This window comes from Ambystoma mexicanum, chromosome 3p (genome assembly GCF_040938575.1).
Source record: "Ambystoma mexicanum isolate Mex_15411 chromosome 3p, UKY_AmexF1_1, whole genome shotgun sequence".
Taxonomy (NCBI): Eukaryota; Metazoa; Chordata; class Amphibia; order Caudata; family Ambystomatidae; genus Ambystoma; species Ambystoma mexicanum.
In genome coordinates, this window is record NC_090925.1 from 44,354,211 (window position 1) to 44,425,800 (window position 71,590).

Here is a 71,590-nt window from a genome sequence, read left to right on the forward strand (position 1 = left end):
GTGGGGGTGGTGGGAGTCATGAGTGGGGGCCTGGTGGAGGCTGCCCCTGCACTGCTGGGGGGTGGGGGTGGTGGAAAAAATGAGTGGGGGCCTGGTGGGGGCTGCCCATGGTGGCACGGGGGTGGGGGTGGTGGGAGACATGAGTGGGGGCCTGGTGGAGGCTGCCCCTGCACTGCTGGTGGGTGGGGGTGGTGGGAGACATGAGTGGGGGCCTGGTGGAGGCTGCCCCTGCACTGCTGGGGGGTGGGGGTGGTGGGAGACATGAGTGGGGGCCTGGTGGGGGCTGCCCATGGTGGCAGGGGGTCGGGGTGGTGGGAGACATGAGTGGGGGCCTGGTGGAGGCTGCCCCTGCACTGCCCGGGAGGGTGGGGTGGTGGGAGACATGAGTGGGGGCCTGGTGGGGGCTGCCCATGGTAGCAGGGGGGTGGGGGTGGTGGGAGACATGAGTGGGGGCCTGGTGGAGGCTGCCCCTGCACTGCTGGGGGGTGGGGGTGGTGGGAGACATGAGTGGGGGCCTGGTTGGGGCTGCCCATGGTGGCACGCGGGTGGGGGTGGTGGGAGACATGAGTGGGGGCCTGGTGGAGGGTGACCCTGGATGCTGGGGGGTGGGGGTGGTTGTTCGACATGAGTGGGGGCCTGGTGGAGGCTGCCCCTGCACTGCTGGGGGGTGGGGGTGGTGGGATACATGAGTGGGGGCCTGGTGGAGGCTGCCCCTGCACTGCTGGGGGGTGGGGGTGGTGGGAGACATGAGTGGGGGCCTGGTGGGGGTTGCCCATGGTGGCAGGGGGTGGGGGTGGTGGGAGACATGAGTGGGGGCCTGGTGGAGGGTGACCCTGGATGCTGGGGGGTGGGGGTGGTGGGAGACATGAGTGGGGGCCTGGTGGAGGGTGACCCTGGATGCTGGGGGGTGGGGGTGCAGGGAGACATGAGTGGGGGCCTGGTGGAGGCTGCCCCTGGATGCTGGGGGGTGGGGGTGCAGGGGGACATGAGTGGGGGCCTGGTGGAGGGTGGCCATGGTGGCAGGGGGGTGGGGGGGGGTGGGAGACATGAGTGGGCGCCTGGTGGAGGGTGACCCTGGATGCTGGGGGGTGGGGGTGCAGGGAGACAATGGTGGGGGCCTGGTGGAGGCTGCCCCTGGATGCTGGGGGGTGGGGGTGCAGGGGGACATGAGTGGGGGCCTGGTGGAGGGTGGCCATGGTGGCAGGGGGGTGGGGGTGGTGGGAGACATGAGTGGGGGCCTGGTGGAGGCTGCCCCTGCACTGCTGGGGGGTGGGGGTGGTGGGAGACATGAGTGGGGGCCTGGTGGAGGGTGACCCTGATGCTGGGGGGGTGGGGGTGCAGGGGGACATGAGTGGGGGCCTGGTGGAGGGTGACCCTGGATGCTGGGGGGTGGGGGTGCAGGGGGACATGAGTGGGGGCCTGGTGGAGGGTGACCCTGGATGCTGGGGGGTGGGGGTGGTGGGAGACATGAGTGGGGGCCTGGTGGAGGCTGCCCCTGCACTGCTGGGGGTGGGGGTGGTGGGAGACATGAGTGGGGGCCTGGTGGAGGCTGCCCCTGCACTCCTGGGGGGTGGGGGTGGTGGGAGACATGAGTGGGGGCCTGGTGGAGGGTGAACCTGGATGCTGGGGGGTGGGGGTGGTGGGAGACATGAGTGGGGGCCTGGTGGAGGCTGCCCCTGCACTGCTGGGGGGTGGGGTTGGTGGGAGACAGGAGTGGGGGCCTGGTGGAGGGTGACCCTGGATGCTGGGGGTTGGGGGTGCAGTGGGACATGAGTGGGGGCCTGGTGGAGGGTGACCCTGGATGCTGGGGGGTGGGGGTGCAGGGGGACATGAGTGGGGGCCTGGTGGAGGCTGCCCCTGCACTGCTGGGGGGTGGGGGTGGTGGGAGACATGAGTGGGGGCCTGGTGGAAGCTTCCCCTGCACCGCTGGGGGGTGGGGGTGGTGGGAGACATGAGTGGGGGCCTGGTGGAGGGTGACCCTGCACTGCTGGGGGGTGGGGGTGGTGGGAGACATGAGTGGGGGCCTGGTGGAGGGTGACCCTGGATGCTGGGGGGTGGGGGTGCAGGGGGACATGAGTGGGGGCCTGGTGGAGGGTGACCCTGCACTGTTGGGGGGTGGGGGTGGTGGGAGTCATGAGTGGGGGCCTGGTGGAGGCTGCCCCTGCACTGCTGGGGGGTGGGGGTGGTGGGGGACATGAGTGGGGGCCTGGTGGAGGGTGACCCTGCACTGCTGGGGGGTGGGGGTGGTGGGAGTCATGAGTGGGGGCCTGGTGGAGGCTGCCCCTGCACTGCTGGGGGGTGGGGGTGGTGGGGGACATGAGTGGGGGCCTGGTGGAGGGTGACCCTGCACTGCTGGGGGGTGGGGGTGGTGGGAGTCATGAGTGGGGGCCTGGTGGAGGCTGCCCCTGCACTGCTGGGGGGTGGGGGTGGTGGGAGACATGAGTGGGGGCCTGGTGGAGGCTGCCCCTGCACTGCTGGTGGGTTGGGGTGGTGGGAGACATGAGTGGGGGCCTGGTGGAGGCTTCCCCTGCACTGCTGGTGGGTTGGGGTGGTGGGAGACATGAGTGGGGGCCTGGTGGAGGCTGCCCCTGCACTGCTGGGGGGTGGGGGTGGTGGGAGACATGAGTGGGGGCCTGGTGGGGGCTGCCCATGGTGGCAGGGGGTCGGGGGTGGTGGGAGACATGAGTGGGGGCCTGGTGGAGGCTGCCCCTGCACTGCCCGGGAGGGTGGGGGTGGTGGGAGACATGAGTGGGGGCCTGGTGGGGGCTGCACATGGTGGCAGGGGGGTGGGGGTGGTGGGAGACATGAGTGGGGGCCTGGTGGAGGCTGCCCCTGCACTGCTGGGGGGTGGGGGTGGTGGGAGACATGAGTGGGGGCCTGGTTGGGGCTGCCCATGGTGGCAGGGGGGTGGGGGTGGTGGGAGACATGAGTGGGGGCCTGGTGGAGGGTGACCCTGGATGCTGGGGGGTGGGGGTGGTTGTTCGACATGAGTGGGGGCCTGGTGGAGGCTGCCCCTGCACTGCTGGGGGGTGGGGGTGGTGGGAGACATGAGTGGGGGCCTGGTGGAGGCTGCCCCTGCACTGCTGGGGGGTGGGGGTGGTGGGAGACATGAGTGGGGGCCTGGTGGGGGTTGCCCATGGTGGCAGGGGGTGGGGGTGGTGGGAGACATGAGTGGGGGCCTGGTGGAGGGTGACCCTGGATGCTGGGGGGTGGGGGTGGTGGGAGACATGAGTGGGGGCCTGGTGGAGGGTGCCCCTGCACTGCTGGGGGATGGGGGTGGTGGGAGACATGAGTGGGGGCCTGGTGGAGGCTGCCCCTGCACTCCTGGGGGGTGGGGTGGTGGGAGACATGAGTGGGGGCCTGGTGGGGGCTGCCCATGGTGGCGTGGGGGTGGGGGTGGTGGGAGACATGAGTGGGGGCCTGGTGGAGGGTGAACCTGGATGCTGGGGGGTGGGGGTGGTGGGAGACATGAGTGGGGGCCTGGTGGAGGCTGCCCCTGCACTGCTGGGGGTGGGGGTGGTGGGAGACATGAGTGGGGGCCTGGTGGAGGCTGCCCCTGCACTCCTGGGGGGTGGGGGTGGTGGGAGACATGAGTGGGGGCCTGGTGGAGGGTGACCCTGGATGCTGGGGGGTGGGGGTGCAGGGGGACATGAGTGGGGGACTGGTGGAGGGTGACCCTGCACTGCTGGGGGGTGGGGGTGGTGGGAGACATGAGTGGGGGCCTGGTGGAGGGTGACCCTGGATGCTGGGGGGTGGGGGTGCAGGGGGACATGAGTGGGTGCCTGGTGGAGGGTGACCCTGCACTGCTGGGGGGTGGGGGTGGTGGGAGTCATGAGTGGGGGCCTGGTGGAGGCTGCCCCTGCACTGCTGGGGGGTGGGGGTGGTGGAAAAAATGAGTGGGGGCCTGGTGGGGGCTGCCCATGGTGGCACGGGGGTGGGGGTGGTGGGAGACATGAGTGGGGGCCTGGTGGAGGCTGCCCCTGCACTGCTGGTGGGTGGGGGTGGTGGGAGACATGAGTGGGGGCCTGGTGGAGGCTGCCCCTGCACTGCTGGGGGGTGGGGGTGGTGGGAGACATGAGTGGGGGCCTGGTGGGGGCTGCCCATGGTGGCAGGGGGTCGGGGTGGTGGGAGACATGAGTGGGGGCCTGGTGGAGGCTGCCCCTGCACTGCCCGGGAGGGTGGGGTGGTGGGAGACATGAGTGGGGGCCTGGTGGGGGCTGCCCATGGTGGCAGGGGGGTGGGGGTGGTGGGAGACATGAGTGGGGGCCTGGTGGAGGCTGCCCCTGCACTGCTGGGGGGTGGGGGTGGTGGGAGACATGAGTGGGGGCCTGGTTGGGGCTGCCCATGGTGGCACGGGGGTGGGGGTGGTGGGAGACATGAGTGGGGGCCTGGTGGAGGGTGACCCTGGATGCTGGGGGGTGGGGGTGGTTGTTCGACATGAGTGGGGGCCTGGTGGAGGCTGCCCCTGCACTGCTGGGGGGTGGGGGTGGTGGGATACATGAGTGGGGGCCTGGTGGAGGCTGCCCCTGCACTGCTGGGGGGTGGGGGTGGTGGGAGACATGAGTGGGGGCCTGGTGGGGGTTGCCCATGGTGGCAGGGGGTGGGGGTGGTGGGAGACATGAGTGGGGGCCTGGTGGAGGGTGACCCTGGATGCTGGGGGGTGGGGGTGGTGGGAGACATGAGTGGGGGCCTGGTGGAGGGTGACCCTGGATGCTGGGGGGTGGGGGTGCAGGGAGACATGAGTGGGGGCCTGGTGGAGGCTGCCCCTGGATGCTGGGGGGTGGGGGTGCAGGGGGACATGAGTGGGGGCCTGGTGGAGGGTGGCCATGGTGGCAGGGGGGTGGGGGGGGTGGGAGACATGAGTGGGCGCCTGGTGGAGGGTGACCCTGGATGCTGGGGGGTGGGGGTGCAGGGAGACAATGGTGGGGGCCTGGTGGAGGCTGCCCCTGGATGCTGGGGGGTGGGGGTGCAGGGGGACATGAGTGGGGGCCTGGTGGAGGGTGGCCATGGTGGCAGGGGGGTGGGGGTGGTGGGAGACATGAGTGGGGGCCTGGTGGAGGCTGCCCCTGCACTGCTGGGGGGTGGGGGTGGTGGGAGACATGAGTGGGGGCCTGGTGGAGGGTGACCCTGATGCTGGGGGGGTGGGGGTGCAGGGGGACATGAGTGGGGGCCTGGTGGAGGGTGACCCTGGATGCTGGGGGGTGGGGGTGCAGGGGGACATGAGTGGGGGCCTGGTGGAGGGTGACCCTGGATGCTGGGGGGTGGGGGTGGTGGGAGACATGAGTGGGGGCCTGGTGGAGGCTGCCCCTGCACTGCTGGGGGTGGGGGTGGTGGGAGACATGAGTGGGGGCCTGGTGGAGGCTGCCCCTGCACTCCTGGGGGGTGGGGGTGGTGGGAGACATGAGTGGGGGCCTGGTGGAGGGTGAACCTGGATGCTGGGGGGTGGGGGTGGTGGGAGACATGAGTGGGGGCCTGGTGGAGGCTGCCCCTGCACTGCTGGGGGTGGGGGTGGTGGGAGACATGAGTGGGGGACTGGTGGAGGCTGCCCCTGCACTCCTGGGGGGTGGGGGTGGTGGGAGACATGAGTGGGGGCCTGGTGGAGGGTGACCCTGGATGCTGGGGGGTGGGGGTGCAGGGGGACATGAGTGGGGGACTGGTGGAGGGTGACCCTGCACTGCTGGGGGGTGGGGGTGGTGGGAGACATGAGTGGGGGCCTGGTGGAGGGTGACCCTGGATGCTGGGGGGTGGGGGTGCAGGGGGACATGAGTGGGTGCCTGGTGGAGGGTGACCCTGCACTGCTGGGGGGTGGGGGTGGTGGGAGTCATGAGTGGGGGCCTGGTGGAGGCTGCCCCTGCACTGCTGGGGGGTGGGGGTGGTGGAAAAAATGAGTGGGGGCCTGGTGGGGGCTGCCCATGGTGGCACGGGGGTGGGGGTGGTGGGAGACATGAGTGGGGGGCCTGGTGGAGGCTGCCCCTGCACTGCTGGTGGGTGGGGGTGGTGGGAGACATGAGTGGGGGCCTGGTGGAGGCTGCCCCTGCACTGCTGGGGGTGGGGGTGGTGGGAGACATGAGTGGGGGCCTGGTGGGGGTTGCCCATGGTGGCAGGGGGTGGGGGTGGTGGGAGACATGAGTGGGGGCCTGGTGGAGGGTGACCCTGGATGCTGGGGGGTGGGGGTGGTGGGAGACATGAGTGGGGGCCTGGTGGAGGGTGACCCTGGATGCTGGGGGGTGGGGGTGCAGGGAGACATGAGTGGGGGCCTGGTGGAGGCTGCCCCTGGATGCTGGGGGGTGGGGGTGCAGGGGGACATGAGTGGGGGCCTGGTGGAGGGTGGCCATGGTGGCAGGGGGGTGGGGGGGTGGGAGACATGAGTGGGCGCCTGGTGGAGGGTGACCCTGGATGCTGGGGGGTGGGGGTGCAGGGAGACAATGGTGGGGGCCTGGTGGAGGCTGCCCCTGGATGCAGGGGGGTGGGGGTGCAGGGGGACATGAGTGGGGGCCTGGTGGAGGGTGGCCATGGTGGCAGGGGGGTGGGGGTGGTGGGAGACATGAGTGGGGGCCTGGTGGAGGCTGCCCCTGCACTGCTGGGGGGTGGGGGTGGTGGGAGACATGAGTGGGGGCCTGGTGGAGGGTGACCCTGATGCTGGGGGGGTGGGGGTGCAGGGGGACATGAGTGGGGGCCTGGTGGAGGGTGACCCTGGATGCTGGGGGGTGGGGGTGCAGGGGGACATGAGTGGGGGCCTGGTGGAGGGTGACTCTGGATGCTGGGGGGTGGGGGTGCAGGGGGACATGAGTGGGGGCCTGGTGGAGGGTGGCCATGGTGGCAGGGGGGTGGGGGAGTGGGAGACATGAGTGCGGGCCTGGTGGAGGGTGACCCTGGGTGCTGCGGGGTGGGGGTGCAGGGAGACATGAGTGGGGGCCTGGTGGAGGCTGCCCCTGGATGCTGGGGGGTGGGGGTGCAGGGGGACATGAGTGGGGGCCTGGTGGAGGGTGGCCATGGTGGCAGGGGGGTGGGGGTGGTGGGAGACATGAGTGGGGTCCTGGTGGAGGCTGCCCCTGCACTGCTGGGGGGTGGGGGTGGTGGGAGACATGAGTGGGGGCCTGGTGGAGGCTGCCCCTGCACTGCTGGGGGGTGGGGGTGGTGGGAGACATGAGTGGGGGCCTGGTGGGGGCTGCCCATGGTGGCAGGGGGGTGGGGGTGGTGGGAGACATGAGTGGGGGCCTGGTGGAGGCTGCCCCTGCACTGCTGGGGGGTGGGGGTGGTGGGAGACATGAGTGGGGTCCTGGTGGGGGCTGCCCATGGTGGCAGGGGGTTGGGGTGGTGGGAGACATGAGTGGGGGCCTGGTGGAGGCTGCCCCTGCACTGCTGGGGGGTGGGGGTGGTGGGAGACATGAGTGGGGGCCTGGTGGGGGCTGCCCATGGTGGCAGGGGGGTGGGTGTGGTGGGAGACATGAGTGGGGGCCTGGTGGAGGGTGACCCTGGATGCTGGGGGATGGGGGTGGTGGGAGACGTGAGTGGGGGCCTGGTGGAGGCTGCACCTGCACTGCTGGGGGGTGGGGGTGGTGGGAGACATGAGTGGGGGCCTGGTGGAGGCTGCCCCTGCACTGCTGGTGGGTGGGGGTGGTGGGAGACATGAGTGGGGGCCTGGTGGAGGCTGCCCCTGCACTGCTGGGGGGTGGGGGTGGTGGGAGACATGAGTGGGGGCCTGGTGGGGGCTGCCCATGGTGGCAGGGGGGTGGGGGTGGTGGGAGACATGAGTGGGGGCCTGGTGGAGGCTGTCCCTGCACTGCCCGGGAGGGTGGGGGTGGTGGGAGACATGAGTGGGGGCCTGGTGGGGGCTGCCCATGGTGGCAGGGGGGTGGGGGTGGTGGGAGACATGAGTGGGGGCCTGGTGGAGGGTGACCCTGGATGCTGGGGGGTGGGGGTGCAGGGAGACAATGGTGGGGGCCTGGTGGAGGCTGCCCCTGGATGCTGGGGGGTGGGGGTGCAGGGGGGCATGAGTGGGGGCCTGGTGGAGGGTGGCCATGGTGGCAGGGGGGTGGGGGTGGTGGGAGACATGAGTGGGGGCCTGGTGGAGGCTGCCCCTGCACTGCTGGGGGGTGGGGGTGGTGGGAGACATGAGTGGGGGCCTGGTGGAGGGTGACCCTGGATGCTGGGGGGTGGGAGTGCAGGGGGACATGAGTGGGGGCCTGGTGGAGGGTGACCCTGGATGCTGGGGGGTGGGGGTGCAGGGGGACATGAATGGGGGCCTGGTGGAGGGTGGCCATGGTGGCAGGGGGGTGGGGGGGGTGGGAGACATGAGTGGGGGCCTGGTGGAGGGTGACCCTGGGTGCTGCGGGGTGGGGGTGCAGGGAGACATGAGTGGGGGCCTGGTGGAGGCTGCCCCTGGATGCTGGGGGGTGGGGGTGCAGGGGGACATGAGTGGGGGCCTGGTGGAGGGTGGCCATGGTGGCAGGGGGGTGGGGGTGGTGGGAGACATGAGTGGGGGCCTGGTGGAGGCTGCCCCTGCACCGCTGGGGGGTGGGGGTGGTGGGAGACATGAGTGGGGGCCTGGTGGAGGCTGCCTCTGCACTGCTGGGGGGTGGGGGTGGTGGGAGACATGAGTGGGGGCCTGGTGGGGGCTGCCCATGGTGGCAGAGGGGTGGGGGTGGTGGGAGACATGAGTGGGGGCCTGGTGGAGGCTGCCCCTGCACTGCTGGGGGGTGGGGGTGGTGGGAGACATGAGTGGGGGCCTGGTGGAGGGTGACCCTGGATGCTGGGGGGGTGGGAGTGCAGGGGGACATGAGTGGGGGCCTGGTGGAGGGTGACCCTGGATGCTGGGGGGTGGGGGTGCAGGGGGACATGAGGGGGGCCTGGTGGAGAGTGACCCTTGATGCTGGGGGGTGGGGGTGCAGGGGGACATGAGTGGGGGCCTGGTGGAGGGTGGCCATGGTGGCAGGGGGGTGGGGGGTATGGGAGACATGAGTGGGGGCCTGGTGGAGGGTGACCCTGGGTGCTGCGGGGTACGGGTGCAGGGAGACATGAGTGGGTGCCTGGTGGAGGCTGCCCCTGGATGCTGGGGGGTGGGGGTGCAGGGGGACATGAGTGGGGGCCTGGTGGAGGGTGGCCATGGTGGCAGGGGGGTGGGGGTGGTGGGAGACATGAGTGGGGGCCTGGTGGAGGCTGCCCCTGCACCGCTGGGGGGTGGGGGTGGTGGGAGACATGAGTGGGGGCCTGGTGGAGGCTGCCCCTGCACTTCTGGGGGGTGGGGGTGGTGGGAGACATGAGTGGGGGCCTGGTGGGGGCTGCCCATTCTGGCTGGGGGGTGGGGGTGGTGGGAGACATGAGTGGGGGCCTGGTGGAGGCTGCCCCTGCACTGCTGGGTGGTGGGGGTGGTGGGAGACATGAGTGGGGTCCTGGTGGGGGCTGCCCATGGTGGCAGGGGGTTGGGGGTGGTGGGAGACATGAGTGGGGGCCTGGTGGAGGCTGCCCCTGCACTGCTGGGGGGTGGGGTGGTGGGAGACATGAGTGGGGGCCTGGTGGGGGCTGCCCATGGTGGCAGGGGGGTGGGGGTGGTGGGAGACATGAGTGGGGGCCTGTTGGAGGGTGACCCTGGATGCTGGGGGGTGGGGGTGGTGGGAGACGTGAGTGGGGGCCTGGTGGAGGCTGCCCCTGCACTGCTGGGGGGTGGGGGTGGTGGGAGACATGAGTGGGGGCCTGGTGGAGGCTGCCCCAGCACTGCTGGTGGGTGGGGGTGGTCGGAGACATGAGTGGGGGCCTGGTGGAGGCTGCCCCTGCACTGCTGGGGGGTGGGGGTGGTGGGAGACATGAGTGGGGGCCTGGTGGGGGCTGCCCATGGTGGCAGGGGGGTGGGGGTGGTGGGAGACATGAGTGGGGGCCTGGTGGAGGCTGCCCATGCACTGCCCGGGAGGGTGGGGTGGTGGGAGACATGAGTGGGGGCCTGGTGGGGGCTGCCCATGGTGGCAGGGGGGTGGGGGTGGTGGGAGACATGAGTGGGGGCCTGGTGGAGGCTGCCCCTGCACTGCTGGGGGGTGGGGGTGGTGGGAGACATGAGTGGGGGCCTGGTGGGGGCTGCCCATGGTGGCAGGGGGGTGGGGGTGGTGGGAGACATGAGTGGGGGCCTGGTGGAGGGTGACCCTGGATGCTGGGTGGTGGGGGTGGTCGGAGACATGAGTGGGGGCCTGGTGGAGGCTGCCCCTGCACTGCTGGGGGGTGGGGGTGGTGGGAGACATGAGTGGGGGCCTGGTGGAGGGTGACTATGGGTGCTGCGGGGTGGGGGTGCAGGGAGACATGAGTGGGGGCCTGGTGGAGGCTGCCCCTGGATGCTGGGGGGTGGGGGTGCAGGGGGACATGAGTGGGGGCCTGGTGGAGGGTGGCCATGGTGGCAGGGGGGTGGGGGGGTGGGAGACATGAGTGGGGGCCTGGTGGAGGGTGACCCTGGGTGCTGCGGGGTGGGGGTGCAGGGAGACATGAGTGGGGGCCTGGTGGAGGCTGCCCCTGGATGCTGGGGGGTGGGGGTGCAGGGGGACATGAGTGGGGGCCTGGTGGAGGGTGGCCATGGTGGCAGGGGGGTGGGGGTGGTGGGAGACATGAGTGGGGGCCTGGTGGAGGCTGCCCCTGCACCGCTGGGGGGTGGGGGTGGTGGGAGACATGAGTGGGGGCCTGGTGGAGGCTGCCCCTGCACTGCTGGGGGGTGGGGGTGGTGGGAGACATGAGTGGGGGCCTGGTGGGGGCTGCCCATTGTGGCTGGGGGGTGGGGGTGGTGGGAGACATGAGTGGGGGCCTGGTGGAGGCTGCCCCTGCACTGCTGGGGGGTGGGGGTGGTGGGAGACATGAGTGGGGTCCTGGTGGCGGCTGCCCATGGTGGCAGGGGGTTGGGGGTGGTGGGAGACATGAGTGGGGGCCTGGTGGAGGCTGCCCCTGCACTGCTGGGGGGTGGGGGTGGTGGGAGACATGAGTGGGGGCCTGGTGGGGGCTGCCCATGGTGGCAGGGGGGTGGGGGTGGTGGGAGACATGAGTGGGGGCCTGGTGGAGGGTGACCCTGGATGCTGGGGGGTGGGGGTGGTGGGAGACGTGAGTGGAGGCCTGGTGGAGGCTGCCCCTGCACTGCTGGGGGGTGGGGGTGGTGGGAGACATGAGTGGGGGCCTGGTGGAGGCTGCCCCTGCACTGCTGGTGGGTGGGGGTGGTCGGAGACATGAGTGGGGGCCTGGTGGAGGCTGCCCCTGCACTGCTGGGGGGTGGGGGTGGTGGGAGACATGAGTGGGGGCCTGGTGGGGGCTGCCCATGGTGGCAGGGGGGTGGGGGTGGTGGGAGACATGAGTGGGGGCCTGGTGGAGGCTGCCCATGCACTGCCCGGGAGGGTGGGGGTGGTGGGAGACATGAGTGGGGGCCTGGTGGGGGCTGCCCATGGTGGCAGGGGGGTGGGGGTGGTGGGAGACATGAGTGGGGGCCTGGTGGAGGCTGCCCCTGCACTGCTGGGGGGTGGGGGTGGTGGGAGACATGAGTGGGGGCCTGGTGGGGGCTGCCCATGGTGGCAGGGGGGTGGGGGTGGTGGGAGACATGAGTGGGGGCCTGGTGGAGGGTGACCCTGGATGCTGGGTGGTGGGGGTGGTCGGAGACATGAGTGGGGGCCTGGTGGAGGCTGCCCCTGCACTGCTGGGGGGTGGGGGTGGTGGGAGACATGAGTGGGGGCCTGGTGGAGGCTGCCCCTGCACTGCTGGGGGGTGGGGGTGGTGGGAGACATGAGTGGGGGCCTGGTGGGGGCTGCCCATGGTGGCAGGGGGTGGGGGTGGTGGGAGACATGAGTGGGGGTCTGGTGGAGGGTCACCCTGCATGCTGGGGGGTGCGGGTGTTGGGAGACATGAGCGGGGGCCTGGTGGAGGGTGACCCTGGATGCTGGTGGGTGGGGGTGCATGGAGACATGAGTGGGGGCCTGGTGGAGGCTGCCTCTGGATGCTGGGGGGTGGGGGTGCAGGGGGACATCAGTGGGGGCCTGGTGGAGGGTGGCCATGTTGGCAGGAGGGTGGGGGATTTTTCGACATGAGTGGGGGCCTGGTGGAGGGTGACCCTGGATGCTGGGGGGTGGGGGTGCAGGGAGACATGAGTGGGGGCCTGGTGGAGGCTGCCCCTGGATGCTGGGGGGTGGGGGTGCAGGGGGACATGAGTGGGGGCCTGGTGGAGGGTGGCCATGGTGGCAGGGGGGTGGGGGTGGTGGGAGACATGAGTAGGGGCCTGGTGGAGGCTGCCCCAGCACTGCTGGAGGGTGGGGGTGGTGGGAGACATGAGTGGGGGCCTGGTGGACGGTGACCCTGGATGCTGGGGTTGTGGGGGTGCAGGGGGACATGAGTGGGGGCCTGGTGGAGGGTGACCCTGGATGCTGTGGGGTGGGGGTGCAGGGGGACATGAGTGGGGGCCTGGTGGAGGGTGACCCTGGATGCTGGGGGTTGGGGTGCAGGGGGACATGAGTGGGGGCCTGGTGGAGGGTGGCCATGGTGGCAGGGGGGTGGGGGGGTGGGAGACATGAGTGGGGGCCTGGTGGAGGGTGACCCTGGATGCTGCGTGGTGGGGGTGCAGAGAGACATGAGTGGGGGCCTGGTGGAGGCTGCCCCTGGATGCTGGGGGGTGGAGGTGCAGGGGGACATGAGTGGGGGCCTGGTGGAGGGTGGCCATGGTGGCAGGGGGGTGGGGGTGGTGGGAGACATGAGTGGGGGCCTGGTGGAGGCTGCCGCTGCACTGCTGGGGGGTGGGAGTGGTGGGAGACATGAGTGGGGGCCTGGTGGAGGCTGCCCCTGCCCTGCTGGGGGGTGGGGGTGGTGGGAGACATGAGTGGGGGCCTGGTGGGGGCTGCCCATGGTGGCAGGGGGGTGGGGGTGGTGGGAGACATGAGTGGGGGCCTGGTGGAGGCTGCCCCTGCACTGCTGGGGGGTGGGGGTGGTGGGAGACATGAGTGGGGTCCTGGTGGGGGCTGCCCATGGTGGCAGGGGGGTGGGGGTGGTGGGAGACATGAGTGGTGGCCTGGTGGAGGCTGCCCCTGCACTGCTGGGGGGTGGGGGTGGTGGGAGACATGGGTGGGGGCCTGGTGGGGGCTGCCCATGGTGGCAGGGGGGTGGGGGTGGTGGGAGACATGAGTGGGGGCCTGGTGGAGGGTGACCCTGGATGCTGGGGGGTGGGGGTGGTGGGAGACATGAGTGGTGGCCTGGTGGAGGCTGCCCCTGCACTGCTTGGGGGTGGGGGTGGTGGGAGACATGAGTGGGGGCCTGGTGGAGGCTGCCCCTGCACTGCTGGGGGGTGGGGGTGGTGGGAGACATGAGTGGGGGCCTGGTGGAGGGTGGCCATGGTGGCAGGGGGGTGGGGGGGTGGGAGACATGAGTGGGGGCCTGGTGGAGGGTGACCCTGGATGCTGCGGGGTGCGGGTGCAGGGGGACATGAGTGGGGGCCTGGTGGAGGGTGGCCATGGTGGCAGGGGGGTGGGGTGGTGGGAGACATGAGTGGGGGCCTGGTGGAGGCTGCCCCTAGATGCTGGGGGGTGGGGGTGCAGGGGGACATGAGTGGGGGCCTGGTGGAGGGTGGCCATGGTGGCAGGGGGGTGGGGGTGGTGGGAGACATGAGTGGGGGCCTGGTGGAGGGTGACCCTGGATGCTGCGGGGTGGGGGTGCAGGGGGACATGAGTGGGGGCCTGGTGGAGGGTGACCCTGGATGCTGGGGGGTGGGGGTGCAGGGGGACATGAGTGGGGGCCTGGTGGAGGGTGGCCATGGTGGCAGGGGGGTGGGGGTGGTGGGAGACATGAGTGGGGGCCTGGTGGAGGCTGCCCCTGGATGCTGGGGGGTGGGGGTGCAGGGGGACATGAGTGGGGGCCTGGTGGAGGGTGGCCATGGTGGCAGGGGGGTGGGGGTGGTGGGAGACATGAGTGGGGGCCTGGTGGAGGCTGCCCCTGCACCGCTGGGGGGTGGGGGTGGTGGGAGACATGAGTGGGGGCCTGGTGGAGGCTGCCCCTGCACTGCTGGGGGGTGGGGGTGGTGGGAGACATGAGTGGGGGCCTGGTGGGGGCTGCCCATTGTGGCTGGGGGTGGGGGTGGTGGGAGACATGAGTGGGGGCCTGGTGGAGGCTGCCCCTGCACTGATGGGGGGTGGGGGTTGTGGGAGACATGAGTGGGGTCCTGGTGGGGGCTGCCCATGGTGGCAGGGGGTTGGGGGTGGTGGGAGACATGAGTGGGGGCCTGGTGGAGGCTGCCCCTGCACTGCTGGGGGGTGGGGGTGGTGGGAGACATGAGTGGGGGCCTGGTGGGGACTGCCCATGGTGGCAGGGGGGTGGGGGTGGTGGGAGACATGAGTGGGGGCCTGGTGGAGGGTGACCCTGGATGCTGGGGGGTGGGGGTGGTGGGAGACGTGAGTGGGGGCCTGGTGGAGGCTGCCCCTGCACTGCTGGGGGGTGGGGGTGGTGGGAGACATGAGTGGGGGCCTGGTGGAGGCTGCCCCTGCACTGCTGGTGGGTGGGGGTGGTCGGAGACATGAGTGGGGGCCTGGTGGAGGCTGCCCCTGCACTGCTGGGGGGTGGGGGTGGTGGGAGACATGAGTGGGGGCCTGGTGGGGGCTGCCCATGGTGGCAGGGGGGTGGGGGTGGTGGGAGACATGAGTGGGGGCCTGGTGGAGGCTGCCCATGCACTGCCCGGGAGGGTGGGGGTGGTGGGAGACATGAGTGGGGGCCTGGTGGGGGCTGCCCATGGTGGCAGGGGGGTGGGGGTGGTGGGAGACATGAGTGGGGGCCTGGTGGAGGCTGCCCCTGCACTGCTGGGGGGTGGGGGTGGTGGGAGACATGAGTGGGGGCCTGGTGGGGGCTGCCCATGGTGGCAGGGGGGTGGGGGTGGTGGGAGACATGAGTGGGGGCCTGGTGGAGGGTGACCCTGGATGCTGGGTGGTGGGGGTGGTCGGAGACATGAGTGGAGGCCTGGTGGAGGCTGCCCCTGCACTGCTGGGGGGTGGGGGTGGTGGGAGACATGAGTGGGGGCCTGGTGGAGGCTGCCCCTGCACTGCTGGGGGGTGGGGGTGGTGGGAGACATGAGTGGGGGCCTGGTGGGGGCTGCCCATGGTGGCAGGGGGTGGGGGTGGTGGGAGACATGAGTGGGGGTCTGGTGGAGGGTCACCCGGGATGCTGGGGGGTGCGGGTGGTGGGAGACATGAGCGGGGGCCTGGTGGAGGGTGACCCTGGATGCTGGGGGGTGGGGGTGCATGGAGACATGAGTGGGGGCCTGGTGGAGGCTGCCTCTGGATGCTGGGGGGTGGGGGTGCAGGGGGACATCAGTGGGGGCCTGGTGGAGGGTGGCCATGTTGGCAGGCGGGTGGGGGATTTTTCGACATGAGTGGGGGCCTGGTGGAGGGTGACCCTGGATGCTGGGGGGTGGGGGTGCAGGGAGACATGAGTGGGGGCCTGGTGGAGGCTGCCCCTGGATGCTGGGGGGTGGGGGTGCAGGGGGACATGAGTGGGGGCCTGGGGGAGGGTGGCCATGGTGGCAGGGGGGTGGGGGTGGTGGGAGACATGAGTAGGGGCCTGGTGGAGGCTGCCCCAGCACTGCTGGAGGGTGGGGGTGGTGGGAGACATGAGTGGGGGCCTGGTGGAGGGTGACCCTGGATGCTGGGGTTGTGGGGGTGCAGGGGGACATGAGTGGGGGCCTGGTGGAGGGTGACCCTGGATGCTGTGGGGTGGGGGTGCAGGGGGACATGAGTGGGGGCCTGGTGGAGGGTGACCCTGGATGCTGGGGGTTGGGGTGCAGGGGGACATGAGTGGGGGCCTGGTGGAGGGTGGCCATGGTGGCAGGGGGGTGGGGGGGTGGGAGACATGAGTGGGGGCCTGGTGGAGGGTGACCCTGGATGATGCGTGGTGGGGGTGCAGAGAGACATGAGTGGGGGCCTGGTGGAGGCTGCCCCTGGATGCTGGGGGGTGGGGGTGCAGGGGGACATGAGTGGGGGCCTGGTGGAGGGTGGCCATGGTGGCAGGGGGGTGGGGGTGGTGGGAGACATGAGTGGGGGCCTGGTGGAGGCTGCCGCTGCACTGCTGGGGGGTGGGGGTGGTGGGAGACATGAGTGGGGGCCTGGTGGAGGCTGCCCCTGCACTGCTGGGGGGTGGGGGTGGTGGGAGACATGAGTGGGGGCCTGGTGGGGGCTGCCCATGGTGGCAGGGGGGTGGAGGTGGTGGGAGACATGAGTGGGGGCCTGGTGGAGGCTGCCCCTGCACTGCTGGGGGGTGGGGGTGGTGGGAGACATGAGTGGGGTCCTGGTGGGGGCTGCCCATGGTGGCAGGGGGGTGGGGGTGGTGGGAGACATGAGTGGTGGCCTGGTGGAGGCTGCCCCTGCACTGCTGGGGGGTGGGGGTGGTGGGAGACATGGGTGGGGGCCTGGTGGGGGCTGCCCATGGTGGCAGGGGGGTGGGGGTGGTGGGAGACATGAGTGGGGGCCTGGTGGAGGGTGACCCTGGATGCTGGGGGGTGGGGGTGGTGGGAGACATGAGTGGGGGCCTGGTGGAGGCTGCCCCTGCACTGCTTGGGGGTGGGGGTGGTGGGAGACATGAGTGGGGGCCTGGTGGAGGCTGCCCCTGCACTGCTGGGGGGTGGGGGTGGTGGGAGACATGAGTGGGGGCCTGGTGGAGGGTGGCCATGGTGGCAGGGGGGTGGGGGGGTGGGAGACATGAGTGGGGGCCTGGTGGAGGGTGACCCTGGATGCTGCGGGGTGGGGGTGCAGAGAGACATGAGTGGGGGCCTGGTGGAGGCTGCCCCTGGATGCTGGGGGGTGGGGGTGCAGGGGGACATGAGTGGGGCCTGGTGGAGGGTGGCCATGGTGGCAGGGGGGTGGGGGTGGTGGGAGACTTGAGTGGGGGCCTGGTGGAGGCTGCCCCTGGATGCTGGGGGGTGGGGGTGCAGGGGGACATGAGTGGGGGCCTGGTGGAGGGTGGCCATGGTGGCAGGGGGGTGGGGGTGGTGGGAGACATGAGTGGGGGCCTGGTGGAGGGTGACCCTGGATGCTGCGGGGTGGGGGTGCAGGGGGACATGAGTGGGGGCCTGGTGGAGGGTGACCCTTGATGCTGGGGGGTGGGGGTGCAGGGGGACATGAGTGGGGGCCTGGTGGAGGGTGGCCATGGTGGCAGTGGGGTGGGGGGGCGGTGGGAGACATGAGTGGGGGCCTGGTGGAGGGTGACCCTGGATGCTGCGGGGTGGGGGTGCAGAGAGACATGAGTGGGGGCCTGGTGGAGGCTGCCCCTGGATGCTGGGGGGTGGGGGTGCAGGGGGACATGAGTGGGGGCCTGGTGGAGGGTGGCCATGGTGGCAGGGGGGTGGGGGTGGTGGGAGACATGAGTGGGGGCCTGGTGGAGGCTGCCGCTGCACTGCTGGGGGGTGGGGGTGGTGGAGACATGAGTGGGGGCCTGGTGGAGGCTGCCCCTGCACTGCTGGGGGGTGGGGGTGGTGGGAGACATGAGTGGGGGCCTGGTGGGGCTGCCCATGGTGGCAGGGGGGTGGGGGGGGTGGTGGGAGACATGAGTGGGGGCCTGGTGGAGGCTGCCCCTGCACTGCTGAGGGGTGGGGGTGGTGGGAGACATGAGTGGAGTCCTGGTGGGGGCTGCCCATGGTGGCAGGGGGTGGGGGTGGTGGGAGACATGAGTGGTAGCCTGGTGGAGGCTGCCCCTGCACTGCTGGGGGGTGGGGGTGGTGGGAGACATGAGTGGGGGCCTGGTGGGGGCTGCCCATGGTGGCAGGGGGTGGGGGTGGTGGGAGACATGAGTGGGGGCCTGGTGGAGGGTGACCCTGGATGCTGGGGGGTGGGGGTGGTGGGAGACATGAGTGGGGGCCTGGTGGAGGCTGCCCCTGCACTGCTGGGGGGTGGGGGTGGTGGGAGACATGAGTGGGGGCCTGGTGGAGGCTGCCCCTGCACTGCTGGGGGGTGGGGGTGGTGGGAGACATGAGTGGGGGCCTGGTGGGGGCTGCCCATTGTGGCAGGGGGGTGGGGGTGGTGGGAGACATGAGTGGGGGCCTGGTGGAGGGTGACCCTGGATGCTGGGGGTGGGGGTGGTGGGAGGACATGAGTGGGGGCCTGGTGGAGGCTGCCCCTGCACTGCTGGGGGGGTGGGGGTGTTGGGAGACATGAGTGGGGGCCTGGTGGAGGCTGCCCCTGCACTGCTGGGGGGTGGGGGTGGTGGGAGACATGAGTGGGGGCCTGGTGGGGGCTGCCCATGTTGGCAGGGGGGTGGGGGGGGTGGGAGACATGAGTGGGGGCCTGGTGGAGGGTGACCCTGGATGCTGGGGGGTGGGGGTGCAGGGGGACATGAGTGGGGGCCTGGTGGAGGGTGACCCTGGGATGCTGGGGGGTGGGGGTGCAGGGGGACATGAGTGGGGGCCTGGTGGAGGGTGGCCATGGTGGCAGGGGTGGGGGGTCGGAGACATGAGTGGGGGCCTGGTGGAGGGTGATCCTGGATGCTGGGGGGTGGGGGTGCAGGGAGACATGAGTGGGGGCCTGGTGGAGGGTGACCCTGGATCCTGGGGGGTGGGGGTGCAGGGGGACATGAGTGGGGGTCTGGTGGAGGGTGACCCTGGATGCTGGGGGGTGGGGTTGGTGGGAGACATGAGTGGGGGCCTGGTGGAGGGTGACCCTGGATGCTGGGGGTTGGGGGTGCAGGGAGACATGAGTGGGGGCCTGGTGGAGGGTGACCCTGGATGCTGGGGTGTGGTGGTGCAGGGGGACATGAGTGGGGGCCTGGTGGAGGCTGCCCCTGCACTGCTGGGGGGTGGGGGTGGTGGGAGACATGAGTGGGGGCCTGGTGGAGGCTGCCCCTGCACCGCTGGGGGGTGGGGGTGGTGGGAGACATGAGTGGGGGCCTGGTGGAGGGTGACCCTGGTTGCTAGGGGTGGGGGCAGGGGGACATGAGTGGGGGCCTGGTGGAGGGTGACCCTGCACTGCTGGGGGGTGGGAGTGTTGGAGTCATGAGTGGGGGCCTGGTGGAGGCTGCCCCTGCACTGCTGGGGGGTGGGGGTGGTGGGAGACATGAGTGGGGGCCTGGTGCGGGCTGCCCATGGTGGCACGGGGTGGGAGACATGAGTGGGGGCCTGGTGGAGGCTGCCCCTGCACTGCTGGTGGGTGGGGGTGGTGGGAGACATGAGTGGGGGCCTGGTGGAGGCTGCCCCTGCACTGCTGGGGTGGGGGTGGTGGGAGACATGAGTGGGGGCCTGGTGGGGGCTGCCCATGGTGGCAGGGGGGTGGGGGTGGTGGGAGACATGAGTTGGGGCCTGGTGGAGGCTGCCCCTACACTGCTGGGGGGTGGGGGTGGTGGGAGACATGAGTGGGGGCCTGGTGGAGGGTGACCCTGGATGCTGGGGGGTGGGGGGTGCAGGGAGACATGAGTGGGGGCCTGGTGGAGGGTGACCCTGGATCCTGGGGGGTGGGGGTGCAGGGGGACATGAGTGGGGGTCTGGTGGAGGGTGACCCTGGATGCTGGGGGGTGGGGTTGGTGGGAGACATGAGTGGGGGCCTGGTGGAGGGTGACCCTGGATGCTGGGGGTTGGGGGTGCAGGGAGACATGAGTGGGGGCCTGGTGGAGGGTGACCCCTGGATGCTGGGGTGTGGTGGTGCAGGGGGACATGAGTGGGGGCCTGGTGGAGGCTGCCCCTGCACTGCTGGGGGGTGGGGGTGGTGGGAGACATGAGTGGGGGCCTGGTGGAGGCTGCCCCTGCACCGCTGGGGTTGGGGGTGGTGGGAGACATGAGTGGGGGCCTGGTGGAGGGTGACCCTGGATGCTGGGGGTGGGGGTGCAGGGGGACATGAGTGGGGGCCTGGTGGAGGGTGACCCTGCACTGCTGGGGGGTGGGGGTGGTGGTAGACATGAGTGGGGGCCTGGTGGAGGGTGACCCTGGATGCTGGGGGGTGGGGGTGCAGGGGGACATGAGTGGGGGCCTGGTGGAGGGGTGACCCTGCACTGCTGGGGGGTGGGGGTGTTGGGAGTCATGAGTGGGGGCCTGGTGGAGGCTGCCCCTGCACTGCTGGGGGGTGGGGGTGGTGGGAGACATGAGTGGGGGCCTGGTGCGGGCTGCCCATGGTGGCACGGGGGTGGGGGTGGTGGGAGACATGAGTGGGGGCCTGGTGGAGGCTGCCCCCTGCACTGCTGGTGGGTGGGGGTGGTGGGAGACATGAGTGGGGGCCTGGTGGAGGCTGCCCCTGCACTGCTGGGGGGTGGGGGTGGTGGGAGACATGAGTGGGGGCCTGGTGGGGGCTGCCCATGGTGGCAGGGGGGTGGGGGTGGTGGGAGACATGAGTGGGGGCCTGGTGGAGGCTGCCCCTGCACTGCTGGGGGGTGGGGGTGGTGGGAGACATGAGTGGGGGCCTGGTGGAGGCTGCCCCTGCACTGCTGGGGGGTGGGGGTGGTGGGAGACATGAGTGGGGGCCTGGTGGGGGCTGCCCATGGTGGCAGGGGGTGGGGGTGGTGTTAGACATGAGTGGGGGCCTGGTGGAGGGTGACCCTGGATGCTGGGGGTGGGGGTGGTGGGAGACATGAGTGGGGGCCTGGTGGAGGGTGACCCTGGATGCTGGGGGGTGGGGGTGCAGGGAGACATGAGTGGGGGCCTGGTGGAGGCTGCCCCTGAATGCTGGGGGGTGGGGGTGCAGGGGGACATGAGTGGGGGCCTGGTGGAGGGTGGCCATGGTGGCAGGGGGGTGGTGGGGTGGGAGACATGAGTGGGGCCTGGTGGAGGCTGCCCCTGGATGCTGGGGGGTGGGGGTGCAGGGGGACATGAGTGGGGGCCTGGTGGAGGGTGTCCATGGTGGCAGGGGGGTGGGGGTAGTGGGAGACATGAGTGGGGGCCTGGTGGAGGCTGCCCCTGCACTGCTGGGGGGTGGGGGTGGTGGGAGACATGAGTGGGGGCCTGGTGGAGGGTGACCCTGGATGCTGGGGGGTGGGGGTGCAGGGGGACATGATTGGGGGCATGGTGGAGGGTGACCCTGGATGCTGGGGGGTGGGGGTGCAGGGGGATATGAGTGGGGGCCTGGTGGAGGGTGACCCTGGATGCTGGGGGGTGGGGGTGCAGGGGGACATGAGTGGGGGCCTGGTGGAGTGTGGCCATGGTGGCAGGGGGGTGGGGGGGTGGGAGACATGAGTGGGGGCCTGATGGAGGGTGACCCTGGATGCTGGGGGTGGGGGTGCAGGGAGACATGAGTGGGGGCCTGGTGGAGGCTGCCCCTGGATGCTGGGGGGTGGGGGTGCAGGGGGACATGAGTGGGGGCCTGGTGGAGGGTGGCCATGGTGGCAGGGGGGTGGGGTGGTGGGAGACATGAGTGGGGGCCTGGTGGAGGCTGCCCCTGCACTGCTGGGGGGGGAGACATGAGTGGGGGCCTGGTGGAGGGTGACCCTGGATGCTGGGGGGTGGGGGTGCAGGGGGACATGAGTGGGGGCCTGGTGGAGGGTGACCCTGGATGCTGGGGGGTGGGGGTGCAGGGGGACATGAGTGGGGGCCTGGTGGAGGGTGGCCATGGTGGCAGGGGGGTGGGGGTGGTGGGAGACATGAGTGGGGGGCCTGGTGGAGGCTGCCCCTGCACTGCTGGGGGGTGGGGGTGGTGGGAGACATGAGTGGGGGCCTGGTGGGGGCTGCCCATGGTGGCAGGGGGGTGGGGGTGGTGGGAGACATTGGTGGGGGCCTGGTGGAAGGTGACCCTGGATGCTGGGGGGTGGGGGTGGTGGGAGACATGAGTGGGGGCCTGGTGGAGAGTGACCCTGGATGCTGGGGGGTGGGGGTGCAGGGAGACATGAGTGGGGGCCTGGTGGAGGCTGCCCCTGGATGCTGGGGGGTGGGGGTGCAGGGGGACATGAGTGGGGGCCTGGTGGAGGGTGGCCATGGTGGCAGGGGGGTGGGGGGGTGGGAGACATGAGTGGGGGCCTGGTGGAGGGTGACCCTGGATGCTGGGGGGTGGGGGTGCAGGGAGACAGACATGAGTGGGGGCCTGGTGGAGGCTGCCCCTGGATGCTGGGGGGTGGGGGTGCAGGGGGACATGAGTGGGGGCCTGGTGGAGGGTGGCCATGGTGGCAGGGGGTGGGGGTGGTGGGAGACATGAGTGGGGGCCTGGTGGAGGCTGCACTTGCACTGCTGGGGGGTGGGGGTGGTGGGAGACATGAGTGGGGGCCTGGTGGAGGGTGACCCTGGATGCTTGGGGGTGGGGGTGCAGGGGGACATGAGTGGGGGCCTGGTGGAGGGTGACCCTGGATGCTGGGGGGTGGGGGTGCAGGGGGACATGAGTGGGGGCCTGGTGGAGGGTGACCCTGGATGCTGGGGGGTGGGGGTGCAGGGGACATGAGTGGGGGCCTGGTGGAGGGTGGCCATGGTGGCAGGGGGGTGGGGGGGGTGGGAGACATGAGTGGGGGCCTGGTGGAGGGTGACCCTGGATGCTGGGGGGTGGGGGTGCAGGGAGACATGAGTGGGGGCCTGGTGGAGGCTGCCCCTGGATGCTGGGGGGAGGGGGTGCAGGGGGACATGAGTGGGGGCCTGGTGGAGGGTGGCCATGGTGGCAGGGGGGTGGAGGTGGTGGGAGACATGAGTGGGGGCCTGGTGGAGGCTGCCCCTGCACTGCTGGGGGTGGGGGTGGTGGGAGACATGAGTGGGGGCCTGGTGGAGGGTGACCCTGGATGCTGGGGGGTGGGGGTGCAGGGGGACATGAGTGGGGGCCTGGTGGAGGGGGACCCGGGATGCTGGGGGGTGGGGGTGCAGGGGGACATGAGTGGGGACCTGGTGGAGGGTGGCCATGGTGGCAGGGGGGTGGGGGTGGTGGGAGACATGAGTGGGGGCCTGGTGGAGGCTGCCCCTGCACTTCTGGGGGGTGGGGGTGGTGGGAGACATGAGTGGGGGCCTGGTGGAGGCTGCCCCTGCACTGCTGGGGGGTGGGGGTGGTGGGAGACATGAGTCGGGGCCTGATGGAGGCTGCCCCTGGATGCTGGGGGGTGGGGGTGCAGGGGGACATGAGTGGGGGCCTGGTGGAGGGTGACCCTGGATGCTGGGGGGTGGGGGTGCAGGGGGACATGAGTGGGCGCCTGGTGGAGGGTGACCCTGGATGCTGGGGGGTGGGGGTGCAGGGGGACATGAGTGGGGGCCTGGTGGAGGGTGACCCTGGATGCTGGGGGGTGGGGGTGCAGGGGGACATGAGTGGGGGCCTGGTGGAGGGTGGCCATGGTGGCAGGGGGGTGGGGGTGGTGGGAGACATGAGTGGGGGCCTGGTGGGGGCTGCCCATGGTGGCAGGGGGGTGGGGGTGGTGGGAGACATGAGTGGGGGCCTGGTGGAGGCTGCCCCTGCACTGCTGGGGGGTGGGGGTGGTGGGAGACATGAGTGGGGGCCTGGTGGAGGCTGCCCCTGGATGCTGGGGGGTGGGGGTGCAGGGGGACATGAGTGGGGGCCTGGTGGGGGCTGCCCATGGTGGCAGGGGGTGGGGGTGGTGGGAGACATGAGTGGGGGCCTGGTGGAGGCTGCCCTGCACTGCTGGGGGGTGGGGGTGGTGGGAGACATAAGTGGGGGCCTGGTGGAGGCTGCCCCTGGATGCTGGGGGGTGGGGGTGCAGGGGGACATGAGTGGGGGCCTGGTGGAGGGTGACCCTGGATGCTGGGGGGTGGGGGTGCAGGGGGACATGAGTGGGGGCCTGGTGGAGGGTGACCCTGGATGCTGGGGGGTGGGGGTGCAGGGGGACATGAGTGGGGGCCTGGTGGAGGCTGCCCCTGGATGCTGGGGGGTGGGGGTGCAGGGGGACATGAGTGGGGGCCTGGTGGAGGGTGGCCATGGTGGCAGGGGGGTGGGGGTGGTGGGAGACATGAGTGGGGGCCTGGTGGAGGCTGCCGCTGCACTGCTGGGGGGTGGGGGTGGTGGGAGACATGAGTGGGGGCCTGGTGGGGGCTGCCCATGGTGGCAGCGGGGTGGGGGTGGTGGGAGACATGAGTGGGGGCCTGGTAGAGGCTGCCCCTGCACTGCTGGGGGGTGGGGGTGGTGGGAGACATGAGTGGGGTCCTGGTGGGGGCTGCCCATGGTGGCAGGGGGGTGGGGGTGGTGGGAGACATGAGTGGTGGCCTGGTGGAGGCTGCCCCTGCACTGCTGGGGGGTCGGGGTGGTGGGAGACATGAGTGGGGGCCTGGTGGGGGCTGCCCATGGTGGCAGGGGGGTGGGGGTGGTGGGAGACATGAGTGGGGGCCTGGTGGAGGGTGACCCTGGATGCTGGGGGGTGGGGGTGGTGGGAGACATGAGTGGGGGCCTGGTGGAGGCTGCCCCTGCACTGCTGGGGGGTGGGGGTGGTGGGAGACATGAGTGGGGGCCTGGTGGAGGCTGCCCCTGCACTGCTGGGGGGTGGGGGTGGTGGGAGACATGAGTGGGGGCCTGGTGGGGGCTGCCCATTGTGGCAGGGGGGTGGGGGTGGTGGGAGACATGAGTGGGGGCCTGGTGGAGGGTGACCCTGGATGCTGGGGGGTGGGGGTGGTGGGAGACATGGGTGGGGGCCTGGTGGAGGCTGCCCCTGCACTGCTGGGGGGTGGGGGTGGTGGGAGACATGAGTGGGGGCCTGGTGGAGGCTGCCCCTGCACTGCTGGGGGGTGGGGTGGTGGGAGACATGAGTGGGGGCCTGGTGGGGGCTGCCCATGGTGGCAGGGGGGTGGGGGGGTGGGAGACATGAGTGGGGGCCTGGTGGAGGGTGACCCTGGATGCTGGGGGGTGGGGGTGCAGGGGGACATGAGTGGGGGCCTGGTGGAGGGTGACCCTGGATGCTGGGGGGTGGGGGTGCAGGGGGACATGAGTGGGGGCCTGGTGGAGGGTGGCCATGGTGGCAGGGGGGTGGGGGGGTCGGAGACATGAGTGGGGGCCTGGTGGAGGGTGACCCTGGATGCTGGGGGGTGGGGGTGCAGGGAGACATGAGTGGGGTCCTGGTGGAGGGTGACCCTGGATCCTGGGGGGTGGGGGTGCAGGGGGACATGAGTGGCAGTCTGGTGGAAGGTGACCCTGGATGCTGGGGGGTGGGGTTGGTGGGAGACATGAGTGGGGGCCTGGTGGAGGGTGACCCTGGATGCTGGGGGTTGGGGGTGGTGGGAGACATGAGTGGGGGCCTGGTGGAGGGTGACCCTGGATGCTGGGGTGTGGGGGTGCAGGGGGACATGAGTGGGGGCCTGGTGGAGGCTGCCCCTGCACTGCTGGGGGGTGGGGGTGGTGGGAGACATGAGTGGGGGCCTGGTGGAGGCTGCCCCTGCACCGCTGGGGGGTGGGGGTGGTGGGAGACATGAGTGGGGGCCTGGTGGAGGGTGACCCTGGATGCTGGGGGTGGGGGTGCAGGGGGACATGAGTGGGGGCCTGGTGGAGGGTGACCCTGCACTGCTGGGGGGTGGGGGTGGTGGGAGACATGAGTGGGGACCTGGTGGAGGGTGACCCTGGATGCTGGGGGGTGGAGGTGCAGGGGGACATGAGTGGGGGCCTGGTGGAGGGTGACCCTGCACTGCTGGGGGGTGGGGGTGTTGGGAGTCATGAGTGGGGGCCTGGTGGAGGCTGCCCCTGCACTGCTGGGGGGTGGGGGTGGTGGGAGACATGAGTGGGGGCCTGGTGTGGGCTGCCCATGGTGGCACAGGGGTGGGGGTGGTGGGAGACATGAGTGGGGGCCTGGTGGAGGCTGCCCCTGCACTGCTGGTGGGTGGGGGTGGTGGGAGACATGAGTGGGGGCCTGGTGGAGGCTGCCCCTGCACTGCTGGGGGGTGGTGGGAGACATTAGTGGGGGCCTGGTGGGGGCTGCCCATGGTGGCAGGGGGGTGGGGGTGGTGGGAGACATGAGTGGGGGCCTGGTGGAGGCTGCCCCTGCACTGCTGGGGGGTGGGGGTGGTGGGAGACATGAGTGGGGGCCTGGTGGGGGCTGCCCATGGTGGCAAGGGGGTGGGGGTGGTGGGAGACATGAGTTCGGGCCTGGGTGAGGGTGACCCTGGATGCTGGGGGGTGGGGGTGGTGGGAGACATGAGTGGGGGCCTGGTGGAGGCTGCCCCTGCACTGCTGGGGGGTGGGGGTGGTGGGAGACATGAGTGGTGGCCTGGTGGAGGCTGCCCCTGCACTGCTGGGGGGTGGGGGTGGTGGGAGACATGAGTGGGGGCCTGGTGGGGGTTGCCCATGGTGGCAGGGGGTGGGGGTGGTGTTAGACATGGATGGGGGCCTGGTGGAGGGTGACCCTGGATGCTGGGGGGTGGGGGTGGTGGGAGACATGAGTGGGGGCCTGGTGGAGGGTGACCCTGGATGCTGGGGGGTGGGGGTGCAGGGAGACATGAGTGGGGGCCTGGTGGAGGCTGCCCCTGAATGCTGGGGGGTGGGGGTGCAGGGGGACATGAGTGGGGGCCTGGTGGAGGCTGCCCCTGCACTGCTGGTGGGTGGGGGTGGTGGGAGACATGAGTGGGGGCCTGGTGGGGGCTGCCCATGGTGGCAGGGGAGTGGGGGTGGTGGGAGACATGAGTGGGGGCCTGGTGGAGGGTGACCCTGGATGCTGGGGGGTGGGGGTGGTGGGAGACATGAGTGGGGGCTTGGTGGAGGCTGCCCATGCACTGCTGGGGGGTGGGGGTGGTGGGAGACATGAGTGGGGGCCTGGTGGAGGCTGCCCCTGCACTGCTGGGGGGTGGGGGTAGTGGGAGACATGAGTGGGGGCCTGGTGGGGGCTGCCCATGGTGGCAGGGGGTGGGGGTGGTGTTAGACATGGATGGGGGCCTGGTGGAGGGTGACCCTGGATGCTGGGGGGTGGGGGTAGTGGGAGACATGAGTGGGGGCCTGGTGGAGGGTGACCCTGGATGTTGGGGGGTGGGGGTGCAGGGAGACATGAGTGGGGGCCTGGTGGAGGCTGCCCCTGAATGCTGGGGGGTGGGGGTGCAGGGGGACATGAGTGGGGGCCTGGTGGAGGGTGGCCATGGTGGCAGGGGGGTGGGGGGATGGGAGACATGAGTGGGGGCCTGGTGGAGGCTGCCCCTGGATGCTGGGGGGTGGGGGTGCAGGGGGACATGAGTGGGGGCCTGGTGGAGGGTGGCCATGGTGGCAGGGGGGTGGGGGTAGTGGGAGACATGAGTGGGGGCCTGGTGGAGGCTGCCCCTGCACTGCTGGGGGGTGGGGGTGGTGGGAGACATGAGTGGGGGCCTGGTGGAGGGTGACCCTGGATGCTGGGGGGTGGGGGTGCAGGGGGACATGAGTGGGGGCCTGGTGGAGGGTGACCCTGGATGCTGGGGGGTGGGGGTGCAGGGGGATATGAGTGGGGGCCTGGTGGAGGGTGACCCTGGATGCTGGGCGGGTGGGGGTGCAGGGGGACATGAGTGGGGGCCTGGTGGAGGGTGGCCATGGTGGTAGGGGGGTGGGGGGGTCGGAGACATGAGTGGGGGCCTGATGGAGGGTGACCCTGGATGCTGGGGGGTGGGGGTGCAGGGAGACATGAGTGGGGGCCTGGTGGAGGCTGCCCCTGGATGCTGGGGGGTGGGGGTGCAGGGGGACATGAGTGGGGGCCTGGTGGAGGGTGGCCATGGTGGCAGGGGGTGGGGGTGGTGGGAGACATGTGTGGGGGCCTGGTGGAGGCTGCCCCTGCACTGCTGGGGGGGAGACATGAGTGGGGGCCTGGTGGAGGGTGGCCATGGTGGCAGGGGGGTGGGGGTGGTGGGAGACATGAGTGGGGGCCTGGTGGAGGCTGCCCCTGCACTGCTGAGGTGTGTGGGTGGTGGGAGACATGAGTGGGGGCCTGGTGGGGGCTGCCCATGGTGGCAGGGGGGTGGGGGTGGTGGGAGACATGAGTGGGGGCCTGGTGGAGGGTGACCCTGGATGCTGGGGGGTGGGGGTGGTGGGAGACATGAGTGGGGGCCTGGTGGAGGCTGCCCCTGGATGCTGGGGGGAGGGGGTGCAGGGGGACATGAGTGGGGGCCTGGTGGAGGGTGGCCATGGTGGCAGGGGGGTGGAGGTGGTGGGAGACATGAGTGGGGGCCTGGTGGAGGCTGCCCCTGCACTGCTGGGGGGTGGGGGTGGTGGGAGACATGAGTGGGGGCCTGGTGGAGGGTGACCCTGGATGCTGGGGGGTGGGGGTGCAGGGGGACATGAGTGGGGGCCTGGTGGAGGGGGACCCTGGATGCTGGGGGGTGGGGGTGCAGGGGGACATGAGTGGGGACCTGGTGGAGGGTGGCCATGGTGGCAGGGGGGTGGGGGTGGTGGGAGACATGAGTGGGGGCCTGGTGGAGGCTGCTCCTGCACTGCTGGGGGTGGGGGTGGTGGGAGACATGAGTGGGGGCCTGGTGGAGGCTGCCCCTGCACTGCTGGGGGGTGGGGGTGGTGGGAGACATGAGTGGGGGCCTGGTGGAGGCTGCCCCTGGATGCTGGGGGGTGGGGGTGCAGGGGGACATGAGTGGGGGCCTGGTGGAGGGTGACCCTGGATGCTGGGGGGTGGGGGTGCAGGGGGACATGAGTGGGGGCCTGGTGGAGGGTTACACTGGATGCTGGGGGGTGGGGGTGCAGGGGGACATGAGTGGGGGCATTGTGGAGGGTGACCCTGGATGCTGGGGGGTGGGGGTGCAGGGGGACATGAGTGGGGGCCTGGTGGAGGGTGGCCATGGTGGCAGGGGGGTGGGGGTGGTGGGAGACATGAGTGGGGGCCTGGTGGGGGCTGCCCATGGTGGCAGGGGGGTGGGGGTGGTGGGAGACATGAGTGGGGGCCTGGTGGAGGCTGCCCCTGCACTGCTGGGGGGTGGGGGTGGTGGGAGACATGAGTGGGGGCCTGGTGGAGTCTGCCCCTGGATGCTCGGGGGTGGGGGTGCAGGGGGACATGAGTGGGGGCCTGGTGGGGGGTGCCCATGGTGGCAGGGGAGTGGGGGTGGTGGGAGACATGAGTGGGGGCCTGGTGGAGGCTGCCCCTGCACTGCTGGGGGGTGGGGGTGGTGGGAGACATGAGTGGGGGCCTGGTGGAGGCTGCCCCTGGATGCTGGGGGTGGGGGTGCAGGGGGACATGAGTGGGGGCCTGGTGGCGGGTGACCCTGGATGCTGGGGGGTGGGGGTGCAGGGGGACATGAGTGGGGGCCTGGTGGAGGGTGACCCTGGATGCTGGGGGGTGGGGGTGCAGGGGGACATGAGTGGGGGCCTGGTGGAGGGTGACCCTGGATGCTGGGGGGTGGGGGTGCAGGGGGACATGAGTGGGGGCCTGGTGGAGGGTGACCCTGGATGCTGGGGGGTGGGGGTGCAGGGGGACATGAGGGGGGCCTGGTGGAGGGTGGCCATGGTGGCAGGGGGGTGGGGTGGTGGGAGACATGAGTGGGGGCCTGGTGGGGGCTGCCCATGGTGGCAGGGGGGTGGGGGTGGTGGGAGACATGAGTGGGGGCCTGGTGGAGGCTGCCCCTGCACTGCTGGGGGGTGGGGGTGGTGGGAGACATGGGTGGGGGACTGGTGGAGGCTGCCCCTGGATGCTGGGGGGTGGGGGTGCAGGGGGACATGAGTGGGGGCCTGGTGGGGGCTGCCCATGGTGGCAGGGGGGTGGGGGTGGTGGGAGACATGAGTGGAGGCCTGGTGGAGGCTGCCCCTGCACTGCTGGGGGGTGGGGGTGGTGGGAGACATGAGTGGGGGCCTGGTGGAGGCTGCCCCTGGACTGGGGGGTAGGGGTGCAGTGGGACATGAGTGGGGGCCTGGTGGAGGGTGGCCATGGTGGCAGGGGGGTGGGGGTGGTGGGAGACATGAGTGGGGGCCTGGTGGAGGCTGCCCCTGCACTGCTGGGGGGTGGTGGGAGACATGAGTGGGGGCCTGGTGGAGGCTGCCCCTGGTGGCTGGGGGGTGGGGGTGGTGGGAGACATGAGTGGGGGCCTGGTGGATGCTGCCCCTGCCCTGCTGGGGGGTGGGGGTGGTGGGAGACATTCATTGTTGATCAGTAGTGCAAGGTGACATGTGGGTTGGCTGGGGGGCATGCCCATGGTGGATGGGCTGCCTGCAGGGGCCGTGGAGGTTGTGGAGCGTACACCTGGGAGGACCCACACGGCCAATTCACGTGTAGTACTCCCCAGAACCCCTGAAGTACACATTCCCTGCTGAAATCGCGTGTGCAACTTCCCTCGCACCCCTGAAATACACGTACCCTGCTCGCACTGGGACAATCGCGTGTGGAACTTCCCGCGCACCCCTGAAATACACGTACCCTGCTCGCACTGGGACTATCGCGTGTGGAACTTCCCGCGCACCCTGAAATACACGTACCCCGCTCGCACTGGGACAATCGCGTGTGGAACTTCCCGCGCACCCCTGAAATACACGTACCCTGATGCAATCGCGTGTGGATCTTCCCGCGCACCCATGGAATACACGTACCCTGCTCGCACTGGCCCATTCGCGTGTGTAATTTCCGCGCACCCCTGAAATACACGTACCCTGATGGAATCGCATGTGGAACTTCCCGCGCACCCATGTAATACACGTACCCTGCTCGCACGGGGCCAGTCGCGTGTGGAACTTCCCGCGCACCCCTGCAATACACGTTCCCCGCTTGGCGTTTGCTGTTTGCCAGCCCGGTGAACTGGTCCAGGGTTAGCGCAGCCCTTTGCGATGATTTAGCGATTTTGATGGCTTTTCCTTGCGCAAGGGCGTTCTTGGGGGCGTTACTGGCGCTGCTGCAGGGTCCCTGCGATTCTCTGCGCCACGGCTGGTTTGGAAGCCTAAAATCCATGAATACGCGGTGCGCGGAAATCGATTTTAGCGCACGTGCCTGGCGCAGTCAATCGCACGCGGACACTCTGCGCCAGCCGCTTGCGACACTTTTCTGCGATATTCTATGAATTACCCTGTACATTAAAGGAATTTTATGATGGTCTATAAAAATGTGTCAAAATATAAACTTGAAGCAAATTTGAGTGGGCACCGCAGGGGTATCGAGTCCTTCTGGCGTTATCAAAGGTTTTTAGTGTGATAAGTCTTTGTTAGGAAGTTAGATCCTCTATGCAGGAGCTGGCTGAAAAAGGCCTGGAGACACCCAAACCCAAAAAATACAGCAAGAAACAAAGATCAGGTGAAAACCCAATCATACAGCCGCTCTCTGGAATCCCATACTGGGTTCTACATTAGTTGTAATTTCACTATGTATAGTTCCTTCGATCCAATTCTTGAAAAAATACAAAAGTCAAATATATAGTGATTTTTCAATGTTGAAAATTATTTTATAGAAAGAAGTGACTAGTAGCCACCAAAATTGTTCTTCGTGAGGAAGAGATTGCCATAAATCACTCTATCTGAAGACTTATTTTTGTGCCAATGCATTTCGGAATATAACAAATTCCTTCATCAGGGCAAGTCTAAAACAATAAACATATAACATTCACATGCAATTGTGCCAACCATCCCAATATTAATATCCAATATAGAATAATTCCCATATTAGAAACAACGTAGGTATATAAATATCAGTATGAACCGTCATCATCCAAATAGTTGAAAAAATATGAAGGTAAACACATACCCGACAATGTAATGAGCCGGATCAGAAGGCAGGTCAAAAGATATAAAATAAGAAACAAATCAGTACAAAGGCAAGTAAAGTTAACCTATAACAAAATGGAGGGAATCGGGTCCATTACCTGATGTAGGTGAGTAATGGCGAAATCTATGTTTCAGAGGTCCGGCTGCTCCACCATGTACGGCGAGCAGGTGCTGTGAATGGTAAAGTGAATATATATAAAGGACCTTTCCAAAGTGTAGCTAAACGCTAAATAGAAATAAACAGGCGTAGATTGTAACTCACCATATGTAAAGAACGAAGCGGAGAAGTTCTCTCAGCGTCTGCTCAAAGCAGACTGTCTTCGTTGCATCGGCGCGTTGCCGAGCAACCTGGTTTAATAAGACACGTGATTGAAGGCAGAATGTCCTCCTTGCATCGGTGCGCAGCCAAGCAACTCAGTTGTGTAAGACACGTGATCACGGCTCTAAGAACACGAGCCGCGACCCGTGTCCGAGAACTGGTCAATAAACTCAATATGATCAAAATATCTAATTACTGGACCTCCTGAGGCAGTAATGGTAAAAGTCATCGCCTAAGAATCAAAAAACAAAAAAAGAAAAAAGTAATCTGTCATCCATGGACATAGAAAAAATACTAAGATTGAATAAACCCATTTAGATAAAAGTAATGGCTGTTATATAAACACCTCAGATGAGGCTATACTAATTATGAACGTGCCTAAGTAGGATGGATGGAGCCTAGGGAGCAACCCTAGGGCTGTACCTTATATTAATAGTATGTGCCTTAATGCCGCTAGTGGTGTCGTCTAGACAGACGGCACCTCGGGTCCTGGGGGAACTCCAGGATGCGCAGCATGCAGGACATCTTTTAAACATGGGAAACATCTCTTATTCATATACATTCAAGTGACCCTCAACATTCAGGTCATATACGTACTGGTGTCAATCTAAACCAAATGATGCTAAATGCAATGTAAGAAAACAATAAGAGACAATTAGAGAAAACAGTGAAAGTTGATCTCCTCATTTAACCCATTGGGAGCCAGACTGCCAAGTTTGTCAATCCAATATGTCTCTCTGCGACTCAAACGTTGGCATAAATCCTCATGAGGGCTATTCTTGGTTAAAGCTTCCAAAATCACAAATTTTATTTGGGACACGTTATGTCCATTGGCCATCCAATGTCGTGCCACAGCTGAATTGATGTTTGCATTACGGATACAAGATCGGTGTTCACCCCACCTCAATTTGGCTGTTCGGGTTGACTGTCCCACATAAAATTTCCCACACGGGCATTTAATGCCGTAGATGATATTACTACTGTCACATGTGGCAAAAGTCTTAAGCATAATCTTCTGCCCCGTCCTTGGATGGTTAATGGAGTTTCCTTTAATAACAAAATTACAGTTGACACACTGTAAACAAGGATATGTCCCAGTTCGCTGTGTCATAGGTTCCCTGACTGTAGGTTTCGTCTGCACCAATTCATCCCTTAGGTTCCTACTGCGTTGGTATGCAAAGATTGGTTTTTCACTAAAAATATCTTGAACTCGAATATCATTCTTGAAAATCTCCCAATGCTTCATAATAGTTTTCTTGATTTTGTTACTTTGCGTAGAAAACTTGGATACAAATACTGGTGACTTCAATTCTCTCTTACTTTTGGGATTCTGTTCTGATAATAGAGTCTCTCGTGATATGGCATCAACTCTGTCAGATGCCAGGTCGAGTTCACCCTGCTTATATCCCCGGGCCAGAAATTTTTCTTTCATTTCCATCTGTTGCATTCTGTAGTCTTCAGGATAACTCACTATTTTCTTGACCCTAAGTAATTGGCTGTATGGTAGATTCTTCAGTAGGCTCGGCTGATGGAAGCTGAGTCGGTGCAGGAGATTATTCCGATCAGTCTCTTTCCGAAACAGTGAAGTGCTGTAGCTAGTGAGTTGCTTTCTGACTTGTACATCAAGGAATGTTATGATTTCATATGAGATCTCTCTAGTGAACTGTACCCTTTGGTCGATGTTGTTTAAATACACAAAAAATGTTTCAAAAGACTCTCTGGTTCCTTTCCAAATTCCAAAGATGTCGTCTATGTATCTCGTCCAGATGCGGATGTCCTTGTTCCATTCCTGTTTATTCTATACATGGTCTGTTTCAAATTTATACATGAAACTGTTGGCATATGAGGGTGCCATGGTAGCTCCCATTGAAGTCCCTGCAGTTTGTAGAAAAAAATTGGTTGCCATATTGAAAATAGGAGTTCTCAGCAATGAATTGTAATAATGCTAGTATGAATTCCTTCTGGGCCCGTATCTCTGGTGCTTTCAGTAACAGCCATTCTACAGCCTCCATTCCCAGGTCGTGGGGTATAGAGGTGTATAAACTCTTCACGTCTATAGTAAACAACAGATCTTCAGGCAAAGGTGTCAATGAGCTAAGCTTTTGCAGGAAGTGGGTGGTATCCCTTGTGTAGGTGTTGGTCTCTTGTATCAATGGCTGTAGGAAGAAATCTATATAGATCCCTAAAGGTTGATTGATGCTCTCTATCCCTGCAACAATTGGTCTACCTGGTGGTTTGATGGCATCTTTATGGATTTTTGGCAGCGTATAGAAATTAGGTATTCTAGGATGTTCTTTCAAGAGAAATTTTTGTGTATGCTCGTTGATCCAATCCAATTCAAATGCTTTATCTAGGAGGCTCTTCAAATTCTGTTTAATCGAAATGGTGGGATCATGGTCCAAACTAGCATATGTAGTCTGGTCTTGGAGCTGTCTTCTACATTCAGCATCATAGTCACATGTATTCTGAATAACCAAGGCTCCTCCCTTATCTGCAGGACGAATGGTAATACTCTTGTCACTAAACAGGTCTCTAATCAATCTCATCTCGTGTGGTTTTAAGTTCCTGTACGGAGGATTTCTGTAGCTGATACGTTCAAGATCCCGAGTGACTAGTCTCTGGAATATTTCTATGGATGGTACTGTAATGGTGGAACAAACCCACTTTTGACTCTAAATTCTTGAAAGTCTGGAATCTCGGTCGGACTCTCTTGTGTCTCCAATTCGTTAAAGAAGACTTTAAGTTTAAGTTTACGAACAAACTTGTATAGTTCTATCTTCGTGTCAAACAAGGTGGTACCGTAAGTCGGTACGAAGCTGAGACCTTTCTGTAGAGTCTCTTCCTCTGCCTTGTTGAGTCGCCTCCCCGAAATGTTAACGACTAACTTTTCTTCTGCTGTAATCTCGTTAGGGGTTTGTTTCTTGTGTTGCCTCCTCCCCGTGCGGGTTCTTTTCGGCGGGCGCCTAAAAAAGATACAGCAGACGGAGCTCGTGCCAAAGGGCTTGTTGTCTGTGCAAGATTCTCTGTGGTTTGTTCTGCTGGAATATCAGACTCTCTCTGGGCTTCTGAATCGGAACTGGAGGTATTGTCAGATGTGTATCCAAAAGGTTTCTTTGGTGCTACTCGGCCGTATTTGTCCGTCCAGGTGTATACCTCGTCATTGATATAATCATAGGTATCCCTCTTGAATTTTTTAATCTTCTTTTGCTCCAATTCAGATTTGTAGTTCTCAAGTTTAGTGTTAATCTCTAGTAGTATATATCGTATTCCTCTCTTCCAAGTGTATCAACTAATTCCTTCTCTATCTCCTGAATTTCTGTACCCAGGGTTGTTAAATTCTTTGATAACTCTTGGATAGTTAGCAAGATGAGGTCCAGTGAACATTTATTCAGTATAGATTCCCACCTTCGAACAAACTCTTTACTCTCTTTGCACAAGGTCGGTCGGAGCTGTATGCGAAGCCCCCTTGGGATGCGTTGGTTTTTGAAATATCGTCCGAGGGTAATTGCGTGTAATTTCCTGTTTATCTCCTTTCGTATAAGATACTCTAATTGTTTAATTCGTTTGGCCGGATCCTTTGGTGTAGTACCATGAGCACCAATAGACGTTTCGCTAATGAGTTCAAGAATGGCAGATGCTTCCTCAGTTGAGAAACCTAAAGTTTCTGCACATATGTTGGATAAACCTTCAATGTCCTCAAATGACATGTTCAGTGTGTTGGGTAATCTTTTATGAAATTGTGTGCCACCACTGCTGTGTGTCTCACCAAAAGAGGGAAAGAAAGAAGCAGGAAGCAAATTTGAGTGGGCACCACAGGGGTATCGAGTCCTTCTGGCGTTATCAAAGGTTTTTAGTGTGATAAGTCTTTGTTAGGAAGTTAGATCCTCTATGCAGGAGCTGGCTGAAAAAGGCCTGGAGACAGAATTGGATCGAAGGAACTATACATAGTGAAATTACAACTAATGTAGAACCCAGTATGGGATTCCAGAGAGCGGCTGTATGATTGGGTTTTCACCTAATCTTTGTTTCTTAAAATATAAACTTGAGACAGAGCTAGGGATACAAGTTATACCCACTAGAGTCTGAACGTTGAGGGGGACCAGTCACATCTAAAAAATAAAAAAAAACTTTATTTAATAATAAATTGATATAGTTAAAAACTTTATTAAATAATATGGACCACAAAGAAACACAATCCTTCACAGAAAACATAGGAATGCATATTTGGCAGTTCATGCTAAATAATACAGATTCAGAAAAAACAGTGTACACCTTGGGAAACCTAATGTGTACCAAAATCTGTTTAGGTCAGTGTAACATATTGTTTAAAGCTCTGTTAATAATCCAGAGAGTTGTCTCACACAAATAACGAACATTCATCAGGAGAATACAGTTATGACGAAAAACCTAGTTCCTATACATGCAATGAATGAGTCTGGGCCAGTTTCATGTAACCTGTAGAGTTAAAAAATATTAAGAAAAGGGTCAGCTGCTTAGTAGCTTTGTTACTTTGTATAGTTCTAACAGTGATCTAGAGAACCAGAAAAAGGTAGATTACCTTTACTGGTGCTTGTGGGGGCTTGCAACTTCTATGAATCAGTTGGGGTAGGTTGAAGAATCATTCCTACAGAGTATTAAATACAGGAAAAGCCACTAAGTAAGCTTCTCAAATAGCAGTATCAGGGATCACACACTAATACTGAATAGGTAGACAATAAGTTGATATAACATTATATGCAGCCTATAGATGCTCACCTGACAATAAGGATAGGGGGCAGGTCATCAGCGGGCTAGGATGGATTCCAGCCTTAAACCACGGTACGCTGTGCAAAGAGTGGCGATATTAGACTAGCCGGGCATCACCCATCATGAAAGGTTGTGTCTTCTACAGAAAAACACAACACTAGTCTTACGGTAGTGGTCATAGGGTAGTGGGGTGTTACTACAGGACTGGTGTAACAATAAATTGGTCTCCTACATGGCTGTTGTAAATGTGCCAGGCATTCCAAATGCAAAAAAATAACCAAAGTATATAAACTATAATACCTTAAATGGGAGCGCCCTTTTGATGTGTAGTAGAACTCGTATTGAGATTAGCTGTTGCCAATACAGATGGGGCTGGTGGAGCTGCAAAGGAAAGAGCTTGAGTATTGCCGTAGGAGTAGACAAAAATCAATAGTATAAGTACCAGACATATAAAACAACATGTGCCTACGACCTTGGGAACACATACCTGTAGCCTCTGAGAGTGGCGAACAGGTCAACCAAAAAAGGGTAACGCACTAATGCCAGGTATGAAGAGTTTATGACCGGCGCTCCTTGAATTACTGAATGCGGTAGGGACGGTGCCGGCGTGCTGTAAAGAGAGAAACACCATCAGGATAATAAAGCCGGTTTTAATATAAATCACTTAGCGTGAGGGAGAAGGAGCGTGGCGTACCTGAGTGCCGAGGTCTGGGTTAAAGTGGCTGTCTCGTGTCGCACTGAAAAGCGATGGGCAAGTCAGTCATGCCCCGTAGAGGAAAAAGTACACGTAGTCATTGCAACACATAAAGTCCTACTTTGATGTTGATGCTCATACCTAAAGTAAAAGGCGGCGGCCATGTGGAATAGTAAAGCCAGTTAGCCGGTCTAGAGTAAAGACAATGGTTACAAACCTATGAGAAGCAATAGGCAAGTCAGTCATGCCCCGTTGAGACAAAAGTAAACATAGTCGTAGCAACACATAAAGTCCTACTTTGAAGTTGATGCTCGTACCTAAAGTCAGAGGCGGCGGCCTTGTGGAATATTAGAGCCGGTTAGCCAGTATAGAATAAAAACAATGATTCCTAGCCTTAGAAAAGCGATAGGCAAGTCAGTCGTGCCCAGTTAGGAACAAAGTAAACATTGTCATAGCAACATATAAAGTCCCACTTTGGTGTCGATGCTCGTTCCTAAAGTAAAAAGGCGGCGGCCATGATGGAATAATAAAGCCGAGTAGCCAGTTTAGAGAAAAACAATGATTCCAAACCTATGTCAGGTATAATGAGTGGGAAAAGTGCAACTAAGATCCAAAGTTAGTAAGCCACACAGTCTCTTTGCCGGCGGTGCAGCTGGAGAAGGGAACCCTGTAATTGTGACTCCACCAGTAGGGGGAAAGTCACTAAAAGTAAGTGGTAGCGGGGATAGCCCAAACTCGAAATAAGGGGGAGTTATTATCCCATCTGGCAAATAATGAACCCGTGTGAAGCTCACAGCTCGGTATACATATCTCAGGTAAAAATGGCAGGAAGTGGGTACAAAACGGCTTGACTGGGCAAAGGACCCAAAAATAAGGACTAACTGACTCTGATCGGTCTACAGAGAAAGGAGAAAAGTGTTGGAAAAAGTTCCCTTGAGTTGGAAATAGGGGAATAAGGCTTCTAACAGGAAAATCTAAAACAAGCTGGTAAACCTCCTAATTATGGTTGAATTTTGTGCCATTCAATCGTCTCATTCAGACCTGTAACGTCACTATGCAACATATAAATCATGTTTTGTTCAGTTTTAAACAGCCTTTTTTCAACAGTTTGGTGGTTACCCCCTTTCAAAGAAATAAGTATAGTCTATGCAAAGTCCTCATGATCATGCTTTAGCATGCCAAAGTGTTTGACCAGTGGGGCATTTTCAGTTTTGTTTTTTATGCAACTTCGGTGGTTCATTATCCGCGTATTCACTTTACGGATCATCTTGTCCACATATAGTAGTCCACATTTACACTTGATCAAATAGACAACAAAGACTGTGTTCCAATTTGTAAGGGTTTTTTGTGTCCAGGGTTTTGCTAGGTCTATGTCGACTTCTTTACTCCTAGAGGTAAGTTTCCAGACCTCACAGAATCCACAGGGATAGTGTCCCGTGGCTTTCGGTAGACCCCACAGCGTAGTGAGTTGGTGATCTGGTGTAGCGAGGTGTTTCAGTTGACTATTGCTCACTTTGTTCCCTACGGTAGTGCTCTTTCTGTAAGCAAAGACCGGGAGAGGTAGCGGTTTAGAGGCAGTATCAAAGATCGTCCAGTGTTTCTTGATAATGTGCTTCATTTTTAAACTTTGGTCTGTAAAGGTGTTTACACAGACAATTCGTTCATCTTGTGCTTTCATTGGTTTTGGTTCCAAAAGTGCTTCTCTGCAGTTATTAAATGCCCGTTTGGCAGCTCTTTTGACTAACTTCTTGGGATATCCTCTTTGCCTCAGTTTCTTACTTAGAGAATCTGCTTCACTCTCATATGTTTCTTTGTCTGAACTGTTCCTTTTCATGCGCAGAAATTGTCCAAATGGCAGATTGTTGCGTAAATTTTTATGTCATGATGCATACTCCCGGGCATCCAGACCACGTCCATCAGCCTCGGGAGCAGGAATCATGTCGCCTTGAGAAAACCCAGCAACCCCTGCTAGGGGCTGTCTGGGTTCAGTCCTGGGGCCTATGGCACCTATGGCACCAGGCTCATATGGGACATCAGTCCTGGCGCCTATGGCGCCAGGCTCATAGGTGCACACTTACCTGATGCAGACCATGCTGCAAGAAGATCCAAACCCGTGTGAGGCCTGGAAGGGTCTACATTACCATAGGGACTATTTTGTTACTCTGGTGTGGTCGGGGAGGAATACATACCTGGGACTAATTTGGAGGGTTATTTAAACCACGCCCGAAGAGCAGCACACGCTTCGCGTTATTCTGTATCAAGCAGTGTAACGCTCACTGTGCCAGCAGCAGCATCCAGCCTTCTGCCACGCCCGCCTCGAACCTGGAGCACCTAGAAAGAAGGAAAGAAGCAAAGGTTAGAACAAGAGTATTACCTGATTTCTTACCTGATTCCGGATTCATTGCATCTTCAAACCAGAGGAAAGACTTTGTTTTAAAGGCGTCGCATCGCCAGCAGCAGCGCCGCACCATACTCACCGTTCCATGCAGCATCCCTTCGATCCGGCGCTGTCTCCATCTTTACATCGCCAAATCCCGGCACCTAAGGGGGACAAGAAACAACAAGGTGAGCAGAGAGAACAGACAGAGACAATCTCTTTAGCCACCATATGCTTACCTGATTTTAACGCCGGAGGTATAATTCATCAGCATGCCACATCTTCTAATGCCACACCTGTAAGATAAGGAGAAAGCAGCAAGTTTAACCCTTGGCATTATTTACCGGACAGTTTTGGGTAACACAGACTTTAACCGGAGCGCTTTCAGCTGTCAATCTTCTTATTGGGTCAAAGCTGCAAATTAAAAGTGGAATTGGACAGAAGTGGATTCCAGACATTTTGAACTCTTACGAACTATATACTTACAGCTCTTTGCCAGGACCTTTTGGAGTCAGGATTCGTCTACAACTCTTACAATATCTTCAGGCCAGTGAAGTAACTGGTCATCAATGTGCTCCTGCGTGCTTTGCAGGATGGAGCGCTCATCCTTCAAGAATATAAGGTGAGACTGCTGAGAGGGCGCTTCAGAGGTGATTAATGGGGAGTGCAGTGGTGGGAAACCCAGCTCCTGTGTTATCGAGTAACCCTGTGCAAATAAACTTACCAGGAAATATTCCTATGCTCCACCTGAACGCTTTGCCGGAGATCCCAAAAGGTTTGCCGTGTTTATGAACCAATGCCGCTTGCACTTTTTATGCAGACCAGGAGCCTTCCCAAACGATCGAGCCAAGATAGCCTTTGTATTATCATATCTCAGCGGCAGTGCAGCTGATTGGTCAATTCCACTAATTACTCAGGATGACCCAATTCTTCGGGATTTTCAGGGCTTTCAAACAAGCATGGAAAGACTATTTGCCTGGCACTCCCAAGGACAGGCCCTGGATAACGAAATTTTGTCCCTACAACAGGGTAACCACGATCTGCTAACCTATATCGCAACCTTCAATAGATTGATAGTGGAAACCGGATGGCCTGAGGAAAAACAAATTACATTATTTCATCGTGGACTTCGGGGAGAACTTAAATACGTCTTGGCTCAAGCTGTGAACCCACCTCAGGATTGCGCAGAGTTTATAGACTTAGTGGTCCAGCTGGATCCTCGACTCCAGAATAGAAAGGCTGATCGAGCTAGGTTCGAAAATCGGGTATTGGTTAAATCCAACGTTGCCCCCAAAGGAACAGATGTATCAGAACCTATGCAAATCGGGGGGGTCAAAGGACCCTTAACTCAAAAGGAAAGGGAAAGAAGAGGACAGATGCAATTGTGTCTGTACTGTGGAACCTCAGGACATTTTCTACGGGATTGCCCTATAAAACCACCCAAGAAGGTGGTAGGAGTTGCTGATAAAAGTCCAAAAGAGCCTGATTCGGAAAGCGACACGCCCGACAAGTGTAGAGGTCTGCTTGCCGAGCTTAAAGAAGGACACTCAGACCTTGCATCTGATCATACCAATGGTCCTAATTGATCCTAGACAACCCTCACGTATGCACGCAGTAAGGGCACACATTGATAGCGGGGCCGTAGGGAACTATGTGGACCACAAATTGGCTTCCAGGATGAATCTACCTGTCTGCCAAAAAACCACCTCAGATGTCATCACCACAGTCGATGTAACTGAAATAGCCTCTGGGCCTGTAACTCATTCCACCGCAGAGATGACACTATTGGGTCAGGATGGGCATCGAGAGACTATTGTGTTTGACCTAATCAAAGCCCCACAGTTCCAAATAATACTGGGGATACCTTGGTTGGAAACACATAATCCTTGTATTGATTAGCGAGAGAAGAGAATAACCTTCCAGGATTGTCCAATAATCTACGTAATAACTAATGAGTACGTATTCTTTTTTTTTTTAAACTTTTATTTTTTACAGCTTGGTAGCACAGAAACAGGCGAGCAACAAACAGAGCATATAACATCAAACAATTAAACCATCACATAATCACATAGCAAGTAGCGGGGCACGCCCCGCGGGCAATGGAGAGTAGCAGGACAACGCAAGACCCGGTGGAGGGCCGTTCAAGGGGCTGCAGGGGATTGACGAGAAGAGTCTGCTGGGGATGTAGGACCCGAGTCGGTGTCAGGGGGGGACATAAATATTCGGAACTTGAGCCAGATGTTCCTGGGTCTAGAGCAGGTGGGCTGTTGTACCGCCCATGATTCCTCAGTATCGGAGGCCCAAGTGACTGCTCTGAGCCACGGTGCGTGGGTCGGGGTGGTAGGCCTGAGCCAACAAAGAAGTATTGCCCGCACAGCCAGAAGCATGCAGAGGCCGGCCAGTCTCCTAGAATCTCGGTGCAGGTCAGGAAAGTCATGGAATAAGCATTTCATTGGGGTAGGGGAAATAGGGTGGTCCAGAATAGATGAGATGGTGGAGCAAACAGTGTCCCAAAATTGGGTAAGGCGGGAACATGACCAGATCATGTGGAAGTAGTCAGCACCGTCGTGGCCGCATCTAGGACATCTAGGGGAGAGGCTATTAGAAATACGGTGCAGTCTGATTGGGGTGTAATGGTATCTGTGGAGTAGTTTAAATTGAATTAACTTGAAACGGGAGTTGAAGGAGACCCTCTGGATACGTGAGCACATTTGGGACCAACGGTCTTCGGTCATTTCCACTCCGAGATCAGACTCCCAGGCGAGCTTTAATTTAGAAAAAGAAGGGGGCGATCTGGATTGTACCAGGGTGTATAGTCTGGAAGTTTTCCCCCTCATAGGGAAAGGAGAGGTCAGTTCAGTGATCGCCGGCTCATCCGGCGGTAAAGCTGGGAAGCATGGATACTTATGTTTGAGGACTCTACGGAGGGATGAGTATTGAAGCCACACTGAGGGACGCTGTCTGAGGGACGGCGGAAGGTCAGGCCATTCCGTGAAATTACCATCTACAAATATGTCTCGAAGCAATTCAAATCCTGCCTCAGCCCATGTGCGAACAACCGATGGGGGGACCTGCGGGATTCCCGGGAGAAAGTTCCAGATCGGGAAGTTACCATGGAAGGGATGGGTGGTGCCCAGTAATTGCCATGTTTTGAATAAAGCCAGGGATGTGCATCTCAACGGGTCTAATGAGCCCGATTCCATTGGCATAGGTGCGATCACCAGGGATCTGATATCTCGGTCACCAACCGATAACTTCTCTAGTCTGACATGGGGAGGGGGGTCAGATGTGTTGAACCAGTGTGCGATGTGTTGAAGCTGGGCTGCCAGCCAGTACTTGAGAAAGTCGGGTGCACCGAAGCCACCCATTTCCATCGGAGAAGCGAGGGTCTCTAACTTGAGGCGGACTGCACCAGAGTGCCAGAGAAAAGTATTGAGGGTGCGTGTCAGTGTCTGAAAGAACACAGCACCCGGCCATTGCGGGATATTAATAAACCTATACAATAGCTGGGGGAGTACCACCATCTTTAGTATTCCCACCCTACCTGCCAGTGAAACCGGGAGTTTGTCCCAACCCTGAATTTTTTGCATGAGGTTTGTGAGGTATACTTGATAGTTCTTCTCGAAAACCAAATCGATATGTCGCGACACCACTATACCCAAGTAGGTGAACTCAGCTTGGGCCCAAGTGAATCCAAGAGTATCGGGAGGAGGGAGAGTGACGGGGGTGAGTGGGAAGAGAGTTGATTTAGCGCAGTTTACCGTCAGACCAGACATACGGCCAAAAAGAACAACATCCTCCAGGATTGGGGCAAGATTGATTTCAGGAGAGCGAATAAAGAGCAGAGCATCGTCAGCATATAGGGAAACTATATCTGAGACCCCGGCAGTGCGTAGACCTCTATGGGAATGAGATTGACGAAGCATATCCGCGAACGGCTCCAGCGAAGATTAATGGTGAAAAGGGACAACCTTGTCTAGTACCTCTAGCTATTTGGAAGAGGGAAGAGCACCGGTCCCCGGTACGGACTCTGGCCACGGGGCTTGAGTATAGCAGCTTGACCCAGGAGAGAAATGTGGGGCCGAATTTACATTTATTAAGTACCCGCCAAAGATACCTCCAAGAGACGGAATCAAAAGCTTTTTTCATATCGAGCGTGGCGGCAACAGCGTGAACGTCCGGGCTCACCCTGCTTATAATATTGAAGAGACGCCTGAGATTCAGGGAGGTAGAGCGTCCCGGAATAAACCCCGCCTGGTCTGGATGAATGATATGTTGCATGAAGGGGGCCAGACGTAAAGCGAGTAGCTTAGCATAAATTTTGACGTCGCAGTTGATTAGCGAGAGTGGACGGTAAGAACCGCATTGCGTGGGGGATTTACCAGGTTTTAACAGGACAGTTATGATGGCTTCGCGGAGCGTAGGAGGGAGCTGGCCCACCTCCAACGATTCTTCCCAAAGCGCGACCAGGTGAGGAAGTAGAAGAGACTTGTAGCGCTTATAGAACTCAACCGGTATACCGTCCGATCCCGGGGATTTGCCAGATGAGAGGGAGTCTATGGCCTCCGAGAGTTCCGAGAGCGTGAATGGACTCTCAAGGGCACCGATGGTATCGGGGGAAAGAACCGACAGAGGGAGCTTGTCCAGAAAGACGTCTATTTCTGCTATAGTGGCATTATCCGCATTAGCATAAAGGGATTGATAGAAGGAGAGGAATTCTGAATTGATATCGCCGGGGGAAGTAGCTAGGGATCCATCAGGTCTCTCAACGCCAGGAATGAGAGGAGCGCCAAACTCACGGCGAAGAAGCCTAGCCAGAAGACGAGATGGGCGCTCACCCTCACCGTATCTCCTCGCTAGCCCGGGGTTGTCAAGAAACCTCTGCTCTCGGTCCGCAAGAGCGCGGAAGGTGTCCAGCTCCGTGCCGATCAATGCAAGAGTATCAGGAGTATGATTTGATGCATATTGGGCCTCCAGCACGGATAGCGTGGCCTCGCTCTCAGCAATTTCTCTTCGGATGGTTCTAAGGATGCCATTTTCTTTAGAGAGGGCGATGCCTCTGATGTAGGCTTTAAAAGTTTCCCAGAGGGAGGCTTGTGATGAGACGGAGCCGGTATTGATCTCAAAGAATTCCTCAATTGCCGATTCCAGTTCCGAACCGAAGACCGGGTCAAGGAGGGAGAGTGGTTTCATCCTCCAGTGTCTAGAACGATCGTGATCTGAGCCCCAGGATAGGGTAATAGTTACTGGTGAATGATCGGAGAGAGTCCTGGGGAGAATCGACAAGCTTGAGATGTGCCCTATGAGTGTGTCAGAGACTAGCCATCTATCAATCCGAGAGAAGGAATCATGTACCGAGGAATAGAAGGAAAAGGTGCGGGAGTCAGGGTAGAGAAGCCTCCATGCGTCAAACAGGGCCAGGCGAGGGAGTGAAGATAGTGTAGAATATGCAGCCCTAGTGAGGTGACGGGGACGAGAACCAGATCTATCGAGATCCACATCGAATATTGTATTAAAATCGCCTCCCCAGAGAATAGGTATCAGCGGGAAGCCATCTAGGAGGGACGTGAGATGTGTGAAAAATTCAGGATCATCGATGTTGGGACCGTAGATATTTAGTAGGACCACTTCCCTATTCTGTAGGATGCCATGGAGTAAGACATATCTGCCCAGAGGGTCTATTGTCGTGGCAATGGGGATGAATCTAATACTCTTGTGAATAAGGGTCATAACCCCGCGGCTTTGTGTGGAGTAGGAAGTATAGTATCTCTGTGGTCCCCATGTTTTAGCAAACTTCTCACAGTGATCAGTTACCGCATGTGTCTCCTGGAGAAACAGGATCTTAGTCCCATGCCGTTCAGCCTGGAGCTGTAGCAATCTCATTTTCTTGAAGTTCCCCAGCCCCCGCACGTTCCAACTCAGGAATGTAAGGGTTTCCTCACTCGACACACTCAAAGCAGACATAGAAATACACCGGTGGATGGAACAGTGCTCCCCATAAGCGGGCCCCATTGCCGACAGACTTGCAATGGCCTAGAGACCCTGGTTCCCCGAACTCTACCTTTTCTGCAGTTACCAAGCCTTTTTTAACGTTAACTTCCCTACCCCCCACCCCCTCCCACATCCCTCCCCCAATCAGAGAGATGAACAACCCACATACAACCAATAAAGTCAAAAACACTGGCATCAACGCCTGGGGGGCCTGTACGTCGGCCTGGCGGCGATGCTCCGAACCTTGAGGCAATTTGAGGATAAACTTAATGCCTGGCAATGAGAGCAAGTCCCATACGGGGATGAACCCGCGGTGGGCGGGCGGGGGGTTACAGGCACGACCATCAATAATGACCAATATAGCAAAATAATATGGGGCAACCATCCGAACAGCTAGAATGGGATGGTGTATGTGTTCAGACCAAATATCAGTAACTAGGGGTTACCACAGTGTTTCAGGATAATCGAGCGGGCAATGGGTGTACTGTGGCGGATAGCTGGGACTCATTGACGGTGAAGTCAGTGACGCCCTCAGATCAGCAGTCAGTTCCCTCTGCATCACAACCCAACACCCACAGATGCATCGCTTAAAAAAAACAGTGACATAAACATTCACAATCATAACGTCAACAGGACGAAATGTGCAGCAACCCTCCGGCCCAGGAGTCCACGAAGTGCCGCAACCAGAAAGGCGGGACGCCGTGAGACCGCCCCAGTTCTGGGTTAGGGCTCAATGGTGGCTATCCCACAATAAGAGCATGTTGTGGTAGAACAAAAGTACAGCGTGTGGACCACTGGAGCAAGGCATAAGCAATGGAAGATATCGATGTAAGTATTGTTCAGCCTGGGAAATGTTCATCTATAAACTTAGAGGCTTCCTCCGGTAGCGTGAAGAAGTATACTCGATTCGCGTGTTCGATCCGGAGTTTGGCGGGGTAAAGCATAGCGTATTTAAGCTGAAGCTCGCGCAATCGCCTCTTCACCGCCAGGAAGGATTTACGCTCACGCTGGACCGCCATCGAGAAGTCCGGGTATAGATGGATTCTGGCCGCGCCCAACAAGAGGTCTCCCTTGACTCTCGCCGCCCTGAGCAGGGCATCTCGGTCGCGGTAATTAAGGATCCTGGCTATAATCGGGCGAGGGGGAGCGCCAGGCCTAGGCTTCGCCGTGAGTGCACGGTGGGCTCTCTCGATTGCAAATTGTGAGGAGAGTTTTGGGGAATCAAGGAGTCGAAGTAGCAAGCTCTCCACGTAGTCCTCCATGGGTTCTTGTATGCCATCCTCTGGTACCCCGATTATGCGGAGGTTGTTGCGTCTTGAGCGAGACTCCAGATCCTCATTTTTCTTCTCCACCTCTGCTACGCGTGCGGATAGTGTGGAAACCTCTGCCCGAAGGAAGCCCAGGCCGTCTTCAGCGGTGCTCACACGTGACTCAACCTCAGTCACGCGACCATCAGTCCTCTCCATGTGTGCCTTAATGGAGGATATCGTGCCATTCATGTCGTCTAGTTTACTATGGATCGCAGTGAACCCCTCACAAATGTATTCCATCATTTTCTGAGATTCGGAAGGTTCCAGTTCTTGTGCAGTGGATGGTTCCTGTACAGGTGTCTCCGCGCCAGATCCACCCGGAGGCTTCGCAAACATGTTGATAGAGGATTGCTTCTTTCCCATCCTCATTGACATGGTGACAGTAAAAGGTGAAGACAAGTCCGGTGGATCGGAGGACAGGGGGACGAGGGGGACGCCAAGAGAAAGCGCCAGGTACGCGTGAGGCCACAGCCGACTGGCAAACGAGATGCGGTGTTCCAAATTCAGGTAGGGGAGACCAATCTATGTTGGGTCGCCAGGGCAGCCGATGTATGTGGTGGTCAGTGAAGCACACGTACTCCCCCGAGAACCCGAGGAGACAGGCGCCAAGGAGACAGCAACCAGTAAGAGAAACAAGAGGAGCCTCGCGTAGCTATTGCGATGAGATGGGATAGCCAGGTGGTCAGCACTCTAGTAAACAATAAGGTGGGTATGGTCCAAATCAGTGGTGCCTCCGTACAGTGGATTCAGGGGTCAAAGCATTCAGCGGCACAGAGCATGAACAGTATCAGGTAAGCGGGAAGGAGTCGCCGCCTCGTGCCGCTCCTATGGGCCCAGGGAGCGGCATGGCCGAGGATGAGATGGAACAGGTGATTAGATTAGTAGAGCAATAAGGCGGGTATGGGCCAAATCGGTGATGCCTCCATACAGCAGAACAGGCCCAGTAAAGTGCGCAGCACAAGGCAAGTGGGGGGGGGGGCGAAGTCTCGCGCCGCTTCCACGGGTCCAGGGAAGGTGGGATTTGCCGGGAGATGGGCTCCGGAGGAACCGGCCCCCCCACAGAGTATCAGGATGCAGGCGGAGTGTGTCGAATGTCACATGGCCAAGTCGCCGCGTCCAAAACCATGCGAGGGATACCACTGTGCCCCAAGCGCGATTTCACCCCGTCCAGGGCCACCAACCAAGCGGTACGTCCCGCGGGGATCAGGGGCCCCACTCACCGCTCGGAGCCACGGTCTGGGGGCTCGATTTAAAATCAGCACGCCGCCTAGGACGGGGCAGCGGAGCGAAACGCTCTCGGATTCCGTCAGCCGCTCCTCACGAAGGCTGTAGAGAGCGGGCGCGCAGGGCGGGAAGGACGCCCCTCCCCCCAAGGAAGGCCGCAAGCCACGGAACACGGCCGCGATCCCCCGGAGCCCTGTGGGGGATCGGAGGAAGCACCCGCTCCCGGCACTCACGCAGGGGCCAACAGCTCCGCAGCAAATGGAGTTAGGAGGGCGGGACGAGGCTAACAGGATCCCAGACACATCAGCTTCCCCCTCCGTCAATTCCGTGTTGAAGCGCCAAGGCAAACGGGAGGATTTCGGCTGAAGGAGCGCCTCGCGGCTCGGAGCTAATCAGCAGGCGGCCATCTTCGTCGAGCGCAACAGCGCCCCCCCTATGAGTACGTATTCTTAACACCTTAACATGACATGAGGCGATTGGTCTTCGGCCAACCAATTATTATGCATATCCTTCCACCTAAGGGGGGTCAAGATTTTATAGACTGACAAACCCTCCTCTTGGCCGTATGCCAAACGCCTCATCCATACATTGCATCCTCCTCCGACCAAGTATGTGGATCAGATTCCGAGTCTGACCCAAATTCGGACTCACATATGCTTGTTGTCTATGTCGATTGCCATGAATTCTTTCATGGTTCTGGATTCGTCACTTGTGTGGGCACCTGGGCTGCTTATATTCTTGTGGGCTACCATCTGTACACATTCTTCACTTATTGTAGCACATACTATGGGAAGACAGTGTACGCAGCAACAGCATGTCATGAATATTCCTAGGATTGCTACTAAGATTGCAAATTATTTCCATCCCCAGGATCGCAACACTCCCCAAAACCAGGAGCTTAGGTTCAATTCCCAGCCTCCTTCAGGGGGGTGAATTTCCGAACTTAATACTTGCAATTTTATTATCGCCTCAAAAATCGTGGGGGAGGAGTCACTTTCAAATACGCAACATGCTGATCCCACAATTTTACAAACACTGCCGCGATCAACTAAGATTACATCAAGGGCCATTCTATTCTGCAGAGACATTAATCTGATTCCTTTTTCTTCGAGAGTCATATTATATAATATGTCACTGGTTCCATTTATTGTTTCTTCTAATATCCTAGACAATCGTCTTATATTATAAAAGTTTATCGCATGGCCCTAATATGGCACAAATGATTTCGCTATGTCTTCTGTGATGAACCCATTCATACTATTCCGTCGAGGTTGTGACCCACTCAGCTTAGCAATATCCGCTGTTTTTGAAAGAAACACCCCGGGAAATAGTTATCCCAAATAACAAGTACCTCCCCAGTTTCTAGGTAACCAAGGATATGCTTTTTCCCCACATATAAAATATACCGGATCTCCCACATATGTTGGTTCCACTTCTTTATCAAGGAGTGCTATATTCCTGCATTTTGTGAATGTCCCTACCTGGAAGGAGCCCTTCTTTCTCAGACAAAAAGGGACGGAATGTGGACTATAATTTACTGTATACAAGGGGGGTTTCGCATCCTTATTCCCTCCTTGGTTCATGTGGAATGCAATTACGGATGACTTATAGGGCACAGATAATCTGTCTTGTGGCATTATTGCTGGGGTAATTAATCGTGATCTTTGGAATATCGAACAAACCACTGGTTTCATAATCACTTCCTCAAACTCATTCATGTTTGTTTTATCCAGTTGACCAGTTTCACTTTCGTTCCATTTCCCATAGTATAGGGCGCTTAGAGAGGCGTAACATGCAGAGGTCAATGGGGTTGTACATACCATCCTATTCCTTGGCCACCATGTTGTGGCAAATGGGCACAAACACAACAATTATTTTTCCTCAGGATGGAATGTGTCATATTCATGATTAATACAAATGTATTATTCCCATATCCTTCCCTATGTCTCTCTTCCCTTGGGGACAATGTATACGAAATCACATGGACTGGGCTTTCTGTTGTGGAAATATTCAGAATAGGCAAAAATACTTCAAGAGGGTGCATCTCCTCCAGATACCATAGCACAGAAATTGTCAGTATTGGGGCTATTATACTCATTATGCACATCACTATTGTTAGATCCAGCATACAATTCGTTTTACCATGTCCTTTTTTTATCTTTCTATCTACTACGTTCGACTCTCCATTGGCATCTGTGCAGGAGGGAGTACTCGCTGATTTCGGCATCTTTCTTTTGTCCTTCTTCTTCCGTTGCGGTTGTCGTGAATACTATAGCTCTTGTACTTCTCCCGATGTCAAAATAGTTCAATCAATGTCTATAGTTCTTCTATGCCAGTCTGTTATCTGCCTCGATTGCTCACTCACTTGGCAAGGCCTCCATGCATTTTTCGCCTCGCTCTACAATTTCAGAACAGCTGCCTCTATACCACGTGTGCCCCGCTTGTCCGCTCGGGTTCCTGACACGTATTTAGCACCGAGGAGTTGCGTTCTCGTGAGCTGTCTAATTTGCACAACTCTTACGCCACCCTTCTTTAGGCCTCCGGTTCCCACTTCATCCGAAAATAGGACACAGAGGCAAGAATTTCACAAAGAGCTGAGAGTGTGATCACTTCTTCTTTCTGCTTTGCATGCTGTACCAATTCGCTCCCAGTAATGTGTGATCAACGAATAGTGCGGATGCACTCCCGGTCTCAAGCTTCGAGTCAGCCTGGGGCACGATGACAGATGTTGATGAGTGCCCGGGCGATAATGTAAACTGTGGCACAACAGAAGATGATGGGCGCCACAGAGGTACGTGCTTGATATTTGCCAACAGTGATGCAGGATCTGCTGGACAATGTTGAGGCACTCTTTGCCCTTCTGCTTTTATGGCAATCTCATCAGGCTAAGTGTCTGGATCAGGCAGCTTTCGTGGCGCAGGGCTGGCAATGGCATTTTCCATTTTTTTTATTATTTTTTTTTTTTATTGAAACACCAGTCTGACATGTCTCAATGCAAGCATTGTGACATCAGACTTTTATTACAATGTGGTCCTATGTATCCAAAAAGAAGGAAGAAGAAGGAAAAGAGAAGAGGACTTCTCCAAAACAAGCAAAGGTCCATCAGACTGTTACCGTCCGCTCGAGCCACTTCTGAAAATCCTGGATGAACCGTTGTTTCAAATAAAGTTTGTGTCGAGACGTAGAGAGTCCAAGTAGTCAACTACGGCACAGCTTAATTTTATACAGTGTCCGGCTGCCGCATATGACCACCAATCTCGACTAATACAGTCCACAGGAATGAAGTCTCCCAGATGCGTCATCCGTTTGGCGGTGGTATCTTTGCATCTAGTGAGGAGATGTTCAGAAGTTTCGGTTTCACAGTGACAGAAACGACATATATTATTACTCACTTCTTTAAAGTGACGACTCCACATCATTTCTTTCGTTTTTATGGCATTTAAACGAAACCTTAGGAACTGCTCACGATGATGTCGAGACGGGCAGTGTTTTAGGTAGTTGCTTGTAACATTTAGCTTAAGTGCCCCAACTCCAGCGTCTAAGGTGGTCGGTTTCAAGAGACGTGAATCATTGTTCGAAATCCAGCGCCATTGTTCGAACTTTTTTTTTGCTAGTTGTGGTATCTCTAGTAGATCGTTCAGGTTGAGATCAGCAGTGGCTAAGATTCTCAGCATGATTTGCTTCCACTCATCGAGAAGTTTCGAATTCCCTGTGTTACTTGTCGCAGAGAAGATTTGGAATGCAGGGGCTGTCGGAGACAAATTCATCTTTCGCATTGCTGTTAAGGACTTCCACATTACATGCGAATGTAGAGAATTCAGTGAAAGTTCGTATCTGATTTGGGTCATTGATATGTAGTTTGGAAGCTTCAGAACACGCCGCCAGAAGATTCCTTCCAATTTTTGCCAAAACGAGACATCTATGTTCCAACCGGATTCTGATCCAAAGGTGATTGCTGGAACTACCTTTTGGGTATAGAAAATCAAGACCGGTGTTAAAGTGAACTTGCCAAACGTTTTGTTCAGCAACTGTCCCTGAATGCCAAATTGAGTCATACGATTGACCATGTCAACTTTCCAGTGATGTTCATGGACTGAGTTGTTAAAGATGATTCCCAAATATCTAATTGAATTGACTGTTTCAAGACAGATGTCATCGATTTTCCACTTGAAGGTTTTTTGTCTTTTCGGACGATTTTGGCTAATAATAATGATCTTAGTTTTTTCAATATTTAGCTCCAGGTCATTTTTGTGCAGGTAGTCGTGAAGGTTTGTTAATTGGCGTTGCAAGCCTATCTCGGTTCTGTCCAGTAAAACCACATCATCAGCATATATTATGCATCCTACTTCGATGTTATTCAGTTTTGGTGGAAAACATCGCACATCTTTGCGATGAGCAGGGATGTCAGAAATAAACAATTTAAAGAGTTCAGTAGCTAATGGGCATCCCTGTTTCACACCTATGCTGGTTGGTATCCGCTTGGATAGGGTGCCTTCTTTGTTTAGTCTTATGCTGACGGTGGTTTGCGTATATAGTGCTCTAATTGGCTCGATGAGGTTTCTTGGACAGTTCCAATTTGCCAGTTTTTGCCACAGTTTGTTTCGGTTTACACTGTCGAAAGCACCCCTCAGATCTATAAAGGCGAGAAATAGTCTCGTCTTTGCCTTTTGGCTTTCTAATTTGAGAATGTTTAGGAGCAACAGGTTCACCTCCACCCCCACGCCTTTGGTAAAACCTGTTTGCCGGATATCAGGGATTTGTTCTGACATAGACCACGCAGCCAGCCTTTGACGTAAAAAAGATGCAAAGATTTTGCCTATAGTGTCCTGCAGGGCAATCGGGCGATAGTTGATTGGATCTGCCCGATTGCCATTTTTGTAGATTGGCACTATGATTGCGTCCCGCCAGGAGTCAGGTATCGTTGCTGATGTAAGCACACGGGCGAACAATAGTTTGATGAAGATTGCCCTTTGCTCCTAGTTCTTTTTCAACATCATGTTTGATATTAAATCTGGGCCTGCTGCGTGGGAATTTTTCAGGGATCGTATGGCGAGTCTTATGTCTGGTCCTGTTATTCGAGGTTCCCAAGATATTGTCTCTTGTGCAGGTTTTCTAGCGTCTTCATTAGCTGTTTTACAAAAGATGTTGCCATAATGCTGTTCCCATGAGTCGGCATCAATCTCGTTCGATGGTAGTGACTGGTGTTTCGAGTTTCCTGCGTTCAAAATTGCCCAGATTTCTCGGGAATTCTTTTGGACTAAATGCCTCATCAAGTACTCAGCTTGATCTTGCTCAATTATCGATTTTTGCGATTTTAACCAGTTACGGTATTTTTGGCGACGTATGCGTATGGCGTTGTTGATTGCATTTGTGTCGCTGTCCGATTTGTGGGACTTCTTTAAGGTTCTTATATCTCGTCTCATAACTTGTTTTGCTTGTGTCAGGATTGAAGATGAGAGGTGTTTATGTTTGGAGCCCATTGTACGATCAGCGGATTTGACTGTGATGAAATCAAATAGTAACGGTGCGTAGTTTACAGACTGTTCAGAGGTCTGCCGTAATTTCTGGCTATTTTCCATTTTTCGAACTGTCGCTGCTTCTTTCTGGTCTTCGTCTCGATCTGTTGACGTGTCAAATGGTGATGGCACTTTGTTGGTGTGCATAGGATCAATCCACGCCTGGCGTCCATCCACGTGTAGTGCCGTCTGCGTGGTTAACAGTACTTCGTAGAGTCCATGCCACTTGACTTTAGTGCATGTCCTGGGACCGTATCGCACCGGTAATGCCTCCTGCACCTGCTGATGAATCAAACGTAGTTTTTTTTTTTACTAACAAATTACAATAAATGCTGAGTACAAGGTATTTAACCTTCGTCTTTCCCCTTGGCTGAGGTACGCCTCACACATTAATTTGTTTCCCCATTTTGATCTAATCAGTGGAAGAGACCCAGTCCTGGCCCCTACTAAAAATCACATGCTTTACCCCAACTAAATTCTTTTTTTTTAATGCACTTCCCGCCGGAGTGACTATTCCTTTTCCCACATTGTGCTTTTCCAACATCATCCCGTTCACCCAACAATCCGTTTTTCATAGCCCTCAGCCCATCCCTCCATTTTCGCCAGCAATTTGTTCCGCCTATATCTCTTTTTTTTTCTCATAGTTCTATTATCCATCATTCAGGGCCCTTCCTTCGATTGTACTGTCAACACTTTTTTTTATCTAACTCAATGGCAGTTTGTTTCAATGTCTGCAAATGCGTTTCCTTTTTCCACATTACGTGTCACTTTTTATGTGTCTTTCACTTCACTATTTCCAGGTACTTTGGACACGTAAGTAAATGTACATCAGTTACATATATACCAAAGGGCACCTTACAATCAGTAATGACACAATATGACACATTTGATGCCACCCCCAATTCATTTCCCTTTGAATTAGAGGCGATGACTGACCATTGTGACAAATATGAAACCTTAGACTACCAGATTTAGTAACAAGTTGTAATCTCTAGTCTTTACAGACATCATTCTTTGTTTGCGAGAACACAGCATTTCTGTTTTGCACAGGTAAGCTGTGCGTAGGAGACTGGCACATACCAGGCCTCTCAATCTCTAAGGTTTGTTTCTTGCTCTAGAGGTCAGCCCGCTCTCCGGGGCCTCACTGGGCTCAAGAAGGTGGGGCCGTGAAGAAGAGCATAATTCAACTCTTTAACTGCTAGTTTTGCACATTGCTTATTCATTCAGGAGACTCGCTGGCATTCATGCACAGATTAAATGCTTTCGCTCCCTGCCTTCAAGGATATATGAGGGAGGGAATCGAGCATTCCTGTCTGGCTCTTCAGTGTAATGTTTCAACATTTCTCTTAGCATTTGGACCATTAAAGCAAAATAATATTTTTCATCAAAGCAGGTTTACATGAGGCAAAGTGGCAACGTTAAAGAGAGCAGAGAGAAAACAAAATAGCGATTCTGATCATCTTAAAATGGCCGCACTCTAGCTGAGCTAATAATCTATGTAATAACTAATGAGTACGTATTCTTAACACCTTAACATGACATGAGGCGATTGGTCTTCGGCCAACCAATTATTATGCATATCCTTCCACCTAAGGGGTGTCAAGATTTTCTAGACTGACAAGACCCAGGATGGCCCTCACTTGAGTCTGGGTAGTGGGGATGTGCCAGTCCATCACCACACGGACTTTGACCTGGAGAGGCTGTTTCTTAACACTACCAATCTGGTGTCCTAGGTTAGTTACTGTACCCTGTGCTCTGCCATTTGTATGCCTTGATAGTAAAGCCAGCCTCCTGCATAGTTTGAACCACCTGTTCCAGATGGGATAGATGGTCTTCCCAGCTGTTGCTGAATATGGCAACATCGTCGAGTGGCAGTGTAGGTGACACTGAAGTCGTCCAGCCCCATTAGGACCTGATTTACCATCCTCCGGAAGAAGGTAGGGGCGTTTATTAGGCAGAACAGCAGAACCGTGAACTGATAATGCCCATCTAGGGTGGAAAATACAGACTACTTATTTGCTGGGTGGGTCAAGCCAACTTTCCATTATCCAGCCGTGAGGTCGAAGGTACTCATGAATCGGGCAGCTCCTAATCGCTCAATTAGCTTGTTTGCCCGAAGGATGTGGTGTGCATCTGTCTTTGTGACAGAGATGAGCCCCTGATAATCCATGAAATAGCAGAACCCTGTTTTCCTTCTACTGGACATTTTAGGAACCAGTACCACCGGTCTAACCCAGGGGCTGCAGGAAAGTTTGATAACACCTGAGCCCAAAATCCTGAAGACCTCCTCCTTGCTGGTATCTTTGACCTTGTCCGACATCCGGTGAAATCTACTCTTCACCAACTTGATGGCTCTGGTGTTCATTTCATGGACACACCAATCAATGTTTCTGGGAGTCACAGAGAACAGACTAATGTGGTGGTCCAGCAACTGCTGGCTGTTCCACTTTTGCTCTACACTAAGGTATCGAGAGAGCTGAACTTCCATGAGAGGCCTATCAGGACGCTCTGCATGCAACAGATCAGGGAGGGGATCTGTCTCCTCCTCGATCTCATCATCCATAGCCAGATCCATCAACAATTCATCCCGGCTGTGATAGGATTTAGCTGGTTGTAATGGAAGACCTGATGTATCCGCCTCAGGGTCATTGTATCAGTGAGGTAGTTAACCTCACTGATCCTTTCTAGCACCATGTAGGGCCCAGTCCACTTGTCGTTCAAGGCACTGGGCTTGATGGGTTCCAAGATCCAGACCAGGATGGCCTTCAGATTCTGGGTGCTCTGTTCTCTGTGCTTGACTATCCTCGATCCCTGTTGGTTTGTGGGTGAAACACTGGGCATCATTAGGAGTACGCTGGTAGGGGGATAATGGCACCGGTTAGGATGCCGGTGCCGTTAACCCCCTACCGCTGCATTCCGAGGTCCCTTAGCGGGTCCCACTAAGGCCGGCTGGTTTTACCAGCTGCCCTTAGCGGGAGCCGCTAAGGTACCATGGAGCTAATAATGGGCCCGCTATTTGCGGGCCCATTATTAGCTCCTTCTCCATTCCCATTGAGCCCTATGGGGGTTGGAACAGGAATGGGGAATGGTTTTCAGAATGGGGAATTACTTGGTCCTCCAAGGTTGGAATGACCCGGTAAATCCCCATTCCGATTACCCGGACACAGGTTTGGAGGCAGCCATGGTGCTAATAGCACCATGGCTATCTCCAAAATCGTAATGACCCCCAATGTGTAGAATATGTATATTGTGCCACATTTATCCCACATTGTCTTCATATACGCCCATATTTATGTATTTATTTATTTATTTATTTAATATACTTATAATCATAAGGGTTTGTATACACAGAACATGTAAAACAAAACATTTCCTAATACAATATAAAAGCATGACATACAACAAACAGCTAAAATCAAGTTCATAAAAACCTAAAAACAAGGTAAAAAACCCTACTTCATAAAATATCAAAGATCTCTATACACTTCCAATAAAATGTCACCATAAAATACATAACATTTAAGTCATTTCCGTTCATAAATGTTTGCCAAAGCATCAGTGTATCAGTGAACTCCATTTGATTATTATACAACTGAATAATGTATCACTAAGGCTCTCGCATTTTGCCAGAATATGTTCGAGAGATTCAATTTCATTCTCGCCACACAATCTACATTTACGTTCTGAACGATGAATACCAATGTTTTGCGCCCTCAATTTCAAGGACATCACAATTATTACCATGTGGTTATCAAAACTGAAACAGAGTATCTTCTGCTTTAGCCAACGTTTGATCTTATGCACATTGTTTAATACCAAGGTGTAGTCACAGCCAACCTGCCATTTGTTGAAGAGTGATATTATTTTTTGATATTATTTTTCCTAAGGTACCCATCTTGCTACAATTATCGAAACTCAAAAATGCCTTTGCATATTTTACCATTGCAGTGCCATTACTAAGTGCTTGACGATTTACAAAACACATCCAAGTTCTTGATACAAATATCGATGCAATCCCAATTAAATTAAATTCAAGCTATAGATATTCAATAGGTTGTGCTTGCAGCATGCGGAACAGTTTATGCCACATTTTAGCCTCAAATTTGATTAGGTCAGAGATATACACGTGGCCCTATATCTCAATCCCATAAGTCAACACAGGCACAATTTTCGAGGTGTACAAGAGCAGCCAACACTCTTCCCAATGAAGGCACTTATGGCTCCTACCATATTCATACATTTGTATTTAGTTTCATGACAACGTAATTACCAATTTAACGCATCGTCAACATGAAGGCCTAGGTATTTATATGATGTAACACATTCAAATTTACTACCATCCAGTATCCAACTAGTTCTCACAGTCGATTTCGGTTTACTAGAGAACCGCATAACATTGCTTTTTCAATGTTTACCTTTAGGCAATTTGTATGCACGTATACACCAAGAGCATTAATCAAGGATTGCATCCCCTTTGGGGTACAATCAAGCAGCAATAGATCGTCAGCATAGGCTAACCAGGTGAGACGTTGTGAACCAACTATAACTGGGCAGATATCTGAATTACTGAATGCCATTTGCAAACCAGCTAAATATAAGTTGAATAGAGTAGCTGCGACAATGCAGCCCTGCTTTACTCCCCTACCTGTGGGGATAGACATGGACAGTTTGCCGACGCCATCAAGGCGCACCCTGACCCGGGTGTCTATGTGGAGCAACATAAGCATCTTCATCAGCCCCAGCTAAATATTCCAGGCCACCAGTATCCGCCATAAGCTGTTCCGCAGGACAGTATCAAAGGTGGCACTGAAATCTATGTAAGCACAATATACTGCAGTCTTTCTTAGTAGCCGAGCATATTCTACCGAGGACACCAAGGTAAGGATATTATGTGATGTGGAGGATTTGGCTCTAAAACCAGTTTGATTGGAGCTCAGAACCGTATTAACATAATTCAGTTCAGCCAATAACACCCTTGCAAAGATTTTTGCTGGAATGGCCAGCATTGCTAGCATTTGATAATTTCTTGGGTCATCACATGGGCCTTTCTTGAATAGGGGTAAGATGTGGCTCTCACGCCATGTAACAGGTAGAATGCCGGACCCTCCAATATCAGTAAACAAAAGATGTAAAGCATATGTCCACAATTCAGCTGACATCTTTAACAAGCCATTACATCTACCATCAGGCCCTGTTGCTCGTGACCTATTTAACTGCTCTATTATTAGTGTGATATAAGGGATTGTTGCTTTACAGATTCATGTCGTTTGGGGATGGCCATCACTTCATCGATTGGGACACACCGGCTCTGGAACACAATTTATAAGCAAATCACTTTTAGATGCCACCTTCTTTTCCTTCCAGATTTCGGTGGTGTTGTTGTTTAAGGTAGCGAGGTAAGCATGCGCAAACCAACGTTCCTTTTCGCATCTGGATTTATGTTCTTTCAGCCAATGGCAGACATTTTTTTCCTGCATTTAATTTGATTACTAATTTTAGCAGCACTGTAAATGCCCAAAGAGGGTAGTAACAAGGCCCCAATGTTGGCCCGTAAATGTTTTTTAGCTGCCTTGGTCCTCGGATCGTAGTTATTTTGCTTGATATATATATTTTATTACAGCACTCGTAGGGTCTTTTGTAACATCTTTGTTTATGATCAAGGTTTAAACGGTCTCACCTATACTAAGAGGTGAGATAGATGCAGGGGAAGAGAATTGCTCTATAAAAGCAGGTGTAAATTGTTCAGAGGCCGGTTTGCCCAAATCCAGATTGTGAGGGTTCCAGTGAACGCGATTACCACCATTGTTTACAAATATATTACCATGCAGTTCGAGTTGCTTCTGTCTTCTTATTGTCCGAAAAGGCTTAAAGAGAACACAAAAGGGTAGGTTATCACTTTCTTCGTGGCAGGATATTGCCACCAATGATAGGCCATATTGATTCACAAAGATGTTATCAAGAGCGGAGGCACTCTTACCACTCACCAGAGTATATACCTTCTGTGCATCACCTGCACAGAACCCGTTTAGGCAAATGAAACCATAGGCTTCCAAGACAGAGACCCAAGCACTACCTTGTCGAATAGACACACTCTGTTTAAGGGGAGCAGATTCAGATGGCACATTGAACTCTGTTTCGCCTATATCAATATCAGCATTAAAATTCCACATAATCCATTTTGGAAACTTCTGCATGTATGTATCTAGAATGTGTTTCACAGCTACAACATTTCTTCCAGTCGCAATACAGTTAGGTGGATCATACACATTGATAATTATGATAGTAGAATCTGCATTGGAAATCTTCGCAGTTGGACCATAAGTGAGGGTCCAAGGACCTCAGCAAGAGACCAAGGACACCTGACCGTAATCAATAGACTGCCCTTTGGTCGTCCGAGCCAACCTTTTATGACTAATTTTTGACAGGTGATGCAACCATCCAAATGCATTCTCTCAGTAAGCCACGTTTCCTGCAATACTATAACTGAGAATACATTCATGGCGACCATAGGCCATCTTTCCCAAAGAGATGAGAAAATCCCTGCGACATCGAGGAGAAGTGAGATTTGAACACAGATGGTAGACATTGCCAGTAGCCATCCTTTGGGCTCAGACATCCGGATTCCATAGTATCCACAGGTCTTTTAGGTCTATTGATATGAGTACTGCTATATTGATCAAGCATAGTGTGGGATTAGTAATGGTACCGCCAGATATATCTACAGCGCTACAACCATCATTCATTCAAGGAATATCTACAATATTTGGCAGAGACAAACCTCGTTTACTTTTTGAATTGATGGAGACAACTTTACAAGGTCTAAGTTTAGCAGGATTTATATTCACTATAGTACAAATATACCCAAGTCTGTATAGCTCAGCCTCGTATTTGAGGATATAATCCATGTTGCATCAGAGGTGAACCATAGTTTACAGATACTAGTTGAAATGTGTTCAATCTTATCAACTATTTTGATGTCATCTGAACAAATTACACTTAAGGCGGCAACAGGATGGAAACTACTAAGAACCGCAGCTCTATTTAAAGGAATAAGAAAATCCTCTATAGATACAGGCTTACGTTGCAGAGCTTTCATATATACTCCAGAATTCGTAGTCAAGGTATTCAAGGTTTTCAGGGCAACATGCATCTGATGCGAGGAAAACGGAGCCCAGAGATCAGTTAGTTTTGTTTGCCCAAGTTGATCAGTGGCATTAGTAAGATTAGTGGGGGGTGCAGTAGTTATTATCTGGGAGACCTCACCTTCTCCCATACCAATGGATACAACCGGGTGTGTATTCACAACACCCAGTTGTGAATGCCCAAAATCCACCATATCAGTCATAGACTCAGGATTAGACACTGCTGACCCAATGTTTGCACCTGCCAGAAGCATGCCACTCTTACTACTTCCAGTATCAATGCATTGAATTATGTTCCAGGGAACATTATTCACAGGGACACTACGGGCATTGTTTTACGAGTTTTGACACGTTTAGCATACATAAATGCCTGAGGTGACTTTGGCTATCCTTTTGACGATTTCACATTTAGGAGGTAAGGACACTTTTTTAATAGCAAGAGACTCAACATCAATATTAGTAATCGGCTCTTTAGAGGTAGAATTTATACTGGACACACGTCTCTTACAGTTTTCCGTCCACGGTTAATGCTCTTATGGAGAAGCAGAGATTGAATATCTACGTTAATCTCCATTTTTTCACACTTCGAGACCAAAGTGGTCAACACGCATTCAAATGTCATAAACATCTAATTTGAAGTCATGCTCGGCATACTGCCATCAATCGAGCAAGAAAATGACAAGACATTATTGGTAGAGACTACCCCGTTATTCTCATTATCTCTGGGGCTATCAGTAGGGGTTATAGAGGCATTCTTATCATATGTCTGGGCATCGACTAATTTATCAGCCGCACCTTCAAGATTAGCACTCACATTGAAAAAAAGGTTTGAGGGTCAATAAGCGAAAGACAGGGAGTGGAAGTTGAGTCCATCAGATCACCCATATTATTCAACTTCAAGGATATCAATTGGGAGATCTATTTCCACATGAAAATCCATTAGGCTTGCAGTCAAATCATTAATTGAATTGTGAATCATAACTGTGGTGATACCTTGTTCAGGGATTGTCACAGTTTGCACACTTTCTACATCAGTTTTCACAAGGTAATCTCGTACAGATTCTTTAAGAGCTAACGATATAGACAGGCAAGAATGGGTAGCGGAAGTCTCATACTCCCTTGTACCAAACATAAATTCAGAAGCCGGGGCTACAGATAACACATGCACCTGATCCAACACTTCAGCAAGGTCAGAATTAACGGTTACGGAAATCACATTATCAATTAGCTTAGATCCTAAACACCACAATGAGAGATTCAGCTCAGTACCTATCTCTTGAACTGCAACTCTTCCATCTATTCTGCTTAACACAGTCAATGTAGGAAAGAAGGATGTCATTTTTCTCACTTTGGCAGCCGTTGTTGCTCTGGTATTGATTTTAGGAGTGCATGTTCGGCGACAACGCTGCAGGGGCTTGGATTCCCCAGCACCAACACAAGTATCACCCGTAAGAACCAGATCACATGAAACATCTCCACAATCAGCGAGTGCATCTGGCTGAGACATGCTCAACCAAGAGCGTGTGTATAGCAGGACACAACACGCAAATCACACAAAATACGAGAGTTGCGTCCGTGGCGCAAGGACGATATAATACAATAAATAGCAACTGCTATATGGAGGGATCGAACCGCAGTATCACCATATATAAAATATACAATTACAATGCGATATGAAATGCGAACATCAAGGTTCATATGCATGTACTCGCTAAAGGCTGCAGAAAATCAATACTCCTCAGAGCATGGAAAGTATTTGACTTTTACAAGTAGAACCAATATGAGCTAGGATTTCCTTTCAGACCATTTTACTATGGAGGTATAGAGTAAGCAGATCTACGCCCCGCTACTGCCCGGCAACTAGAGTAGTAAACTCAATGGGTCGTTATTACGGATATACCTGCAGGAAAGAGCTATGAGTACTGCTACAGCTAACTGAAAACTGCACTTACGAGGCACTTCCAAATTCGTATGCGCAAATGCGCTTGTGTGTCCTCTTTAATAGTGGTTCTAGTATCAGGGGGCAAGGCTTTCGTACAAGAGCCGGTAATTAAGCCCGGGAATACTTTTTTGAAGACAACATAAACATATAATGAGTTCACCGTAAAATAGCGGTACCGGTAAATCCCTACCGCCTTACTACGAGGTCCCTTTGCGGGTTGGGGGATTTAACGCCTGCTTTTTGCAGGCGTTAAAATCCAACCCGCTAAGGGACCTCGGAGCTAATTATTTTGCGGTGCCGTAATTAGCGCCTTCCCCATTCCCATAGAGCCCTATGGGGCAGAAATGGGAATGGGGAAGGGCAATGGCGGAAAGGGGATTTACCGCCCCTCCAACCTTGGAATGGGGCGGTAAATCCCCTTTCCGCCAAGGCGGTGCCGGTATTTTACCGGCATGAGCCATGGCGCTAATAGCGCCATGGCTCACCGCCTACCGGGTAATGAGGCCCAAAGTGTTGGGCTCTGCGCCCGTTAATGAACACCTGGTCCAAAAATATCTCTGTGTTAACAGAAAATGGGGCCTTGATCAAACCCAATACCTCTCCTGCTCAAGGATACCAGGGTGCATTTGAGCAAAAAATCTGGGGGTCATCTTCGACTCTACTCTCTCCTTCTCTTCTCACATCTCAGACATGTCCAAAAAGTCCCACTACCAGCTTTACCTCCTCAGAGGTACTCTACCTTTTCTCACATTTCCCCAGAGGCTCCACAGCCCTAGTTGTCGTCAAACTGGACTACTGCAACAGTCTCTTTCTAAAGCTTACTACTTCTACTCTCCAACCTCATCAACTTATCCAGAACAGAACTGTGAGACTTATCCTTGGCCTCAAGCCCAGGAACTGCATTTTTCCGGCATTTTGTCTGGATAAAGACACCTTCCTGGTGGCTTCGAATCTGCCTCCACTATCCATGCTATGGTATGTGTAGCTTTCTCCTTCCTTCTAATTGGTGGTCTCTATCCATGCATGAGCACTTTTGCATTCTGTGAGGCAGCTAATGTGAGTTCTCGTCTATTATGGGTTACATGTACCTTTTACATACGGTCTTGCATTAATACTACAGCTACCTTCCTGGATGTTATTGATAAAAAGTATCCTGCATGTATTAGAACAGTAACTCCTTTGTAGACTGTTAATGTTGGTCTTCAAATGCTACTTGCTTATCATTCTGATTAGAGCAAGAATGAAGAGGGCAAGGGAACTTAAAGGAATGGTTCGGTCAAAACTTTTTATTGTCCCTACGGGACGGCCATGTGTTTTTAAGCCTAAGTCGCTTGATTTTAGAAAAATTTCCTATGGACCTTACCCGAGTTTTTGTCCATTAAACGCACGCGAAAACAGGCATCAGGGAGCTGCCATTTTGTGGTAATCCTATCACTTGCCCCATCGCCCTAGCTGACCTGCTTTTGCGGCACTAAATCATATCCCCCGCCTCTGAGCCTGACATTATCAAAACATTCATATTCCCTGCCTCTCTCCGTGACGTTACTGTGCTGCGTAGGCAAACGTGCCCAGTCGTCTTCTACGTGACTTCACACAGAACCCGGAAACCAACATAGATCAACTCACAACACAGCGCGCCAGAATTTCGGAATATGAAACTGTACTTTAAAATCAAACAGCAACACGGTACATTTGGTAAAGTACATATATTTGACATTAAATATTTATAGAATATTCAGCAATTGGCGTATTAAATTGGAATGTGTTTTTTTTTTTCTTTTCTCTCTATCCGCAAATCCTGTTCCGTTTTATCGTGAGTCACGCGCTGTTCCTTTATGGTACACAGGGTGTTGGTTTTCGTTAAAAAAAGCACTTTGGTCGCACGGTGAACCGCAAGGCTGTTCCATCAACTAGGCACCAGGCCAGCGTAAAGGTTGATATGTTGCTTCTAGCCGCTAGTATCGCGTAAGGGCATATGGGCCCTTGGCGACCCTCCCATAAGATCGTCAACGTAGTGCAGTTGTTTACAAGAAGCTGCAGCTGGCGATTGAAAAAACCATCTGCCGGGGTCTGAAATTGGTGGCAGTAGCAGTAGGGTAGGATATACCTGTTTTGAAAACATAAAAATTATAATTAGTCTCGCCAGCCGATCTTTATTACTATTATTCATTTTATTTATTATGGCCGATCTGAAACTATTTGCATGCAAGGATAGTGCAATGGAGTATGTTCGGCTCTAAAATCAATGTGAAAACTAACGAAATAAATCGAGGTTAACCCACAATGAGAAACGACTGTTTGTCTACATGCGTGTGGAATGTGGACCTGCATGCCCATGTGCCCGGTACAAAGATGATCCCACAAATGTTTTACTTGCTCTTCATTCATTCATTCATTCATTCATCCATTCATTAATTCTTCATTCCGGTATAAAAGCGTCTAAAGAGTTACTTACATTATATTTGCAATTTCCATTGTGTCTCTGCGTAATGCAGTCCGTAAATCCCACTGTGCTCGTGACAACGATTTTTCGTATACTGAACTAACATGAAACTCGGTCTAGTTTCAGAATTTTCTGCCTTATCGTCTCTTACGTTATTGCACCCCACCTTCAAATGAAGTCCTTTCGGCATGGTCCCTGTCTCTCAAGGTAAAAAAACAATAGAACCTTATGCTGCAAGTGCGAGTTTTGGGCCTCTTCAGGCCGCGAGCTGAAAATCAAAGCCGCTGACCTTCACTCGAAATGAGCTTACATTCTTACTTTGCAACATCCCGTAGTAAAGCCATCTGTGAGAACTTGAATTATCGAATCCATCTATGTACTGGGCCTCAATGTGCAAATGCGAACTGGCCCCCAATTTTGTCCTCGTTGTCCGCGAGATTTGCAGCCCTAGAGAACCATAACTATGGAGACATTACATTTTTGGGGGAAGGTCAGGGAAAGTATAAAGTACCCGAGGAGTTGAGTTGAAAGTCAGATTTATTGTTTGTTTGTTTTATTATTTGCAATACGCAAGCCTCCCCTCGGTTAACAGTGCGCAGCATTTACATGAGATTGCGAAACTTAGTTACAGCAACACAAATATATACATACACATATTGGCAAGGTCAGCAATATGAGGTGAATAGAGAGAGAAATCAAAGATGACACCCAGGTTGTTCGCCACCCGGGATAGTGAAGGGAGGGGTTAGGGTTAGCATACTTTGTATGTACACTGCACAATAACATTTTTTTACCAAAAGACAATCATATTACAATGATTTAAACCGGGATTTGTACTTCTCAACCAGCTCTGCTTTGGGTGGACATGGCACAGTGGCAATGTTTGGTGGCAATGCATCAGTGCTCTGCACAGAAACGCTCAAAATTCCATATCTGTGCTTCTCGAGTACAGCAACAATAAGGCCTTTAACAAAGTTGAACTCCATTTCCTCATATACTGGTTTCAACACCCATTGCTTACTTCTTTTTGCAAAGGCCGTAGTGTAGCGAGGCATCCCTACATTTCCCGTAGTCCTAGATTGTTCAAGGCACACATTCTCGTTATGGGCCAAGACCGCAAGTAGAGTCCTATGTTTAATGCCCTGTATGCTGAAATGCAATCGCTTTGGCCTGTACTTTAGGCACATATTGTGGAACACCTCCAAAGCTCCTGTGTGACAAAATTCTGTCAGTCCCCTCAAATCTCTTAATAGAGTTTTATCGAAAACAATCTTCTCAATGGCTTTGTGTGTAGGTGAAGATGGGATCAACCACTTCTTCTTCCGTGCCTCCTCTGTGGACAAAGGGCCATGTTCACATTGGTGGAAATATAGGTTTTCTGTCCAGCGGTGAACGTTGGTACAGTGGTGCATCAGTGACCGCCATTTTTCAAGTAGGATTTCCACTGACCCATCACAAGTTTTGGATCTCCACCAAAGATGGTTGCTGATAGACTGGGACCACTGTGAAATACTTTCCAAACTTTGTTTTTTCCCTGCAGCCGAGATTTTCTTATTGATTGATTTAGCAAGATGCCATACGTCAAATTGATGTTTAATATGTGGGAACTGCTCTCTCATTGTCTTGGCAATCGAAACGTGTCTGTCCGTGGCTATGAGGTTGATGTGCATTTCCCTCGATTGTAGATATTCCACTGATTTTATGAATCCTAGTTTCTCCATGGCCACTGAGGATGTACATTGTGACACCTGCACGACCACCGAACTCACAATTTTCTTACTATCCATGTCCTGAAAGTGGTAGGTGCAGTACTTGGCAGAAAATCCAGGGCTGTCGCACTGTCCATCGCCGGCTAGCCTGAATCGTTTGCCTTCGAATGTACTTGCTAGAGACAATTGTTCAATTTTCCAAGCATCACTAATGGCCGGAAATAGATAATCATGTTGGAATTTGTAGTACTGCGTTTTAGAAATGAAATGGAGTCCCACAAACTGAAAGAAAGACTCTAACTTTCTAAAACTGGAGACACTAAAAATTGATGCAGCTGCACACAGTAGATTGCCTGCTGGCAGTTTCCCCAGCATCGGTTGTGCAGACCATGAGAACGTATGATTTAATCTACAGGCGGCATGTATTTTGACGTTAATGCCTTGTATTTGACGAGTCACATGAATCAATTGCTTCCCACATACTTGCCCTCTGATGGAATGCCCACATTTCAGCATACTTATAATATCCATCAAACAACTGTCGAATTGTTTGTATACTATGTATTTGCCCTCTTTCATTAGACTGTCATCCGGTGTCAAAGTTGTTTCGGACTGTATCGTTGAGGACATATCATCACAACTGAAAGAAATATCGCTGATATCAGGTTCTGATGCGTCGGTGAATGCTGCTGCTGGTTCATTCTCTGTCATTTCAACATCTGTTACTTCAACATTGATGGGAGAACACAGCAATGTTGACAGCTTTTTTGGTGGCAATTTTTTGGCTGGTGTAGATTGTGTGAATTGATCTGCGACTACTTCAGAGCTATCTTCAATACATTCAGTATCATCTTCTTGTGGTGTTGAAGTCGCACTGTAGCAATGGTCCAATAAAACGTTACTGGATTCTCCAGACACATTCATTTCATGTTCTGGCCATTGGACATGAGCATCTCTAGTCTCAACACGCCGCGTCTGAATTAATAGTTCCTCCATAGTGTAAATGGTCTGGCAAGCAACATCTCTCATTCGCTTCACTGTCTATGAATGTATAGTTTGTAGACCCACGGGTAACTACAGGACAGATTGGAAAAGGGATGTTCAGTTTAAACACAAGATAAAGTATAGTACAATTGACTGGAAAAAAACATAAAATAGTCCCCAGCACAAAAACATTTCTAAATTTATGAACTGTTTGTAACTAACCTTATTTTTGTTTCTTTTCTTTGCAACTTTTTTGACTCGACCTTCAACATCTGCACGCTGTAGCTCTGATTCGTTTCCGCATCTCTTCCCTTCCTCTTGCGCTGCAACGACTATATTTTCTGTATCCACATAGACAGCACGGAATGAGGCTCCAGCGACTCCCTGAAACATAGTACTTTCATTACTATGTATCACAATATTGATAACATAAAACACACGTGAGGACGAACACACAGGTACATCTCAATAGCTAAACACAAATTAAACATTGTGTAGAACAATCAAACGACAAGTATTCGAGCTCTGATGACCTAGTTTGATGGAACTGTCAGTATCCATACCTCTGGCTCCGCATGGACTGCCATGAATGATTGTATTGGAGAGGAGGCATCAGCAACTCCCTGAAACACAGTACTTGCGTTAGTATGGTTTTCAATATTGTAAACATAACACACACTTGGGGTTGATGGCACAGGTACATATAAAGCGATAACCACAAATGATGCATTGTCTAAAAGAATCAAGGAATATTTAAATATGATAAGATTTAATCGACTTATTTCTCCGATTTCTTTACATCTGCATCATCTAAATGGGATGTTGTGATTGTAGTGGACGCTCCATCGTCTCCCTGAAACACAGTACTTGCGTTTATATTGAAGAAAGTATAGCAAATGGAATCACGTTATATGATCCCGCTCGATGGAGCTGTCAGTATCCATACCTCGTGCTGCTGAAGAATATCTATGGATGTTGTAAATGTGGTGCGCACTTCCGAAAGCTGTTGGGCTGATTCGTATATGCATGGTCCCGCTTCCACTTCCCCTGGAATTGCTTGAATGTCATGCTCCGCATCAAGTGCGGGGGTTGATGCTTCAACAACTGCCTGAAACATAGTATTTGCATTAGTAAGGATTACAATATTGAAAACATAACACACACTTGGGGTCGACCGCACAGGTACATATCAATGGCTAACCACGAATGAAACATGGTGTAGAACAATCAAACGACAAGTGTTCCAGTCCTGATGATCACGGTCGATGGAGCTGTCAGTATCCATACCTTGTGCTGGTGAAGAACATCTAGGGATGTTGTCAATGTGGTGGACGCTTCAGCATCTCCCTGAAAGACAGTACTTGCATTAGTATGGATAACACTAGCTATAACTGAAAACAAACACCAGTGCACGATAACTAAGGTGTATATCAATTGGAAAGCACCAACGAAACATTCGGTAAAATAATCACACGATACATAAAAACTATTACTTGACATGCATAAAACAAGTCTGTAGCGGAATAGCCAAGCAAGATTACCTGATATGCGCTAGAAGTGGTTGATAACTGCGAGCACGTCACAGAAGTAGAATGTTCTTGCTTCAGATTCAAGAGATAGTCAAGCAGTTGTAAAGGTAAATTATTGTTTGATAATGAAATGCCATTATTTAAAATTGCCATGTAAGGAGACAGAATACTTGAGAGTAATTCTATTGAAAATGCGCAATATAGCACAGTTCCCTGTGCCCATATATACATTTTGTTTGTGGGTTATGAAATCTAAAAAGAATATATTGATAAATGCCATTATTCAAAAAGCTATACACTCATATCAATGTCGAAAGTATTACAAATTGGAAACAACACCTAAAATAACAATTAATCCATTCGGCTACCTACACACTACCGCAAGGCCTAAAGCTAAAAACGGACACTTGACTCACCAGTGGCAGAATGTGGACGAATAGAGTGGGAATAGCTTTTGCGAGCAATTTTCGTGTCGTTCGCCGTTTATTCTTCTTTGTTACCCAAGATGTGGCGTACATGTTCGAGGAAAAGTGCCGGCTGCAGATGCCGTATCAATCACCCCTCTTGTCCTCTAAGACTTGTTGGACTCTACTTTCCAGCTCATCCAGTGGATATCCGCAATGTCTGACCCATTCTCTTATTCGATCAACAGTTTTCGGGAATACATGCAATGTAGTGCCTTCAGATTTAGCATGGGTCTTCGAAGGGCAACCGCTAATCGAACAGGCAGGCATTGTTGAAAATTCTGAAAAGTAAATATCGACATTATTAAACAATCTTGATGAATAAAAATGTGAAACAAAAGTAAATGAACCATACAATGTTCAATGCAAAGTTTGTTTTACTCGCCGGAACTATACCAGTTCATCATGTGCGGCTTAGTATTTGCATAAGTTGCAGAAAATTGAAAATGATGTGACTAAACTCTGAACATGTGACTCGTCCCTTGGATGTTCTGTCTTGCACGAGAAGGAAACATGCTTACATTATAGACTGGACCCCGAAGGATGCAATTCGATGACAATTGACACAGATGAAAATAAATAGATCTATTGATAGCATAACAATTGAAACTCAAGTCAATAGAAATGAGACCAATGACCATAGCACTATTGGGTACTCTAATCGCAAATAGATAGAAATTTAAAAATGACCGAAATATGACTAGGATACATGACCTTATCTTGACCAACAAACAGTTGGATTCAGCAGGTCGAGCAGTATGTTGCAGGAGAACAGGTAGATGGCCACAGGTAGCACACTGACGAGTTTGCTCGAAGCGGTCACAGATAGCACGACAATGAGCAGATTAGCATTGATCTCAGTGCTTCTCAGGTAGAACGTTCAGGCGTTGACTTGCAAAGCACAAAGATGTTCTCATGAGACATATCAAGTGGTTTATAAAGTATTAGAAACAGGGGTGTGTTTGTGAATGAATGACGTGTGTATGTCGTGGTATTATGTGGTTGACAGGGGGGCGGCCAGCGTCAGGCTTGGCCTGCCTGGAGACACGGGGGAGGCCATGTGAGCGATGACCCCTGGGCGTGGGATACCTTTTGAAGTGTACGTGTAGTTTGGCACCTTGGCCGTTTGCGCCCGTCACAGCCCCCCATGCCAGCGCGCATCCACTGGCGCGAACCGCCTTTGAAGGAGGGGGGGTGGGATGGATGGGCCTGGGCCGTGCAGATGAGGCACAGGAGGACTGCTGAATGGAGACACACTTATGTGGATTGCAGGGGGGGAGGCCTACCTGGAGACACGGGGTCTGAGGAGGCCATGTGAGCGATGGCCCCTTTGGCGTGGGATACCTTTTGAAGTGTACATGCTGTTTGGCACCTTGGCCGTTTGCGCCCGTCACAGCCCCCCATGCCAGCGCGCATCCACTGGCGTGAACCGCCTTTGATAGAGGGGGGTGGGATGGATGGCCCTGGGGCGTGCAGATAAGGCACAGGAAGACTGCTGAATGGAGACACACTTATGTGGATTGCAGGGGGCAGCCTGCCTCAGGCTTGGCCTGCCTGGAGACACGGGGTCTGAGGAGGCCATGTGAGCGATTGCCCCTTTGGCGTGGGATATCTTTTGAAGTGTACATGCTGTTTGGCACCTTGGCCGTTTGCGCCCCTGACAGCCCCCCATGCCAGCGCTCATCCCCGGGTGCGAACTGCCTTTGATAGGGGCGGGGGTGG